Here is a 72,089-nt window from a genome sequence, read left to right on the forward strand (position 1 = left end):
AAGCTAGTTTAAAATAACTCTCATGCATCTTCTGTCATGATTCATGTAAGACTGCATCTCATGTATTGTGACGATTTTGTTAAATGAAATGCATGAAGTTCCTTTGAGCTGTAATGTGAATGTTGTGTAGTTGAGCTGTAAGTATGCTAAATCTGACCTGGATTGCACCCTATGTTGTATATAGGGGATGCCACCTAAGGCCACACAGAGTACGGCACGTCTCACTCTTGGCGACTCGATTGATGGGGCTCCTCCCCTAAGCGATAGCTAGACGGACCCTAGTTTGGGCCCGACCCTCGACACTATGTTGGGTTCTCAGACGACTAGTTGTATATATAGTCATCTTCTAGTTTGTTTTATTTGGTTGTTTACTTATTTCTATGTATAACCTTGATGGTCTTAGTTGTATGGTAGGGTCGGTTGTGTGTTTTAATGTTTAAGCTAGTTTAAAATAACTCTCATGCATCTTCTGTCATGATTCATGTAAGACTGCATCTCATGTATTGTGACGATTTTGTTAAATGAAATGCATGAAGTTCCTTTGAGCTGTAATGTGAATGTTGTGTAGTTGAGTTGTAAGTATGCTAAATCTGACCTGGATTGCACCCTATGTTGTATATAGGGGATGCCACCTAAGGCCACACAGAGTACGGCACGTCTCACTCTTGGCGACTCGATTGATGGGGCTCCTCCCCTAAGCGATAGCTAGACGGACCCTAGTTTGGGCCCGACCCTCGACACTATACTGGGTTCTCAGCCAGCCACTGGCCCCACTAATGGGCCGACACCTGTTGCACCACCGGTTCCTGAGCAGAACCGCACGTCTACCTCGACACCATACCCATCTCAATCGGCTCCTCCTACTGATAGGTTGGAGCAGATGATGTTATTGATGCAACAGCAACAGCTACAGCAATAGTAGCAGCAGCAGTTTTTTGCTACCATTGCAGGGGTCTTTGCCCAGAGTATGGGTGTGGCTCCACCTGCTTCACCTATGCACCCTACTGGGAATGCGAGTGCTAGCAGCCTCTTCGAGCGATTCCAGCGCTTGCGGCCTCCTACCTTTGCAGGTTCTCAACAACCTGAGGAGGCTGAGTATTGCCTTGACCGCATCTCTAAGATGCTAAAGCCGCCGCATTGCACTGAAGCAGAGCAGGTGGAGTTGGTCACCTTTATGTTTGAAAAGGAGGCCAGCCTTTGGTGGGATAGTGTCCTTCGGACGATTGCCGATGGATACGTATGGACGTGGGCAGCTTTTGAGACGCGCTTCCATGAGAAATATTTCCCTCTCACGTACCACCATGAGAAGGAGAGTGAGTTCCTTCGCCTTCGATAGGGAGGCATGTCAGTGGTAGAGTATGAAAACAGGTTTACGGAGCTGGCTAGATATGCTTCATTGATATTAGCTGATCAGCCGATGCGTATGAGGCGATTTTCTGAGGGCTTGCGGCCTGAGATACGCTCGAAGATGTGTTGCACTAGCATTTTCACTTATGCTGAGCTAGTGGGCATGTCTTTGCGAATGGAGCAGGATGGGGACAGGCTGTCCCGTACATGTGGAACTATGGCCCCTAGGCCACATCCAGAGTTATCGACTAGGCCGTTCCTCGGCAAGAGGCCCCGCACTAATTTGCCTCCCAGGATCGCGGCTCCACTAGCCCCTATGAGGCAACTGGACTTGCAGTGCACGTATTGCAAGTGTGCGGGCCACGCGAATACTTATTGTTTCACCAAGATGAGGGAAAACGGCTTCTCACCACCTTAGAGGATCAACCGCCCGCTTCCTCAAGCCGTTACAGCCCCACCTCTGCGATCAGCACCAGCACATCCATCTTTTTGGCCACCTACACCCCGATTTAAGCCACCTCAGCGACCTATGGTGCCACAGCTGAACCATTTGCAATAGGCTCGGGTGCATTCACTTACAGCAGAGGCATCCGAGACAGCAGACATGACACCGATGGCTTTCAAGGTAACATCACAGATCCAAGGTATTCCAGTCTTCTTATTGGTGGACACTGGGTCCACTACCTATATCATATCATGCGCAGCAGTCAAGCGACTATCATTGGGTACTACTCCTACGAAGGGAGTGAGAATCCTTACCACCACAGGAACTTTTTCTGACGTTACCAGGATTTATGAGGGTTGCACGATAGATTTAGGAAGCAGGGTGGTACTAGTCGATCTGATTGTTACCCCCCTGTATCATTACGACATTATCCTCGGTATGGACTGGCTCACTGAGATGAGGGCAGAGATCGATTGTGAAGCTAGGGTGGTGACAACCCATGGACCTGAGGGCATGGCTTTTACTTTCCCTGTCAGTCACCCTTCCCGTTTGTGTTGTTACGCTTCTCTATTAGAGAGTATTGATGGTCCAACACTTGGGAACATGCCTGTAGTTCAGGACTTTGAGGATGTGTTCAGAAAGATACCAGGGTTGCCTCCTCAGCGCGAGATTGATTTTACTATCGATTTAATGCCTGGTGCAACACTCATTTCGCTGCCGACATATCGCATGCCTCCATGTGAGATGGAGGAACAGAGGAAACAGATCAATGATCTGTTGGATGCAGGCTTTATACGACCTAGCGTGTCTCTATGGGGAGCACCTATGTTGTTTGTGAAGAAGAAGGATGGATCTCTGCAATTGTGTATTGATTATCATAGGTTGAACCAAGCAACGGTAAAGAATAAGTATCCTTTGCCCAGAATAGATGATCTGTTCGATCAGTTGAAAGGGGCACGGTCTTTTTCGAAGATCGATTTGCAGTCAAGGTATCATCAGTTGCACGTTAGAGATGAGGACGTGCAAAAGACAGCATTCAGGACTAGCTTTGGGCATTACGAGTTCCTTGTGATGTCATTTGGACTCACGAACGCATCGGCCGTGTTCATGGACTTGATGAACAGGGTGTTTCGGCCGTTACTTTTCCGATTCGTCATCGTGTTTATTGATGACATCCTGATATACTCTAAGAGTCGGGAAGATCACGAGGAGCACCTACGAGCAGTCTTCGATACTCTCAGGAAGAACTAGTTATTTGCATAGTACAAGAAGTGTGACTTCTGGAAAGAAGAAGTTAAGTTCCTGGGACATGTGGTGTCCAAGGAAGGGATAGTTGTGGACCTTACTAAGGGAGCCGCAATTCAAGACTGGGAGCAGCCCGGTTCGGTTACCGATGTGAGGAGTTTTCTTGGCCTGGCAGGCTACTACCGTCGATTCATTAGAGATTTCACCAAGATAGTCAGGCCATTGTCTCAGCTGACTCGGAAGGATCTTAAGTTTGCTTGGAATGAGAAGGCAAAAGCAGTGTTTCGTGAGCTAAAGGACAAGCTGACGTCTGCCCCTGTGCTAGTATTGTCAAAGCAAGGGGTCAAGTATACGATATACACCAATGCTTCTCGTGTTGGTTTGGGTGGTATTTTGATGCAGAAAGACAGAGTTATTGTCTATCTATCACAGCAGTTGAGGAAACATGAGGAAAACTACCCTACGTATGACTTAGAGTTAGCGGCCGTCATCTTTGCTTTGAAGATCTGGAGACATTACCTCTACGGAGAGGAGTTCGAGCTCTTTTGCGACCACAAGAGCCTCAGATACATATTCACGCAGAGGGACTTGAATATGAGACGGTGGCAGTGAATGGAAACCTTGAAGGACTTCAAGTTCAAGGTCTCCTACCATCCTGGCAAGGCCAACCTTATGGCAGACGCATTGAGCCACAAGAAGATGATAGTATTTGCGGCTTCACTAATGATAGCGAAATGGGATATGGTAGAGTTTATGCAAGACTTCGAGCAGAAGCTCATTGTGGAGGAGCAGTTTGAGAGCATCACGCACGTTCGTGTGCGGCCACTTATTGATTATAGGATCATTGAGGCCCAAAAGGACGATGGACAATTGTCTGAGCTTCGAGAGCAGGCTAGCGATGATGAGGACACTGAGTGGAGAGTTGGTACGGATGGGGGCTTACGTTACCGTGGCTGCCTATGCGTCCCAGATCTCCATGACTTGAGACAGGAGGTTCTCGAGGCTGCACATAGTTCGACATTGACGATGCATCCTGGAACTACGAAGATGTATCGAGATATGAAGAGATCATACTGGTAGGACAACATGAAGGCCCACATAGCAGAGTATGTATCACGTTGTCTCACATGCCAGCAGGTCAAGGCCGAACATCACCGACCTCCTAGACTGCTTCAGCCCATGCCCATAGCTGAATGGAAATGGGATTTCATCTCTATGGATTTTATATCAGGGCTGCCGAAGACGAGGAAGGGGCATGACTCCATTTGGTGATCATGGACCAGTTAACGAAATCGGCTCATTTCCTCCCGATTAAAGTTTCGAACTTAGCAGACGAGTTGGTCAGGTTATACATCAAGGAGATCGTACGCCTTCATGGAGTTCCCTTGGAGATCGTGTCGAATCGAGACACGCGATTCACATCTATCTTCTGGACTCGTATCCAGGAAGCGATGGGTGTGAAACTGAAGTTCAGTACCGTGTTCCACCAACAGACTGACGGGCAAACGGAACGGGTGAATTAGGTGTTGTAAGATATTCTGCGAGCTTATGTACTTGATTTCAAGGACAATTAGGATGACTGTCTCCCATATGCAGAGTTTGCTTATAACAACAGTTTCCAAGCGAGTATTGGCATGACTCCCTACGAGGCCTTGTATGGGCACCCCTGTCGAGCACCGCATTGCTGGGCAGAGGTTGGCGAGAAGAGCTTGATTGGCCCAGAGTTAGTTCAGGCGACCTCAGAGAAGATCGACATTATCAGGCGTCGACTTCTGGCAGCATAGAGCAGACAGAAGAGTTATGCCGATACGAGGCAGCAGCAGCTAGAGTTCGAGGTCGAGGACCATGTGTTTCTGAAAGTTTCCCAGATGAAGGGAGTCCTTTGGTTTGGGAAGAAGGGGAAGCTTACGCCGAGATTCATTGGTCCATTTCAGATACTTGATCGAGTGGGTATGGTGACATACCATTTTGCTCTGCCCATACTACTTGCGGGCGTGCACAACGTATTTCATGTATCTATGCTGAAGAAATACGTTCCTGATCCTTCCCACATTATCAGATGGGAGAAGGTACAATTGAGTGAGGACGCTATATATGTACTATGACCGATGCGGATCCTAGACAGGAAAGAGCAGGTATTGCGTAGCAAGGTTATCCCACTTGTGAAGGTACTGTGGACGCATCACACTGAAGAGGAGGCTACTTGGGAAACAGAAGCCGAAGTTCACAAGAACTACCCTCAGATTCTCAAGGAGTATGAAAAGGTACTAATTTCGAGGATAAAATTTTCTTTAAGGGGGGTAGATTGTAACGTCTCGGAAAAATCCGTACAAAGCTCCGAGTGTCACCTCAGGCAGAAATCACTAAGGACCAAATCCTTTAGAAATTAAACGAAATTAACTAAGTGCTAAACGAGATTACCTATGGAATTAAATGAAATTAACTAAGTGCTAAACGAGATTACCTATGGAATTAGCGCTAATCGCTTTAAATACGAACTGCAAGACCCAAAACATGTAAAGTCGTTAACGCTACATTACCTTAAAACTTAGGACCCATCTCTAAACCCGGTTGCTCTCGGGAGCACACCAAAACTCCGTATCGGACCTGGACCGCGCGTCGAAAGTCCAATTACCCCAAAACTATACGGTTATGACCGGTTTGTTGGACTTGACAACCACCTCAGAAATTAAGTCCTAATAATACCCAGAAACACATAACTTGAGCCTGGATCAAAGTGTGTGAGAAATGCGAATATCTTTATAAAACGAACTGAAACTTAAGTGAATTGAGTCGTTCACTTGTAGGCCAAATCTAAGGACTCAGACTGTCGGAATCTGACCCAATTACACCCTCAAATCAGGAAAAATTTTCAACATATGCCAGTGTACTTGTGGCCCTGATAGAGTACCAGTGACCGTTGAACTGAAACTGGTCTGCCACGGCCGATCTATAAATTCGATTAGACTGAAAACTTAACTCGACCTAGATCCAATGTCAGGGAGCTTAAGTTCGACCGCATGCAGAAAAGGGACCCCATATGTGCTCTGTTGGATCGGAACAGTTCGTATTTGGTTATAACCTAAGTATACCATGGCCCTGGGGCCATTCTCATCACTTCCGGGCCTATATAAGGGCCTTAAACCCTCTATCGCCCTCCACATACGAATTTGCAAACCCTAGAGAGAGAAGAGAGAGAAAAGAGAAGGAAAGAGAGAAAGTGAGAGAGAGAGTTGGCGGTTGTTCCTGGGATTCAATCCCACCACTCCACATGCTTAACCACCCTTCCCATGTCGCCATTCCGGCGATTCTGATTCCGTTCTTAAGTAAGAAAACCTAAGCCTAATCTATTTTAGGGTTTTTCAACAGTGTAAATGGTGGAATAGCTAACCTATTCCCTGTTATAGGTTGTTGTGGTGCCATAGACAAACACTTAGCTTTTAAACTGAGTTCATTACGAGTCTACCTGCGAAAGGTGCAGACTATGAATGTTTAGGTTATGGTTTTCAAGGCTTTCAATGTCAGTTAATGATTTATAACTGACTTGAATGCTGTCATATGCTTAGATACGATGTTTCCCGCACTTTACACATATATATGAACTATGTTGAATATAGTGAAATCCATGTGTTTGTTGATATGTTTGAATGAATATAGAATTATGATTCGTACTTGCCATGTTCATTGATTGTAAATGCATGATCGTTGCATACGGGATATCTCCTTTGTGAAAGGATTTGCTAGAATATGTGTTTTAACTAAGTTATTACATGTATGTAATATGTGTAGTCTAAGTGTTTGATAAAATGCCTCAATGAGGAAATACTTGTTGAAATGTATGTAATGAGGGTGTTGAGATAGGATTCTCAATTCTGTTGACTATGACTATAGTTTCCTTTATGTGACCTATATCGCTAGTACGTGCTTTATGGTAAAAATGCCTATGTATGCAAACATGTACCCTATGTGTTTGTTGAAATGCCCATGTGAGATCTGTATTTGATTTCAGTTGTCATATGCTGTTTTGGCTTACTATATGTGAATGCTATTGTTTGGAATGTGATTGGGGCTACAAGGTAGTCCAGGCAATCGGTAATGGTTTACGATAGATGGTCGTACTACTTAGCTACGACAGACACTCTCGATGAATCCGAGTTATACGCTGCTTATCGACAGTGGTTAGGCCACATGGAGTGCTTACGCGCTCCATGTCGATCGGCTCGATGTATGCTCGTACCAGTCGAGCTTGTCAAGTAACCCAGTTGACCCGATGTATGTTCACCATGTATGGATGCTACTGTTTAAATCTAAGGTACCAACTTACCAGTGCCAAAACCCGTTTAACCTTAGTACCTCGATCCGCTAAGACTCATGAGCCGGGCATGGTGGTATGGGACACCGTGGTCGTGCTGTCGGCCTATGCTGGGGTGACGAGCCTCCCCGTAGTGACCAGTGAGCAACCCAAACTCGTGAGCCGAATACGGTGGTATGAGACACTGTATTCGAGCTGTCGGCCCACGATCAGGTGACAAGCCCATAGTGACCTCGAGCATACACTAGAAACTACGTTGAGGTGACGAGCCTTTCCGTAGTAAACTAGAGTATAAACCAGGCCTACACTGACGGTGACGAGCCTCTCCGTGGCGACCTGGAAACCATCTATCGTATGTGACTACTAGGATTGATGACCCTAGATGGATCAATGTTTGGGTTATGATATAAAGGGAGGTGCCTTAGCTTCCCAATCTTGCTGTATGAAAAGGTCTAATAAGAACTCGGTAATCACGTTCATGCATCGCATTGCACGATGCTTTGGCGAGGAAGTGCATAAAAGAAGGGGTGCATGCCGCGACCGTAAGAAGAAGATCGCAGAGGGAGTGTAGGCGAGGGCATGCATCATTAATACATATCATTTTTGCATTAACTAGAGTACTTAAGGATGCTTGATTGTATTGTTTTATCATTACTGCTTGATTGAATTGATAACATGTTAACCTTTGCCTTATAGCTCCACTGAGTTAATCACTCACTCCCACGTTTTGGGACGGTGTTGTACACACTAACCAGACTCTGTCTTAGCTGCAAGTGATGGTGATGCTTATGAGGCAGTGCCAGACTATTATGATGACATGGAGTTCTCATATATGCAACTCTCTAGCGGGTCTATATAGACCTGGAGTTACGCTGGCGGGGCTGGAGGGTTTTGGATAGAGAACATTACACTTTCTCATTTTGTACATTTTGGAACTAAACTTGTAATTATTTAACCTAGTGACAATCATACTCTGAGGGCTTACTATTACTCTTATACAGTTTATATACATATCACAGTCTTCCGCTTGCGTAATTTAATTTGTCCCTGGAGTATGATATGTTGTTTTAGTATAATCTCATTCATGTTTAAGACACTAATATGGACAACATTTAATCATCATTATATATGTTGCATAAGTGATGCGTTGGAACTCGGGAGTTGAGTCTATGCTCGACCCCCGATTTTCAAGGCGTTACAGTCATCATTAGAGGAAAAAGACGAAGAATCCTCCTCTAGTAGCTCTTCTTCTACCAGGAGTGAATCATCCTCTGGTGACTCAAGAGAAGAGGGTGAATTGAACATAGATGAAGAAGAAGAAGAACGAGAGTTGGAGATCAGTGAAGAAGAGAAGGTCGTTGCAGCTACTGAAGTAGACGAAGAAATGCCTCAAGATGTTGCTGCTCCTCGTACAACGGCTACAGAAGCTGACGAAGAGGAAGAGCCTCTTGATTTTGGAGAATATGAAGATGTACCCGGGGTCGACTTGACTATGTTATTCAGAAACAATTATTCCCCTCTACCGCGTACAATACTTTTAGGTCCGACAGCCAGTACTGCAACAACTCCAGAGACTCTTTTAACCTCTACAGACGCAGCTCAAACTGTCACGCTGCTCCTGTTTTCGGTACACGTTCTGTTAAAATGGCTAAAACATCTCTTGTACCTTTAGTCAAAACCAGCATAGTGGCTTGCAAAATAAGCTTTCCAATGGAGCTAGTTGATACCACAACTCCAACTATAGTTGCTTCTAGCACTGAGGCTAGAGCGCCATCTTTTGTTGATATGGCTTCAGACATGCCTGGCCCTTCATCCGTTCCTGAGATAATGCAATCTGTAGAGATACCAACCCCCACTCCAGTGGTTTTGGTTGCGGGTATACTTATTTAATTTCTTATTTTACAATGATATTTCATAAACTCCCTTCCAATTCATACTTTATTATATGTATATTTTGTAGTTCGCCCTGTTTCTAGTGGCTCCACAAGCTCCAACTTCGTTGCCACTGTCTCAAATATAATATCTTTAGAGAAGATTCCTCCCCATGCATTGGTCTTATTGAAAGGTTCTTTATTAGCGGCCATGTATATATTCAAAGATCCAACACAATGGCCAGATTTGGAGATAGCATTAGCATCTTTAGACAATGCTACGAGGATGGCGAAGATAAATATCTCTCCTTTGTGCGAATCTCTCTCTCATTTTTGCGCCACTCTTCGTAAGCTAGAGTCCACTTGAGATATGACCATTGCCCCCAAAATACTTGCTTGCTAGAAGGAGCTGTTACAACTTAAAGACAAGTTTGTGAGGGAATGCGACAATTTCTAGGTACAATAAAGAATCCAAATCCCTCCACAAACAAGTGAACGCCCTAAACATTCTTCATTGGTTATTGGCGAGAAGATTTTGAGTCTTAAACAGCAGATCTCCAATCTCGAGACTCAACAGCGTGAAGTAGATTTGAATACTATCAAGCTTGAAGCTAACATTGAAGATATCACGCGAATAACTAATCTGGAACAGTCGGAAATTTCGAAAGATGAAGCAGCCATAGCCTCCCTGAAACAAGGATTGTTTGATGTTCCTGATCAAGTTAAATTTGTTGTTGATATGGAGTTAGACAGTGCAGCTGCCGAAGTTCAATTGAAGCAGGATTTCAAAAAATATATGATTGCATTAGGAATATCAGAAGATTGGTAAATTTTCTTTTTGCATCTAATGTAATTTCATGTTCACATATCATAAATGACTTTGGTTGTTCGAAGAATTTTGTAAGTATATTAGAAATAACTAAACATATATTTGCATGACTTTTGTCTTATCAATTCTTGTAAACATACTTTGATAACATATGCTAGTAAATTTAAAACTTATTCGTGATTGTTACTATGATGTCACCTACATGGCATTTTTTCTGGTGGGTAGAGCTAATCTTCAATCTTAGTTAATTTCATACGATTTAAGCTCTTGAGTAGTAGAGCAAGCACAGTTTTTTTAGACTCATAATTAGTTGGAGTCGAGTCTTACACAAATGGTCTTTGTAACTCTTATGAGTACGCTGGACTTATCGCGACCGGGGAGTTCACCAACCACGATCCATCAGAGGGGCCCAATGAACTTGGTGGGTTTTACGCACAGAGTTGGCCGTAGTAACTCTCTAGAGTTAACAGGGCACGTAAGGCTACCTTAAGACTACCAAATCCAATGTTGTCAGTCCATCAATGAGAGGGTAATTTGCTTTGAAGACCCGTCCTCATGAGTTTCTACTGGAATCAAATCAGGAATCTGGGGGGTCTTATGCATGGTTGGCCTTTATATGGACAAGCCAAAGAGCACACACTGCAGCCCGCTTTTTTTTTTGTCTGCCAGGTCGGACCCATTCATGAGAGAGCATTTTCTCTTACCTTCCCTCGTGACGCTATTAGAAGTTGTACAGACGACATTAGTCTCACGTGTGACTGGCCATTGTGGACTTTGGCCACTTAAGGCTTTTAGTCGCTGTCTCTCTCCGCTACCCACATGGGTCTAAGCATGTGATGACCTACGCGGGCTTTTTAGGCCCACTGGCTTCTCACTGCTACCCACATAATATTTGATATATCACCGATTATGGTAGGTCTTATGCGTAGCATTCCACTACTATTGAGGGTCAAATATTGCATATTATCCCTCATTTATTACTTAGTTTTATGAACATGATAATTCTTAATGTCCTATTTTAATCATGTTTGTGCTGTAAGGTGAATTTAAGAGCTTGAAATGAAAAGGATGCTAAAAGCATGAGTTTAATGCTCAAGAATCACTAAAGTAAGGATGGATCTTATGAGACCAAAAATGAAGAATTCACATGCCAAATATCCAAGAAAATCAAGTGAGGAATGAAGAGATTTGAAGACTTAAAGTGAAGAAAAGGAACCCTAAAAATCTGCCTGTTTCAACTAATTTAAGCCCTCATTCGACCAGTCTAAGGCTCCTACTCGACTAGTCGAAGATTCCTCGACTCGAACTCTAGCAACATAAACTTTTAATTTCACGCAATCCTTGACTAGTCGAAGACTTTCCTCGACCAGTCGAAGGTTTTCCTCAACTCATCTAAGGTTACGCAGACAGCAGACAAACTGCGTAAATTTGAGGCAGTTTTTGAATTTTTCCAACTCGATGTTAAAGTTGAAGTTACAAAACTATAAATAGGAGTCCTTAGGTTATTCCTAAGCATCTTCTAGAGTTTAAGGAGTGAAGCAAAATGGTGGAGAAGCCATCGCCAAGAGTTTTTCTTCCTTTTTCTTAGTTATTTTTATGATTTTCTTAAGAGATTTTAGTTTAATCATGTCTATGGTAGGTTAAACCTCTTAGCTAGGGCTAAGAGGTGAAGCTTGTAACATGATGAGATGTTTCTTTTACTTTGATTCATGTTTATGTTGAACCTTCTTTTATTCCAGTTTGATTTTAAAGGAATACTTTCAGCTCTTAATGGTTTATTGTGACTCAAATTACAGTAGATCTGCAATAGCTTTGAGTATCTACTTTTCCTAATTTTAAGATTATTGGATTGGTAAATCCTGTTGTTAGCCATCATCCCATGGGCATGATTCGGTGATGGAATCTCTTTCAATTATCACAATTCTCCTCCATTGAGAATTAGGTTAAGGAAAGTTCAGATTGATCTTAATTGTATATCTTTCGATTGGATAGGATAGGACTCCAATTCCAATTGTGTGACTTGAATCAAGTAAGAGAGCTCCCTGATCTCTATAAGTGGATCCTTAAAAATCCTAGTTACCACCTTTGAATATGTTAGTTTTAATCACTTTTATCACAATTACTCTCTCAATTAATTCAGATGTCGATTCTCATCTTCTTCTAGTTATAGTTCTAGTTACTTTTAAAAATGTACGAGATTAGTCCCTGTGGATTTGACCTCGATCTCACTGAGTTATTACTACATCGCGACCCTACACTTGAGGTTGTGAACAGCTGCTATAGATGATAAATCGCCATTGCCGCCGTCGTAGATGATAAGTCGATAAATGATATATTATCATTGCTGATAATAGTATTCTTTATAATGTTTATGTTTAAAATAGTGTATCAACTTAACAATAATATCAATTCGATGATAATGGCTTTTATAATAGTGGTCAGCAGCGATTAGTGATGGCAATAATATCAGTTTAACGATAATCATCGGCGCTTGGTGATAATCGGCGATAATATTAATTTTAGCGATAATCATTGGCGTTTGGCAATAATTGGTGATAAATTTAATACGTTGATATGCTTGAAAATCTGCCTTTTATTCATTCATATAGAAAGAAGAATACATGCATTTCCTTTTGAGGCTTTCTCATCATTCTGCTTGTCTTACCCCCTTTTGACTGGGAAGTATTATACTAATAATCTTTGGAATCAAAATTTCAGTGCTCTTCAGGGATGATATATTTTGATGAAGTGAGCGTTGACAAGTATACCGATGTCTTGTCCATTCTGATCCACAACTCAATAGGCTCTGTTCGAGTATACTTCACTTAATACGTATGGTCCATCCCATTTGGGATCATATTTGCCCCCAGTTCTTCAAGTGACCACTATAGGTCTTTTCAACATGAGCACCATATCCCCTTTTTTAAACGAGCAATGTTTAACCTTCTTATCAAAGGCAGCTGAAATTCTTGCCTGATATAGTTCTAATCGTTGTTGGGTTGTTGGGCGTTTTTCATCAAGCAAATCCAACTCGGTCAGCCTTATTTTAGCATTCTCATTATCTGTTATCGACTGGCATACTGCTACTCTAAGTGATGAAACTTGCGTTTCGATGGGTATGATGACTTCGACACCATATACTAATGAATACGATGTGGCTTTCATCGCAGTGCGATGAGTAGTCCTGTAAGCCCATAAAGCTTCTTGTAATTTTTTGTCTTAATCGCGTTTATTCCCAATGACAGTTTTCTTCAGTATTCTCACAATCATTTTGTTGAATGCCTCTGCTAATCCATTGATCGACGAATAGTAAGGTGTTGAGAACGGGTGATGAATGCCAAATTTCTAACATAATTTCTTCATTCATCTATTCTTAAAAGGAGTACCATTATCAGTGATGATTCTTTTTAAAATGCCATGAAGATATATTATCGTGTGTCAGATAAAATTCATAATATCTTTTTCTTTGACATTTCGAAGTAGTATATCTTTTAGTTTTTCTTATGTTTTTGAGTTAGCTATGACTAACTAATCTCTTAGCTAGGACTTAGAGGTGAAGCTTGTAGTGTGATGAGATGTTTATCTTTCTTTGATTCATGTTTATGTTGAAACTCATTGAATTCTAGTTTGAATTAAGGAATATTTTTAGTTTTGTTGTGATAGCTTTAAATATCTTCTTCTATGTTTTGATCTTGTTAGGATTGGTAAAATTCATGATTCACCATCTTCTTCTGGGCACGGTTGATGATTGAATTCTCTTCCAATCTTCACAATGGTTTTCCATTTAATAACAAGCCCTAAATTACTTCCAACTGGATAGGATAGGAATCCAATTCCAGTGGTATTTATTGAATTAAGAGAGGTAGCATCTTAATAGCTACAATTAGATCATTGGCGCTCTAGTTCCTCTTTTAATCGATAATCCTTTCACAATCAAAGTCAAATATTCCAGATTTTATTTCAAATCTCATCATATTTCTAGTTCTAGTTACTTTTCAAAATACGTACAAGTTTTGTCCCTGTGGATTCGACCTCGGTCTCACCAAGTTATTACTACATTGTGACCCTACACTTGGGGTTGTGAATAGCTGCTAAAAGACTACATCATCCGTTTCAACGCTGAAGCTGTCCAGGTCAATGGTTATTCCGACCAGATAGCTTTGGCTGCCATGGTGGCCGGCCTTAAACAAGGAAAGTTCATCTTCTCTATTGGTAAGAACCCTCCGAATACCCTCACCGATCTACCTAACCGAGCTCAAAAATATTCTAATGTTGGGGAGTTCTTTAGTTCACGAAGACTTATTCGAGTAGGAAACAACTCCGCTAAGGATAAGAAGCAAAAGGAAGAAGGAGAATCCTTTGCCGCTAATGCCAAAAGAAAGAAAGAGGATGATCAAGATTGAGACTAGCGTACCAACTGACATCCAGAAAGTTGCTTCCATCGGTAAGCCGAAGCAGGTACTTGAGGAAGCTGGACTGAGCAAGGAAACCTAACGACCAAGCTGAATCAATCAACCAAGCTTGGTAATAAATCTCAACTAAGCTCGGTAATAAGACTCATCGGCCAACCTCAACCTACTCGACAAGGGCGACCTCCCTTCTCAAAGGGAAAAGGTACTCAGGATACTATTGTTATTTTACTATCTAATATGTTCATGCATTCTACAATAAAAGAACTTCCCTAAATAAGGGGAAGAGAATTTGTTTTAATGATTTCTCGACTATTTGAACTACATGACCGACTATGAGGACTTCCCTTAATGGAAGGGAAGAAAGTCCTTTACTAAGTTCTATAATGAAAGAACCTTCCCGGGTCAGGGAGGAGAATTTCTTTCAAAATTCAACTATCTATCATACGCGATCGACTACGAGGGCTTCCCTTAGTACAAGGGAAGAAAGTCTTATATGAGTTGTACGATCGACTAAAAGGACTTCCCTCAATTTAAAGGAAGAAAGTCCTTAGTGCACGGCCTACTACAATGTTTACTATTTAGCGGTTGACCTATTGATTCTACCGTACATGACCTATTACTACATGCTCGACTATCGTATCTACTAAGTCATCATACACGACCACCACACATAAAGGCAATAAAATCGAGGAACATACATGGAACGAGCTGACCTTCACATACATTAGTTCAAAAATTACTTCTCAAGCTCATAAAGTATAGAGCTCAGAAGTAAGGGGCTACTGTTATAGGTAAAATGAGGCTAAACAAATGTATGAGACAGATGAGCCGACTAGCCAGACTCGATGACTATGTATTACTTGAGGGCCTGAAAATCACCCGGACCTATGGTGTCGGCTACTTTCTACCTCGGCCTCAGTTGTCACTTTGGCCATCGGGTACCAACCTCAAGTACCAACTATGATCTCAAGGGATGAACACAACCTCGGAGGTCAGCATCGACCATAGACCCCGACCTCAGATACCGATCTGACCTCGGGTACCGACCTCGACCTCGGATATCGACATTGACCTTAAGATAGAAATATCCTTACAATATATAAAGATAGAATTACCCTCTGAGATCTTCATCGAAGAACAGGTCGATCGAGGTAAAGTCGGATATATTTTTGGAGTTAGAGTCTGCTCCAATACGGGCACCTCAAATTAACTCAAATACGTAAACCGCCTAGAAAGCCTATAAATATACCCGCTGTAATGTGTAAAGGTACACGATAATCTCGATTCTTCTACTCCTTCTATAGACCTACCCTGACTTAGGAATCAGAGGGTCCCTAACCTTAATCGGCGCCCCCAGTGCATTCGCTTGTATCTTAATTAATTGCAGGTACTCAGTGGCTTGCAGGAGGTGAGGCAGGATCGACCAAATTTCAGCATCAACAGAGTTACTTGCGCGGTTTACTCAAACTAAAAAAGAAAGAAAACAAAGTATGTGAATTCCTTAGCCACTACAAGACCTCCAGAACTTCTGCATATGGATTTAGTTAGATCAACTAGAACAGAGAGTATAGGTGGAAAGAAATAATTCCTTATCGTAGTTAATGACTACACTAGATATTCTTGGGTAGCTTTTGTAACGCTCTAAATTTTCACGGATCGAGTATATACTCGTGCCCGAGAAATTCGAGTGTTAATAATATATAAATTAGATGCTTTAAAAATCGCACCTTATTTTTTTCCATTTAGATCACATTCAGTTACATTCACAAGAGTAAAATCAACCGTTTTTATTGTTCCATTAGATTAAAAGAATTCAACAAATTATCAAATGCCCTCTCAATGGGAGCTTATTACATTATCGAGTTTGCAGTGAAAATATAAATAAAACTAAATCATAAAATTATCTTCTTATTCATTCAGTATAGTCTTCCATTGAGAGATGGTCCTCTGAGTCTTCAATCTGTCTGTCACCTGCATCATCTGTATGATTGGAGAGGGTCAATGCCCTACTCATAGTGATGGTTATCCTTTAAGATTAGCAATAATTTAAGAGATTCATAAAAGTACTGTAAGGGTTATGTATGTCTCGTACTCCACTACTACGAGAGGTATCAGCGTGCTCAACCAATATATATATATGAATGCATGGCTAGTAGAGTGTGTGCGGCTCATCATACATAGTGATCATCACAATGTGGAATATAATTCATAGAAAACCTGACTCTCCCCACATCCCATAACTACAGAGATTCGCCGGTGTGTTCAACGCTATCGTGGATTTACGCAAACACCTCAAAGCGACACAACACATGAGTCGGATGAATTACGTAACACAATTTGTTCATAGAGCGACTATTTTCGATATCCAATCCTAAAAGTGATGTAATACGCATTGCGAATTACTTACATTATTTGTGTACCACTACCCAAACCTATGGAATTACGAGTCAACTAAGAGGGTCTATACCCAGAGCGCATTATGTCCACGATAAAATATTTGAATCACTGATTATGACGCCTCTAACCCATCACTTGCACAAAAGGAAAAATAAATTGAATCATATGAGTTTTAAAATTCCAAGATAAATGCTTAAGCCATAAAAAGAGGTAGCATAAGGCTAACCTAATAAATGAGAAAAGTAGCATTAAGTCATCTCAATAAAAGAGAATAGTAGCAAATAGGCTAACTTATCAATAATAAGGGGAGATGAAAAAAATGCTAACTCAATATAGAGTGGAGGCACGCATCACTCTCAAAATTGACAAAGGGCAAGGCTTCTATCCATCGCCCCATATATATTTATAAAGATCACGCATAATTAAAACCATACCTTAACCATAATTTCCAAATGATAAATAATTGATAATGGTAAACTAAACAATTGCATGGAGGATTCACAATAATATGGAAACATGTAAAAATAAGATAAATTATACCAAATCAAATTAGTGTAAGCTTAAATGAATTCCTCACATTAGCCTTAAATCTAAATCTTAAGTAGATATCCATGTAGGGAAGCTTATACATAAATCACGACATCACTTGAGCAAGAGGGAGATACCATATGTGTGAGAAGGAAGAGGATGGTGGATGTCTAGGCTTATCTTTCTCTTTCTCTTTCTTTCTTTTCTCTCTCTCTCTCTCTCTCTCTCTCTCTCTCTCTCTCTCCCCCCTTGGGTGTTGGGAGATTGGGCGTGTGAGTGGAGAGGGGAACGCACACCCCTTTTAAAAGGAGTGGGTGTGTGAGAGGGGTGTATTTCACATCCCACTGGGATTAAATTTCTCCAATTTTCCCTTTTTTGACAATCTTTCTTTAAATCTAATTCGTCCATTGCGTCAGGGTCGTTGAATAGAGTCGGGGTATATAATTTTCTTGGTGATCCAAAATTTAGATTGACCTATCTTGAAAATTCTCTTAACGGATGTCAAAACGAACTTAATCTTAATTAATGGTCCACATTTAATAATCAAGACACAATTTTGGGAGAAATGTGTAGTCAATATAGGCAAATAGTTTGACAAATTTTGGTGGTTGATCGATGATGGAAAAAGCCTAAATATAAAATTTCACCTTTTGTACCAAAAGAAAGGAACTGACTTCAACCTTCAACGGTGTATGATTATAAATTGAAACCTAAATTTTATATAACCTCGTAGTCATATGAGACTAGCGTGTGGTCCAAATTTAAGTTGCGATGGACGGAAAGAAGTGGTTAAATTGGAATATTCAGATTTATAAGGAGTTGGTAGGCCTTGGCAGGATAACTTTGCGCCTAAGGAAAAGCCTACCAAAGTTGGGTCTTCATATTTTACACTTGGTCTATATAATGGACAATCCAAGTCGTTCATATGAAGAGAAACATCTTACTACGACTACCCACATGGTTTCTTCACTCGATGGACACTAAAATCAACTGTTAAAGGACTAATTTGTCAATTGGGTTACTTTTACAATGATTTAAGAGATGAAATTTGACATGTATGGTTAATTTATGATACATAGGCATGGTATAAAATTTCACATCAAACAGATCGTGAGAACCATGTGATATAAAATTCAATGGTCCAAATTAATGACATTTTCATAATTATTGTTGATATGAGAGTTTTAGGAAATCTAATGGTTCTACATGGTTATAGGCACCTTTCTAAGTAATTCTTACAAAAAAAACATTTATCTAAATCATTATGAATAAAGAATTATTCACCAAATTAATTAAGGGAATGTACATATATCAACCAAAATAATGGATGGTCAGATGACATGTTAAAAATAGAAAAACTTAATGGTTAGTACTCTGATTATGTATGTAAGTGAGTGTACAGTCGATTTTGTAAACGGATGATCACTAGTGGGTTTTTGGAGTGATCAAGAGGCAGAACATATATACCGTTAGATTCAAATGACTTGTTCACATGTGTAAGTTTATTAGATTATACTTTTGATGGTGGGTTAAGTATATTCATAGGTGGTGAACAAGATAAATGGATCAGAATCTCAATTTGACATGTGTACGAGTGGATGCAGATTTAAGTAGTTGGTTTACTATAATCGGGTGGTCCAAACTCAAAGGGGATGGTCAGATATCTTTACCTATCTGTGGATAGTTGACTGAACAGTTGATTATGATGGACAAGTGGGAATACTTGGACATGTGATGATCTTGTATTAAAATCAATGATCGAATGACTTAATTTATGGATGGAGATCATTCTTAACAGTCAGATTCATATATGTAAGGTTAGGATAGCTATATTGGTATCGTACACATGTACATATTAAGTTAAATTTCATAGTAACATTCGAGAACTTTCAATATTCGGGTATTGAAAAGTTCAGGGTGTTAAAGCTTTCTTGAGAGAAAAGTCGGATGCTATTGACAAAGTCAAAAAGTTTATTAAACGCATCCAGACTGAAAAAGAATTGTTTGTAGTGAATAAGAAGTGATCATGGAACTGAATTTGAAAATAACAATTTTGAGAAATACTGCAATGAACATGGCATATTACATGAATTCTCAACTTCAAAAAACACCTCAGCAAAATGGAGTTGCTGAAAGAAAAAATAAAGTTCTATAGGAAATAAATAACGTAAATAAGAGTTATTTTGTTTTAGCTTATTTAATTTCATTTCTCAAGTTAGATTTAAATTCAATTAGAGAGTAAGCAATACTCTACTTGAGATTAGAGAATTGAATCTGCAGCTTTTAGGGTTTTATTATTTGAGAAACTATATATCCTTATATTCTTTCTGGTTAAGCATACATTGATTCATCATCATCCAAGAAAGAGGATCGCTGCATTGATTGAAGCATCTACAAGATTTCATCAGTATCTTCGTATCAACATTTTGTCTTCAAGAAGATAAGTATTTGTTTTCAGAATATTACTTTTACTTTGGGTTTTTTGAGATTGCCTAGAAATCTCAACGGGTTGTGTAGTGGTTAGCCCATGAAAATCACTAGAGGTTTTATTGTGATAAGGTTGTGAAAATCACAAGAACTATAAGAGGTTGTTTCTGTAATCCTGTAAAAACTTTAAAACTAGTTGAAAGCCAAAATTATGTGTAGTAGTATTTTTGGGAGTGGAGTAAGTGTATGTTGAACACTGAACCACTATAATTCTCTGTGTATTTGTGGTGATTGTTTATCGCATTCTCTGCTTTTATTATTTTGAAAGATTGGTTTCAAGAATGTCTTGAAATAAGGTTATCCTACCTAAGATTTTTGGTGAAGGCTGTTTTACGATTCAATTGAAATCAAGATTTTAATATCTGTTGCTATTGAGAATTTATTTTCCGCGATCGATTGTCGAAAATTAATTTAGTCCAATTCACCCCCCTCCTTCCTTTAGGGTTGTGAAAATCACTAGAGGTTTTTTTATGATAAGGTTGTGAAAATCATAAGAACTATAAAAGGTTGTTGCTGTAATCCTGTGAAAACCTTGAAACTAGTTGAAAGCCAAAATTGTGTAGTAGTATTTTTGTGAGTGGAGTAAGTGTGTGTTAAACACCGAACCACTATAATCCTCTGTGTATTTGTGGTGATTGTTTATCTTATTCTTTACTTTTATTATTTTGAAATATTGATTTCAAGAATGTCCTGAAATAAGGTTATCCTACCTAAGATTTTAGGTGAAGGTTGTTTTACGATTCAATTGAAATCGAGATTTTAATATCTGTTGCTATTGAGAATTTATTTTCCACAATCGATTGTCAAAAATTGATTTAGTCCTATTCTCTGCCCCCCCCCTTTAGGACATCTGTAACTCAATTTTCAATATCGACCACTTAATCGAGATCCTAGATGACTATCAATCACTAGCTCGATCTCTTGGTGATCATCGGCTTCATTTGCTTTTGAATTCCTCTCAACTGCTCCCTGTTTTATTATCTTATTAGTTGTGATTATTTAGAAAGTACTCTAAACATACTTGAAGATCTTTAGCCTACAATATCTTTCTGTTGCTGAAACACTTTTACTTTTCAATTGGTTATCCAATAACAGCAAGGAACACGGTACAACAAAGACATAAATTTATTAAGACGCATATGATATAACACTGTTCTTGGTGTAGCCCACCTGTGTTTTGGATTAATTTCATTTTTGGATCCAAGGCCGAGCACGGGTGGCACACGTAATGGACGGTATGGATCTCATACACATGCGATTTTAAATCGGTTGGGAACGAAAAAGTGTATTTACAACTCCATCCGTACGGTGAGAGCCATAGACAGTAAAATCGTAAATATGAAGCGTTTTTTATTATGAAAATCTATGTCCGTTGAATAATTTTCCCGTAAACATCCATAAAACATAAAAAATTTAAAAAAAAAGAAAAAAGAAAGAAGAACAAATGTAACCCCCAAGTGCCATCCTCTTCTTCTAACTCCACTCAGATCTCTCTCTCTCTCTCAAGTCGCAATGGGCAGCAGCGGCAGCGGCAGCGGCGACGAATCCAAGCCGTCCATCCTCTACGACTCATCCCCATCTCACCCCCTTCTGTCCAAACCCTCCCAAACCGATCCACACCATCCCATTGAAGAATCGGAATCGAATCCCTACCCTCTGATCACCTTCAATTATGGGCCCAGGCATTTTCAAGACCTCCCCTTCCTCTTCCTCTTTCTCCTCTTCTCTCTCTCCACCTTTGCCTTCGGCATCTTCTCCATTGCTCACCGCAACCCCTACTCCTCCCATATCTCCTCCTTCATATACGACCACAACACCACTTCGTGCATCCACAAGTCCTCCGTCTCACCGCTCGCGATCTTCCAGCTTCCGTCCTTCTCCTCCTATTCCTCATCATCGTCATCATCACCGTTGATCAAGGATCTTACCTGGACTCTCGTGATCACCTTCATCCTCAGCGGCCCTTTCATCTTTTGCCTTCTCTGGTCTCTCAGGCATTACACCAAACAGATTGTCTATGCGTCTCTCCCTTTCTTCATTATCATTCCCGTCTTCATTAATGTCTTCTGGTTCGTCGCATGCACTGTGACACCAACCTGCCGCGACTCGTTTTCTCTTGCATACCGCATCCTCATTCTTGTCTTTGTTTTCTTGATCATTGTGATCATTGCCTGGATTATTTTTGCCAACTGGCACCGGATCGAACTCACGATCAGGATCGTTGGTGTCGCTTCAGATGCGCTCGCAAGGAACATTGGGCTTTTGGGGGTGCTTCCATGTTTGAGCTTCGGGATCATTGTGTATTTTGTGCCAATTGTTGTTTTCTTAGTTTTTGCACGGTTGAATGGTAAGATCGTGCCCAAGGCAAGTGGTGAGACCGAGTATGATTGTGTTTGGAAGCAGGATAGCTGGGTGCCTGCATATTTTACTCTGGCGATTGTCACAATGCTATGGTCGGCTGCTGTGATGGTGGAAGCTCAGGTGTATGTGATTAGTGGGACTGTTGCTCAGTGGTACTTTCTGAAGGAGGGGTCGACTCCCAGCCGGAGTATAAGGAGTTCTTTGAGGTGATTTTCTACAAATTTATCTTCGTTTTGATAAATTGAGTTATTTGACTGTAATTTCAACTTCATGCATGTTTATCCTTACTGCTCACAACTTGGAATTTTGAACTTGTTGAAACTGATAGCAGCTTATTCATGCAATCTGCTTTGATGCTGTTAGAAGCCTTTATCTTTTAATATGGTCAGATGTGTGATTAAAGTTGAACTAATCACGTAGGGAGCTAAAAGAGTTTGATTTGATATATCATGAAGTACATTTACAAGTTTGGATCCCTCTCTTGAGTGAAAGAAATGAGAACTCAATACATGCAATTGATTAGTTTAAGCTTGTGTGTGTGTGTGTGTGTGTGTGTGTGTGTGTGTGTGTGTGTGTGTGAGGCTGAAAGTGAATTGAATTCCCAAAATAGCTGTCTCTCAAGGCTATCATACTGGTTGCAGCTAGCTCAACCTCAGCTATTAGAGATATGTCACTGACCCCATAATATTTGATAAATTATACTTCTCATCATCTCTTTGTCCTTAAGGAGCCGTCTATCAATCTGTAGCTATTAGAGATATGTCATTGACCCCATAATATTTGATAAATTATACTTCTCGTCATCTCTTTGTCCTTAAGGAGCCGTCTATCCATCTGTAGCTCAACAAAGGATTTTTAAGGAATGAATGAGTCTCTGAGCCCACTCAAAACTTCTTGGTGATGTAGGTGAACTCACTAAACTTGAAGGGGAAAGACTTCCTGGTAGAAAATGAACAGGGGGAAGTTACTACAGTTTTCTGAAGATCGATCGGTGTGAGGCATCCCGCATTCTATCATCTGGAGAGTGACAATGATACTATTGAAGGAGAGATTGATACCGATTCTTGCTTGGGCTAGACCCAATTTTCTCTTGAAAATCTTTGACATAATCCAAAATGTGGTGGGTTCGTGCTATTTGTATTCAATATTGATCCTAGGGGGATGCAGAAGGTGTTATTACCATCTTTGAGAAATATGGGAAGCTAGTTGAGAGAGTAATCCTGAGGCATCATAAGTTTAGGATTTTGAGGTGGTTTGCTGTTGTAACTTAGTTTGCTTAAGATACAAAGATGAAACTCAAAAGGCTATTGATATTCTTTATGGAAAAATGTTGGGTGGTTTGAAATTGGAGGTCCATTTCCATAAGTATGGTTGGGAGTAGAATGGAAGTAAGAAGGCCAATGCCATAATGGGGTTGGGGATGGCTGGAGTAATGGATCTAGGGTTTCGGATCAGGTGGATCGTAGGAAAGGTTTCATATTTGTTGATTGAAGAAAGGGAAAATCCTATTAGGAGGTGATTATGAAGGAAGATTGGTGAAGAATGTAAATGTGCATAAGGAGGCATTGGACAAAAAGATGAGGGTTGTTGTCAATGATGCATTGGTTGTTGAAAAATATCACTGTTCAAAGATGTTTACTTGGTAAGGTGAACTTCTCAGCTACTGCCAGTTGACAAAATAGCTAAGTGGTTGCTAGCCATTTGACCCATGGAAGTGAGAAAAAAATCAATAGGGAATCGATATTGCTCTTGCTACCATCAAAGGTGGAGGTGAATAGGGTTTTGACCGAGCATCAATATATTGCATATGGGTCATTCTCTATGCTTTGAAGGTGGGACGTGGTGTCAAGATGCTGAAGAGGACCTTGTGGATGAGGGTGTTGTAAGTTCCTCTTTATGCTTGGGATGCAAATACATTTAGAGCTATTGTCTCTTGCATCAAGACAATTTTTGATATAGACTAGAGGGTGGTTTGTTAGGAAGTAATTAGAGCATGGAGAATTAAGGTCATGGTAGACGGCAATTTCTCATGTGGATAGTGATCCTGCTTATGCTTAAGGGGTTTACCTTCCCAGTGAACGTCAGAGTGGAGAGAGAGACTTTAGATTTTCGAGGGGGTAGAGAGAAGAATGGACTCTTCACTGTAGCAAAAAGGTCGACCTCTCTATGAAGGGATATATGATGTAGGAATGGAGGAAGAGGAGCATCACCATGGAAAGAAGAAGTTGGGAGTCGATGCTACTGCGGTGGCTAGGGGTAAGTCCAACAAGGCGTTGAGTCAAATCCCTCCTTTAGTGGCTTGGGTTCCACATTAGAAAAATGGAAACCTAGCGGCTCGGATGAGGTGGAGAGGGAATGTTGATAAGGAGAACTGGTAAGAGGGGTTTTAACAAGGACAGTTAGAAATAATTAACGTAGCAAGGACTTGGAGATAGGTGTCAATACAGGGTAGATGGGATAAAGGCGATGGATATTTGGAGGCAAGGAAGTTGGCATGGATTCAAGCTTATCCCATGCAGGCGGAACTAAAGGGATGGGGACTAAAAATGTGCGTCGGAATAAAGGAATAAGAGTTTAGGGGGAGTTGAGTTCAGAATCTAGAGAGGAACTTGGAGAATCTAGCATCTTTGGTTGACCATGAGAAGGGCTTAAAATCCATGGGAAAGCGAGAAAAATAAGGGAAAGGGATTGGGTAAGCAATGGGCAAAACTGAAAGTAGTGTCATGAAATCTCGAGGGTCTTGGTAACCTTGATAGGATGTTGGTTATGAAAGACCTTAGAGGACACAAAGTAGATATAGTTCTATTACGTGTCCAGGATGGAAAGTAGATAGAGTTCTATTACATGTCCAGGGTGGAAACTAGATATTGTTCTATTACAAGTCTAGTGTGGACGGCGTGAACTCCAGATTGGTGGAGGAATTGTGGGACAGTCTTAATACAGAGTATGTTTTTTCACCATTGTTAGGTTTGGCATGGAATTATAATATGTTGAATATTGATAGGATTTCAGTTGAAGGTGAGTGGAGAGAATCGTTCTCGGTTTCTATTGTATGTGACCAAATTGGGAAGAACTTCAGATGGATGCTTTCAATCAGTGCTCGTAGTATAGGTATCGATGCATATATCACACCCTTGAGATATGAAAACATATTGGTATTGCATGGGAAATATCATGTGTTAACGGGGAATGCATTGCTGTCTAAGGGAAACATTGTGGAAACATTAGGAAAATGATGGAAATTTTCAATGGAACTTTAGGAGATGTTAAAAGAGACATGATTCCACACTTACAACTCAACATATCATAAATAACATGTATGCATAATAAGCTTCCTTTGTATAGAGTCCTAAACAATGTGCTGCTTGAGAGAAGTGGTGTAATCATAGCCAAATGAGTTCATATAATTCATAGATTAATACAAGTAAAAAATTGTACACATACAACTGTTTATTTTGCTTGATCGACATTATTTAAACATGTATGAATTTTTAATTATTTTCACTATTTTTTAATTAAAAAACTAGATTTTTTAAATTCAAGAAAATGTTGCCAATCCGTAGATCGGCCTACAAGTAGTGTCCAATGATTTTTTTTGACATCTTGCTTGTAATTTAACTGGGTGAAAATGGAAGAATATGAGATTTTCCCCAAATTTTTTGATTTTCCCAAATTAAAAAATTTGGGAGCTTCAAATCTATGATTTTGAATGCAGATCATAGCTACTAGCTTATTTCTATCAATTGTGAGCGAAGTATTGAAGTAAAATTGTAGATAATAACAAAAATCTTACATCATGGGTTTTGGCCCCTTTTTGCTCTTTTATCTCAATGTCTATGCCAAACATGATATTTTGTCTGGAACGCCTCAACATGGAGTTGCCTAAATGTAGTTTAGCACGATGTTTTCTTATTTTGAGTTTTTGGTTTTCTTCTCCAAGGGAATACACAGATATATGCGATATGTATCAACAATATGATGGAACTTTATAAAGGGGGTTAAACAATACATTGATATATATCGTCGATAATGCATGGTATCAATGGTATATCGTGTGATATGAGGAAGTTTAATAACCCCCTGGTTATATTGTATAGGCAATGTGTGATACCGATGGTGTCATCGTTATTGCCTGATACTATCGATATCGGCCAATAATATCGGTTTCACAATCAATACTTCCAACTGCATATGGTAACAACAACAACCCAAGATTAATATATGAGTTTGTCTTTTAACTATTAGAGGCGAATAGAAGATGGAAGCTATTGTGGTATGTTGGTTGTGATTTTAATATGATGAGTTTTTCATGCGAGAAGATGAGTGGTAGTCATATTACCACTTCCATGAGAAAGTTTGTAGTTTCATGTGTGAAATGAATTGGTAAGACATTCCTTTTAAGTTGTGCCATTTTACATGGTCAAACAATCAACAATCTTTTGATGTGTAAGCTTGACTGTTTTTACTCACATTGGATTGGGAATATAGCATCCTTGGTGGATAGATGGTGTGGGGGTCTATCCAATGCTCCAAATTTCCCAACCTTTTCAGATTAGCTATGAAAGAGTGTGATTCGATGTCTCATTTTGTATCCTACGTGGGTCAAGATCAAGTTTGGTATTTGAGCTTTTGTACAAATCCTTATGATGAGGAAGTAGAGGGCTTCACTTGTTTGTTGGGCCACATTCAGGAATTTAAGACCTTCCCCTCTCGTCACGAAAAGTGGTTATGAAAAACGGAAAGATCAGGTCATTTCTCAGTTAGGTTTTTTTACTTCTCGTTGGTGGGGACTCCAGAAGGGTCTTTGAGGGATCCTTCTTCCGCCTTTGCAAATTCAAAGCCCCTCCTTGAGTAGTGGTTTTGCTTGGCTCCTTGCCAAAAATAGATTCCTTACGATTGATAATATCTAATATTAGGAAAAGAAATCTTCCTATCACTAATAGATGCATTATGTGCCTTAAAGAGGAGTTGTCAATTGATCAACTCTTTATTCATTGTACATTTTCTTAAACAACACTTTTTTTTTTGGGGGGGGGGGGGGGGGGGTTGGGTTATCTTGTAAATGATGGGGTTAAGTAGGTGATGCCACTATCCTTGGGGCCACTAATTAGATTATGGCATGGTGGCATGAAGGAAAGCAAGATGAAGTCGTTTCTGTAGGCCTCTAGGCAATATCGGGAGAACTTAATGGTAGGTTGTTTGAGAATAAGTGGTGCCAAGTGGCTAAGGTTGTCTTCAAAGTGAATAAATTAATGATGGATTGGCATTGACTTCTAAGCTATTGGGGGACAGCCATGGGGTTGTCATGGGGAATTTTCGCCGTTTGGCCTGTTTACTGTTCTTGTATGATGCCTTGTCATCTGTTTGTATAGCTTTACTTTTTCAATAGAATCCTTGAAAAAAAAGAAATGAAAGGAAGCGTGATGATTGATTTGGGCTCAACAATTTCTCTATAGCTTTCTTTAAAGCGTGTTGAGATGTATTGATGAAGGATCTTATGGAGTTCATGAATGAATTCTATGAGAGGTTGAGAATGAACAAAGGGTTAAAACCACGTGCATTATTCGATTGTGTGGCATGTATGCATTCTTCTATATATATATATATATATATATATATATATATATGCAAATATGTGTATTTAGGCATCTTCTGAAGTATCACTAAAAAATTCCACCGTTTTTTATGTAGGATGAGTGAAACTAGCCTAGGATGAATGATGTGAGATCAAGACTATGTATCAATTTAAGTGTTCAACAAATAAAATCAAGCACATCCACATTATAAGTTATGAAAATTCAGATTAACCACTCAATGGACCTACGCTATGACATACACGGTGCATGAAATTATAAAATCTCACAAGAGTGACCCACTTGGAAGTTGGGACTTCCAATCTAGCATAGGTACGGCAACATTCACATGAAGAAACAATGCCACTATAAAAATCAGATTTGGTGAAAATGGGTTTGTTTGAAAATCCGATATTTTGAAGGGGGTTTTGAGAATCAGGAAACGAGGTTTGGGGATTTGGGGAATTAGGGACTTTGGAATTTAGGAAATTGGGGAGTATGGTTTTAGGTTTAAGATTGATACTATGGTTAGCGAAAGGGTGTAGAGGATGATGGAAGGAGAAAGAAGATGTAAAAAAGGAGGGGGTAGTGCTGTCTGTAAGGCTAGTCCATAGGGGGTTTTGAGAATCGGGAAACGAGGTTTGGGGATTTGGGGAATTAGGGACTTAGGAATTTAGGAAATTGGGGAGTATGGTTTTAGGTTTAATATTGATGCCATGGTTAGCGAAAGGGTGTAGAGGATGATGGAAGGAGAAAGAAGATGTAAAAAAGGAGGGGTAGGGCTGTCTGTAAGGCTAGTCCATACGGACACACGTACGGACGTGCGTGTGGGTTCAATGGATGGTTGGGTTTTGATGAGTTTGATGGGGAAAGGTAAAAAAGTGAATGTGGGAGAAAGGGTTTTGGTTGTAGAGGAGTGTAGATAAAGGAAGAAGAAGAAAAGTGAAGAGAGTTGTGTAAATGATGGGGTTAAGTAGGTGATCCCACTCTCCTCGGGGCCACTTATTAGATTGTGGCATGGTGGCTTGAAGGAAAGAAAAATGAAGTCGTTTTTGCAAGCCTCTAGGCAATATCGGGAGAACTTAATGGTATGTTGTTTCAAGATAAGTGGTGCCATCAAAGTGAATAAATTGATGTTGGATTGGCATTAACTTCTAAGCTATTGGGGGACAGCCATGGGGTTGTCATGGGGAATTTTCAGGGTTCGGCCTCCTTACTGTTCTTATATGATGCCTTGTCATCTGTTTATATAACTTTTCTTTTTCAATAGAATCCTTGAAAAAACAGAAAAGAAAGGAAGCGTGTGATGATTGATTTCCATACCAAGTCGTATTCCAAACAACCGATTGAGGTCGTGGAGGATATGGATACTGACAAAGTCTTATGTCTCAACAATTTCTGGGGTTATGTTGTAAATGATGGGGTTAAGCAGGTGATGCCACTATCCTCGGGGCCACTAAGTAGATTATGGCATGGTGGCATGAAGGAAAGCAAGATGAAGTCGTTTCTGTAGGCCTCTAGGCAATATCGGGAGAACTTAATGGTAGGTTGTTTGAGAATAAGTGGTGCCAAGTGGCTAAGGTTGTGTTCATGAATAAATTAATGTTGGATTGGCATCGACTTCTAAGCTATTGGGGGACAGCCATGGGGTTGTCATGGGGAATTTTCGGGGTTCGACCTCTTTACTGTTCTTGTATGATGCCTTGTCATCTGTTTGTATAGCTTTACTTTTTCAATAGAATCCTTGAAAAAAAAGAAACGAAAGGAAGCATGATGATTGATTTCCATACAAAAGTTTTATTCCAAACAACCGATTGAGGTCGTGGAGGATATGGATATTGACAAAGTCTTAGGGCTCAACAATTTCTCTATAGCTTTCTTTAAAGCGTGCTGAGATGTATTGATGAAGGATCTTATGGAGTTCATGAACGAATTCTATGAGAGGTTGAGAATGAACAAAGGGTTAAAACCACGTGCATTATTAGATAGTGGCAGGTATGCATTCTTCTTTATATATATATATATATATTAAAAAATATGCAAATATGTGTATTTAGGCATCTCCTGAAGTGTCACTAAAAAATTCCACCGTTTTTTATGTAGGATGAGTGAAACTAGCCTAGGATGAATGATGTGAGATCAAAACTATGTATCAATTTAAGCGTTCAACAAATAAAATCAAGCACATCCACATTATAAGTTATGAAAATTCAGATTAACCACTCAATGGACCTAGGCTATGACATACACGGTGCATGAAAGTATAAAATCGCTCAAGAGTGACCCACTTGGAGTTTGAGACTTCCAATCTAGCATAGGTATGGCCACATTCACATGAAGAAACAATGGCACTATAAAAATCAGATTTGGGGAAAATGGGTTTGTTTGAAAATATGATTTTTTGAATGGGGTTTTGAGAATCAGGAAACGAGGTTTGGGGATTTTGGGAATTAGGGACTTAGGAATTTAGGAAATTGGGGAGTACGGTTTTAGGTTTAAGATTGATGCTATGGTTAGCGAAAGGGTGTAGAGGATGATTTAAGGAAAAAGAAGATGTAAAAAATGAGGGGTTAGGGCTGTCCGTAAGGTAAGTCCATACGGACGCATGAACGGACGTGCATGTGGGTTCAATGGATGGTTGGGTTTTGATGAGTTTGATGGGGAAAGGTAAAAAAGTGAATGTGGGAGAAAGGGTTTTGGTTTTAGAGGAGTTGTAGACAAAGGAAGAAGAAGAAAAGTGAAGAGAGTTGTGTAAATGATAATTAGGTGTTGCCACTATCCTCAGGGCCACTTATTAGATTGTGGCGTGGTGGCTTGAAGGAAAGAAAAATGAAGTCGTTTCTACAGGCCTCTAGGCAATATCGGGAGAACTTAATGGTATCTTGTTTCAAGATAAGTGGTGCCATCAAAGTGAATAAATTGATGTTGGATTGGCATTAACTTCTAAGCTACTGGGGGATAGCCATGGGGTTGTCATGGGGAATTTTCGGGGTTCGGCCTCCTTACTATTCTTGTATGATGCCTTGTCATCTGTTTGTATAGCTTTTCTTTTTCAATAGAATCCTTGAAAAAGCAGAAAAGAAAGGAAGCGTGTGATGATTGATTTCCATACCAAGTCGTATACCAAACAACCGATTGAGGTTGTGGAGTATGGATATTGACAAAGTCTTATGTCTCAACAATTTCTGGGGTTATGTTGTAAATGATGGGGTTAAGCAGGTGATGCCACTATCCTTGGCACCACTAATTAGATTATGGCATGGTGGCATGAAAGAAAGCAAGATGAAGTCGTTTCTGCAAGCCTCTAAGCAATATCGGGAGAACTTAATGGTAGGTTGTTTGAGAATAAGTGGTGCCAAGTGGCTAAGGTTGTCTTCAAAGTGAATAAATTAATGTTGGATTGGCATCGACTTCTAAGCTATTGGGGGATAGCCATGGGGTTATCATGGGGAATTTTCGGGGTTCGGCTTGTTTACCGTTCTTGTATGTTGCCTTATCATCTGTTTGTATAGCTTTACTTTTTCAATAGAATCCTTGAAACAAAAGAAACGAAAGGAAGCGTGATGGTTGATTTCCATATAAAAGTTTTATTCCATACAACCGATTGAGGTCGTGTTGGATATGGATATTGATAAAGTCTTATGTCTCAACAATTTCTTTATAGCTTTCTTTAAAGTGTGCTTAAATGTATTGCTGAAGGATCTTATGGAGTTCATGAATGAATTTTATGAGGGGTTGAGAATGAACAAAGGGTTAAAACCACGTGCATTATTAGATTGTGGCATGTATGCATTCTTCTTGATATATATATATATATATATATTTATATATATAATATGCAAATATGTGTATTTAGGCATCTCCTGAAGTATCACTAAAAAATTCCACTGTTTTTGATGTAGGATGAGCGAAACTGGCCCAGGCTAAATGATGTGAGATTAAAACTATGTATCAATTTAAGCGTTCAACTGATAAAATCAAGCACATCCACATTATAAGTTATGAAAAATTCAGATTAACCACTCAATGGACCTAGGCTATGACATACACAGTGCATGAAAGTATAAAATCTCACAAGGGTGACCCACTTGGAAGTTGGGACTTCCAATCTAGCATAGGTATGGCAACATTCACATGAAGAAACAATGGCACTATAAAAATCAGATTCGGGGAAAATGGGTTTGTTTGAAAATCCGATTTTTTGAAGGAGGTTTTGAGAATTGGGAAACGAGGTTTGGGGATTGGGGGAATTAGGGACTTAGGAATTTAGGGTTTTAGGAAATTGGGGATTACGGTTTTAGGGTTAAGATTGATGCTATGGTTAGCGAAAGGGTGTAGAGGATGATGGAAGGAGAAAGATGATGTAAAAAAAGGAGGGAATAAGGCTGTCCGTAAGGCTAGTCCGTATGGACTCACGTACGTATGTGAGTGTGGGTTCAATGGATGGTTGGGTTTTGATGGGGAAAGGTAAAAAAATGAATGTGGGATGAAAGGGTTTTGGTTTTAGAGGAGTTGTAGGTAAAGGAAGAAGAAGAAAAGTGAAGAGGGTTGTGTAAATGATGGGGTTAAGCAGGTGATGCCACTATCCTAGGAGCCACTTATTAAATTGTGGCATGGTGGCTTGAAGGAAGGCAAGATGAAGTCGTTTCGACAGGCCTCTAGGCAATATCGGGAGAGCTTAATGGTATGTCGTTTTAAGATAAGTGGTGCCATCAAAGTGAATAAATTGATGTTGGATTGGCATCGACTTCTAAGCTATTTGGGGACAGCCATGGGGTTGTCATGGGGAATTTTCGGGGTTTGGCATCCTTATTGTTCTTGTATGATGCCTTGTCATTTATTTGTATAGCTTTTCTTTTTCTATAGAATCCTTGAAAAAAATGAAAGGAAAGGAAGCGTGATGATTGATTTCCATACCAAGTCGTATTCTAGACAACCAATTGAGGTTGTGGAGGATATGGATATTGACAAAGTCTTAGGGCTCAACAATTTCTCTATAGCTTTCTTTAAGGCGTGCTGAGATGTATTGATGAAGGATCTTATGGAGTTCATGAATGAATTCTATGAGAGGTTGAGAATGAACAAAGGGTTAAACCCACGTGCATTATTAGATTGTGGTATGTATGCATTTTTTTTATTTATTATTTTTTTAAAATTTTAAATATGCAAATTTAGGCATCTGCTGAAGTTTCACTAAAAAATTCCACTATTTCTTATGTAGGATGAGTGAAACTAGCTTGGGATGAATGTTGTGAGATCAAAACTATGTATCAATTTATACATTCAACAAATAAAATCATGCACATCCACATTATAAGTTATGAAAATTCAGATTAACCACTCAATTGACCTAGGCTATAACATACACGGTGCATGAAAGTATAAAATCTCAAAAGAGTGACCCACTTGGAAGTTGGGACTTCCAATCTAGCACAGGTATGGCAACATTCACATGAAGAAACAATAGCAGTATAAAAATCAGAATTGGGGAAAATGGGTTTGTTTGAAAATCCGATTTGGGGAAAATGGAATTTTCAGCGAAACTTCAGGAGATGTTAAAATGTACATATTTGTATATTTAGAACTAAAAAAATTTACGAAAAGAATGCATACATAACAAGTTTCCATTTAATGGGGCCTTAAAAGCATGTGTTGTTATAAGAAATCAATCCAACCATCCCATCTCGCCTATTTAACCATCCAACATTCTATCCAAATATCCATCGATATTGCAAAATATCAACAACACATGATATTTCACGAAGAAATCAACAACAATTGGAAAGGAAAAGAAAGATTGTGGTCTCAATATCGTGCATGTTGCGATATCGATAAAGATCGAGAGATTATCAATATTATCAATGACAAATTAAAAACTACATATAACCATGTGCCTATGAAAAAAATTGAAATAAAATTTTTTCTAATAAACAAAATTTTGATGATATCAATACGTTGGCGATATTATTGAAATATCGTCAATATAGTTATTATAAAAGCATTACCTAGAATTTACATTGTCGAAAATATTGGTGATACATTGGCGATATTGATGCATTAACAATACAAGTGACACCTAGAATTTACATAATTGAAACTATTGGTGATTATATTAGCGATATTGATACATTGGCGATACTTAGCGATACATTGCTAATACCTGGAATTTTTTATACTACCGGAATTATCGGTATCGCTACCAGCGTTATCGGTATCGCTGAGCTGGAGATAAAGATAATATCGGAGATAATTTGAACACTGAGCATAGCCTCCACGTGACAGTGTATAAAAGTAGCATGTTTCCACAGTCACGTGTGCCATCTGGCATGTAGTGTACGCTCTACACTAGGTTGCACGTATAGCGGATGTAGCATATGCTACATGATATTCTTGATTCTAGCTTTAAAAACTCAGTTTACAAGTCCTGGACTTTTATGTTAGTTCAGCACTAATTTAAAATGGTGATGATCGCATGGAAATGATGTAGAGCTATCCAGACCTTCTAAAATGTGGGTCCTTTGTGGATGGAGCATATCTATAAAGTATAATATCACACTGGTCAGCCAATCCTGATCCTCCAAGTGTATCATTGCAGAGCCACAACCATTTTCCAAACAGTGTACAACTAACATACTAATCTAGCCTTTATAAAAAACATAAGGCTTTCAAATGATAACATTTAAAGCCCTAAATATTCAACTGTGCCATCCCCCCATGGCCAGAAATTTGAGCCATTCGATTCTCTCAATCTGCTAAATGTTTCAAGATGAAATTGGAGCCATTGAATTGACCCTAGGAGATGATCACTCTGCTAAATTTTTAGGGACATTAGAGTCAAATCAAAGGAGATGTCATGTTTTCCCTTTTATGGCTATGGAGCTCAATTTTTGTTTGTTTGTTTGATTGAATCTCTTCTAAAACTCAAGAGAGGTGCGTCTTGTCCTTAACCCCCCTTTTAATACTTTTTGTTTGATTTTGGATGAAGATTTAGATTTTTTTTAGGATTTTTTTTTTTTTTTTTTCCTTTTAAAATCTCTATGAAGTCAGAGAATAAATTTTTCTGCAACACTTATTTTTGTGGGGCCTGGCGTGGTGTGTGTATGGCATCCAACTGGTCTAGCAGGGTTGATGCAACCATCATGCTGGCCTCCACTTGAATTTGGAGGTTCTTGGTTTCTATTGTGTGGTCCACCTCATGATTCGATTGGCCTGATGTTTTTGGCATCCCATCATCACGGTGAGGCTCACTAGATGTGCGGGTTGGCTGGCATACATGGTGGGCCTCACACAACAGTTGCATAAGTTTTTACACGTTTACTAATTTAGTGATACTAGTGATTTTCTTTTTCTCTCTCTAGAACTTCAAAAAACAATTATGTATCATTTACTGATTGCTTCTTGTGATATTTTATGATGATTTATAATATTTATTTTTAGACTTTGCTAAGTTAGTTTAGTGATACTTGGTTGCATACTCATTGATATGATTGTTTTTGGCTTGAATATGAGTGGGTTTGGCTTTTGATACCTTGTTCTGAATGTGTTTTTACTTGAAAAATCAAGGAGATTCCTTATCTTTTTTAAAAATATTTTTTGACATTTTTATATTTATTCATACTATTTACCAATTTTTTCTATTATTTTTAATTAAATATCTAGAAGTAGCGTGTAGCACACTATGTAGCTTATGCTACACGCTTCGGAGGGGTGAATGCTACACTACATGCTATTCGCTGTTTAATAAGTGTCCGCAACGCAACACTTGGGCACCTCCTGTATATGGATTGTGCAGTTGGAAATACACTAGTAAAGAAGGAAATCAGAGAGTGCAAGAAAACACAAACTCAATTTCATGCATGCAAAGTTTATTTCCTAAATGCAGGGAACTAATATTGTGTTCTGAAATGTGGATGTATTCCAGCATATAATAGTACTAAACATTTTCTTTGGAAGCATGAATACCCTTTTAACCATAGGCATTATATGATCCTTGACCCATATGCATGGTATCCTTGGGATTTCAGTTTATACCAGTTTGGCCCATGGTTCAGTGATCTCGATATTTGATCTGAAGGGGCTCACCTTGGATGGGCATGACTCAGATATCTCTTCTATTGGAAGTTCCTAGCCATCCAATCTTTGGCCTTTTCCAGTTGAATGTTAATATATTAGTTGTCACAACTGCTAACTTTAAGGATAAAAATGGTTTAGGGTTGTCCAGCCATGGAGATATTTCATGCATGGTCCATACACTGGGGGTCCCATCATATTAATGGACTCTTATCTCCAAATTGTGGGCCCTACTTTGAACAAACTAGGGACCCAAGGTGCCATGCATATACTTGTTAATTAGCTGTTGTCAATTTGCAGGCATCTTGTTTCAACATTGAGGTCTTGGGTTGACCCTTGTATTATCAAAATCATGGTAATAGTTGAAAAGGCCTAGCTATATGTCCTAGAGGGGGGGTGAATAGGACAATGCCAAATAAAACTTATAACAGCGGAATTAAAAAGAATATGATAGCCAAAATAAATCACAATGCAAGAAAGTAAAATAACCTCAAAATTCAGATCTTGAGAGGTTGATACAAATGTTGTTCTAAGGACAACCTTACACCAAAAACCAGAGTTTATGGTAGGACAACCTTATTTCTAGAAAGATCTTTGTATCAAATCTCAAACCAAAGAGGAATACAGAAATAAATACAAACTGAATTGAAATAAATTGTAATCACAAATGTATTGTTTTAGGGACAGCCATACACCATAAAAATGGCAGGGCAACCTTGTTGGAACAACTTTTAAAGGAAATTGAATATCAAGCTGATAAAGGAATAGCAGAAAATAAATTCTAAACTTTTACAAAATTCTCACAATGCTTGAATTAAATGATTACAACATTCACCACCATACATACATCCCATAAAAGAATAATTAAAGATCAGAAGTATAAATCATTCAACCACAACACAAGGGATTATAGTGGTTCGCCTGTGTGTTCACCAACTGTTAAACAACAGCCACACAGAATGCTACTCCACTCCTAATATCCTCACACAGGGGATATTAGCGTTCACTAACAAAATAGGTTTTCCCAGGTTCACCCAAAACCTTTACAATTGTGTCTTTATCTGTGGGCTTACACAATTAAAAACCCCACTTCGAGTTTTCTGGCTCTCCTCGGATAACCAATACAACAAGATTTTTCGGCAAATCTTGAAAGAAACCAAAACAGAAAGGAATTTACAATTAAATGTAAAATACGATTATCTCCTTCGTTGTAGCGGCCCGGTAGAACAAGTCGAGTAGATGATTGAATGTCCAAGTTCAATGTCCGATACTCAATTACAATGGTTCTAATTCTAATAGATTTTAAATTAAACCAAATAGGGCTTGCCTTAATTGATTTTGATTCCAAAGAAAGGGAATAACAATTCCTCTTATCAAATTAGATTGGAATAGCAGAAACAAAATCAATTAAATAAAGTTAAGGAAAGAGAATATTAAATAAGCACACTTAGCTTAGATGGAGCACGAAATTATCTCTAGAAGTTCGCCGAAGATTGGCTTGAATGGATTAATTAATTCAATGATTTCTTGAGATTCGTGCACTATTTATAGGTGAGCGGATCGCGTCTTCGACTGTCTAGGAGCTCTTCGACTAGTCGAAGCAATAATGAGATATTTGAAAGATCCGGCGGATAAGCTTTGGCCGTTCTACGGTGTCGAAGGTCTTCCTTCGAAGTCGTAGGTCACCTACGAGTCGAAGGTTTACTTGATCGTCAAGAACCTAAAATCCTCGCTGGATTTTGAGTCGAAGTTTTTCGACTGGTCGAAGATGCAGTCGACACTGTTCCTACGACTGGTCGAACAGATTCCTGGACTAGTCGAAGCCTAACAGATTTTATCCGAAATTTGTAACAAACTCACGACTGATCGATGAATTTCTTAGACTGGTCGAAGCAACTCTAGGACTAGTCGAAGAAGGTCTAGGACTAGTCGAAGAACAGACCAAACTCATGTAGAATAAACATTCGACTTATGTATCCAAAATGACCTACTTCTAAGGTCAACCTATGGTCAGTCAAACCTCAACCATGAAGTAAGGACATTGAAACATTAGGAACTAGTGACCTTGAAGTATGAGCCTTGAAGTGATGTAGATCAATCTTGAAATTTTGATGTAGCTCAATCTTGAAAGTGTCTTGAGTTCTTTACAAACTTTCTTGTACTCTTCTTGAAGTCTTGCAGCTTGAGTCTTGTCTTGTGAGCAGTACTTGCATTCAAGATTGATCCTCGTGAGAGCTTCACCTATGCAAGTTATATATAACAGTGATTTTGGCGCCATAAATTTGACAACAGACAGGGATATAAACTATAGCACTTACAATCTCCCCCTTTGTCAAATTAGTGACAAAACACATAACCAAGATAAACATAAAGTAAAACAACTGGTTAAAGAGTTATGAACTAGGTCATATCAACTGGCTTACCTGCAAATCAATATGCAATATTCAACATTCAACATTCAACCAGTTTCATTCAACTAGTTCAAACATACTCCCCCTGAGTAACATAACCAATGCTACTCCTCTCACAATCACATCGTTAAGAATAAACCATTCTCCCCCTTTTTGTCACAATATGACAAAGGAAACAACAATAAAGGAGAACTAAATAAAGGGATATATGAGAGTAAACATGAGGAGTTATGAGAGTATAGCAAAACAGTGATAGAGATACTCAGCATAGCTTCACATAGAATAAATATCCAGCATAAAACATATATAGTATCCAACTCAAAATCAGTCAACCAAGTGCTAAGTTATAAAGTTATTACAGACCAGAAGTCTTATATAAACTAGTCAGAACCAGAACCAGATGACAGAGCAGGAATAGAGGGATCAAGTTGGTGCATGCCTTTGTTCAATCGCCTAAGATATTTGCGCATGTACTTGAATTGTAAATCATGAGCAACAGACATGTTTTCCATCTTGACATTTATATTCTCAACTTTATCCTCTAATGCACTCAGACCAGCATCAACATCAGATGGTTCAAAATCTGGATCATTTGTTGTGTCAGAATCCAGTTCCTCAAAAATGTCATCCGTATTAACGTCATCACCAGCTTCTTCATGACCACCACCACCACCACCACCTTGTTCAGGAAGTAGATCCAGCTTCATCTTATTGATATTAGTATTGTTGAAGATCAGATGATGGATTGGTGCCTCATCAACCGGCATATCGACTAACATATGTGTAGCCAATACAGTCATTAAATAGGCAAAAGGAATGTCACTATGACCAGGATGGAGTCGAAACTGAAGAATGAAATGATAGATTAAGGATGGTAAACAAATCTGAGTACCATTGGAAATAGCATGGATAACACGAACCATAAACGAAGTCAAGTCAGATTTATTACCCGAACGAGGATACAGATTAGACACAAAGATACTGTGGAGAATTTTGTACTTGGGTAACAAATACCTTGCGGGGAGCGCATTCCCTTTTGAGTCCATTGAACATCCATGTTGCACAAGTCTCTAGTGAGCATGCGTTTTTCAGACATTGAGGGTTTATTAGTTAAGTTATGGATAGGAATACCCTCATCATTCACAGGAATGTCCATAAGGGCTGAAATTAAATGACGATCAATGTCAAAAGGCCCTTCTCTAGTAGATATTTTAAAAGTTAAATTATCCTGTGAGAAAGCACTAATACATGTAAACATGGATTGGGCAATGGACCGGTATGCAGGCCCACCCCAATGTAATAAGTTAACCCAACCTACAGCTTCAAGCATAGGAAGGATGTCAAAAGGTGCAATATGATTAACATCAACAGGATGTTCAACAATAACATTACGTAATCTAATGTCCCTAACATATGATGGATCATCATTGGGAACAAGAAGATGACGCTTAGAGATAACGGTCGATCTGGAGGAAGAAGAAGGACCACGGGAAGTAGTTTTTCTACCTCTAGAAGCCATTTGCAACAAGGATATCAAGGAATTAAGAAGTTGCAAAGGATTGAGAAGTGGGTTTACTCAAAACAGATTTTTCAAAATCCAAACCCCAAATCTCAATGAAATCCAAAATAGAAAGCTTAAAGCTTGAAAAGAAAACAATCTAGACACAAATCTGCAAGAAAAATGAGATTTGGAACACTAACCTTGAAGAACATGAAAGATGGGTTCGACAAGTCGAAGCACGGCTCCAAAGAGAAGAAAAGAAAAATGAGGAAAAAAGCAAAAATCCCCAAATTTAAGTGATTCACGAGTTCTACGACTGGTCGTGAGTATCTACGACCGGTCGTAGGTCGACAGGTCGAGTATACTCACGACTGGTCGAAGAAAGCTCAAAAAATTCATATTTCTTGCAAATTATACAAAAATTGGAATTCAATCTAGCAAATATATACACTATAATACAAGTAGGCATAAATAATCATTTTAAAATGCACATGCCAAGATCAAATTTCATCTTTTTGAACCTGCTTTTATCGAGAGGTTTTGTGAAAATGTCAGCTCGTTGATCTTCAGTAGGAATATATTCTAGAGATATAACTTTTTCTTCTACTAATTCCCTTATATAATGAAATCTAATGTCAATGTGCTTAGTACCAGAATCCAGAATAGGATTTTTTGAAATATTTAACGCACTGCAATAATCACAAAGAAATAACATAGAATCTGTTTAATTCCATAATCACTTAGCATTCGTTGCATCCAAACAAGTGTGTACATGCATTACCAGCTGCGATATTCAGCTTCAGATGTTGAAAGTGATATAGTATTTTGTTTCTTACTAAACAGGAAACTAGACAATTTCGATTGTAAAAACAACAACCACTGGTTGATTTTCTATCATCTAGATTACCAGCCCATTAAGCATCAGTGTACCCATCTAATTTGACACTAGTCTCATGAGGATACCAGAGGCCGAGATTTACAGTGCTTGCGACATATCTAATAATTCGCTTGACAAAAATCAAGTGAGATTCTTTTGGATCGATTGATATCTTGCGCAAATACCAACACTTAGAGAAATATCGGGTCTACTAGCAATTAAATATAACAAACTACCAATCATACTCGATAAAGTTTTGAGTCAACATTTTTACCATTAGAGTCTTTTGAGAGTTTCGGGTAGTACTCATAGGAGTATCGAAATTCTTGCCATTCTCAAATCCAAATCTCTTGATTAGATTCAAAGCATACTTAGATTGAGAAATGAATATTCCTTCGAGTTGTTGCTTTACTTGCAATCCAAGGAAATAAGTCAATTCCCCAACCATGCTCATTTCAATCTGTGATTTCATCAAATCTGCAAACTCAGTAGTCAAGTCAGTACAAGTTGATCCATAAATGATATCATCAACATAAATCTGCACCATTAAGATATGATCATTATGTTTTTTAACAAACAGAGTTTTATCAAAAGATCCCATTTGAAAATTATGACTTAAAAGAAATTTTGTTAGTTTCTCATACCATGCCCTAGGTGCTTGTTTTAATCCATAAAGTGCCTTTTAAGCCGATATACATAATCAGTATTTTTGGAATCTTCAAAACCCATTGGCTATTCAACATAGACTTCTTCATGTAAATCGCCATTTAGAAAAGCACTTTTCACATCCATCGATAGATCTTTATCTTTCTAAAACATGCAATGGATATAAATAGTCGGATAGATTCAAGACGTGCTATTGGTGCAAAAGTTTCATCGAAATCAATCCCTTCAATTTGAGTATAACCTTGTACCACTAGTCTAGCCTTGTTTCTAATTATATTTCCACACTCGTCGACTTATTTTTGAAAATCCATTTTGTTCCAATGATGTGTTTATCTTTAGGTCTTGATACGAGATACCAAACATCATTTCTTACGAATTGGTTGAGTTCTTCTTGCATCGCAACAATCCAATTTTCATCAGCAAGAGCTTCTTTTACGTTAGATGGTTCTATTTGGGATGTAAAACATACATAATTACATATATCCTCAAGTTGTCTACGAGTGCGAACACCGGTGAGAGGGTTTCCAAGAATTTGTGTGGTTGGATGATCTTTAACAGTCCTCAACTCAGAATCAGTCCGATTCGATGAAGTATCAGGTTTATCAATGATTAGTACTTCATCATTATCTGAATTAGAAATTGGCGTGTTTAAGTGATCATCAATGACAACATTAATGGATTCTTGAATCACACCATCCTTTTGTTCAGAACTCTATAAGCTCAACTGTTTAAGGAATATCCTAGAAAAATACCTTTATCACTCTTCGTATCGAATTTTTCCAAATTTTCACAATCACGTAAAATATAGCACTTCTTTGCCAAAAACTCGAAAGTATTTAATAGTAGGCTTTTTATTGAACCACAATTCGTAAGCGTTTTATTATTATCTTTGCTAGTGTAGACTCGGTTAATAATATAGCAAGTGTGTTGACTTTGACCCAAAGATTTTTAGAGAGCTTCATGCTATTCAACATGACATTAGCCATTTCTTGAAGCACCCTATTCTTTCTTTCTACAATTCCATTTTGTTGTGGAGTTTTGGGAGCAGAGAATTCATGTAATATTCCTTGGTCGATAGAACTCCTCAAAATTGCTATTCTCAAATTCAGATCCATGATCACTACGAATTTTATTGATTTGAGAAGATTTTTCAGTTTGAATCCTTTTGAAAACTTTTCTTACTTCTTCAAGGGTTTCAGATTTATCCCTTACGAAGACTACCCAAGTGAATCTGGTAAAGTCATCAACTATTACTAGGATATACTTTTTCCTACCACGACTTTCTGTTCTGGTAGGTCTTATTAGATCCATGTGGAGAAGTTCGAGTGGTCTTGATGTGGTATTTGAATTCACCTTTTTGTGTGAGTTCTTTGTTTGTTTGCCTATCTGGCACTCACCACATATTTTATGTAATTTCTGAAGTTTGGGTAAACCTCTTATAAGTTCTCGTTTGCTCAATCTATATAAATTTCGATAATGTACATGTTCAAGACGTTTGTGCCATAAATCAGTCTTGTCTGTATGGACCGTGTAACATGTTTGATTAGATGAGCTGGATTCGCTAATAATATAGCAATTTTCAGACGTTCTACGTCCAATTAATATTACAGAACCCTTATTGTTTAGTATCTCACAACTTTGATTAGAAAACCGAACATTATGGTTATTATCACATATTTGAGATATACTAAGCAAGTTATGTTTTAAGCCTTCAACATATAAAACATTTTTAAACACTGGAAGATTAAAAAGTTGAACTGTACCTTGGCCTATAATCTTGCAATTGCTACCATCACCAAATGTGACTGAACCATCAGTCATATCTTTCAGATTCGTGAATAAAGCTTTGTCACTTGTCATATGCCTGGAGCATCCACTGTCTAGGTACCACTTTGAATGACTTGTTGCTTTGAAAGCAGTGTGAGCAACCAAGCAGGTAACTTTAGGAACCCATTTCATAACTGTTTTGGGTTTAGGAACATAGTTGGTCTTCTTTTGTGTATATTTGTAGGAATGACCTATAGAGTTAGATTTTAAGAGCTCCTTGAGTAAATCTACTATCTTTTCAGCTAGTGGATTTCGTTTCTGATTAAAGTTGACATGGCTACTTCTAGGTTTTTGAAAAGTTTTTAAATTCTAGAAAAATCTTGATAAGTACTTTTCCCTTTTGAGTTTGAGGACTCTCCTTTAACAAACATAGGAGGAGTATACTTTTGTTTAGGAGGTAGATTTTTATCATAGCCCAACCGGGATCAATCGCCACATTTTCTTGATCCGGATAAAAGTTTCTCTAACTTTGGATCATCTTGGGCATATTTCCATGTGTCCTTTAGACTCAGATGTGATGATACTTCATTTTTAAGTTTCTCAATTTCAGATTTTAAATCAATAATTAGGGAGTTTTTGAATTCCAAATCACATTTTGATTTTTCAAAACAATCGAAATTTGTGATTTTTCTAAGACAAGTGATTCAAAACAATTTTTGAGTTTAGAAAACTTTTCTTTTTGAAGTTTAAGTTTGTCAGCAATTTTACAACTTTCCTTATATAGGGCATTGTAAGCCGTCTTGAAGATCATCTTCATTTTCACATTCACTACTCAGATTTTCTTCACTTGTTGAGTCATTATATGAAAATGTGAATTTGGCTAGAGTCATAAGAGCTTTAACCTCATTGCCCGACTCAGTTTCATAATCTTCTGATTCAGGAGAACCTTCAGAATCGGATGATTCATCCCATGTAGCCAACATACCCTTCTTCTTGGGTTTGTCCCTTTTAGGACATCTATTTGCTAAGTGCCCATATTCTTGTCATTGTAACATTGACTATCTTTCAAAGATTTTCGAGATTTGGGTCTAAACTTCTTTTTATCATTTGATTTTGAAAATCAACCCTTTTCTTGCTTTTGAAAATCTTGTAAAATTTCTTAGCTAAAAGAGCCATATCATCTTCTAAATTTTTCTTTTGAATTACATTTAGAAGATTTTAGTGCGATAGATTTACCTTTAGGAGCTTTAAAGTTTAACTCGTAGGTTTGTAGAGAACCAACTAGTTCTTCTACCTTCATATTGTCCGTATCACGAAGTTCCTGGATCGCGGTTACTTTAGAATTGAACCGTTTCAGGAAGTGAGCGTAATATTTTTGCACACACTTTACTTTCCGGGATTTTATCGCCAAGACCCCACATTGAGTTTACAATGTCATTCAATCTAGTGTAAAAGTCCATAAACATTTCATTTTCCTCCATATGAATTTCTTCAAATCTGGTTGTGAGGAGTTGGACTTTAGATTTTTGACAATTGTAGTACCCTCGTGTGTCATTTCTAATGTATCCCAAGCTTGCTTTGCGGTATCACAAGAAATGATTCTTTTGAACTCATCCGGTGATAGTGCGCAAGTAATTGCATTTAGTGCTTTAGCATTTGCACTACTCTCACTTTTAAGAGTGGTCCATTGGTAATATGGTGTGACTTTCATAGATTTTGAACCATCAACCCCAGAAACTTCCATGATAGGAGGTTTCCATTCGGTACCGTGGCTTGCCACACATTTTCATCCATTGATTTGAGGAAGATCCTCATTACGGCTTTCCAATAGGCATAGTTGGAACCATCAAAGGGTGGAGGCCTTGTGGTGAAAGGCTATCAAAATTTGACATCTTAAATAGCTTAAATCGTTAGCTCAGAATTAAATCCAAGAATTAAAAAAGAGCTATTAGGCTCGATACCACTTGAAAAGGCCTAGCTATATGTCCTAGAGGTGTGTGAATAGGACAATGCCAAATAAAACTTATAACAAATGAATTAAAAATAATATGATAGCCAAAATAAATCACAATGCAAGAAATTAAAATAACATCAAAATTCAGAACTTGAGAGGTTGATACAAATGTTGTTCCAAGGACAACCTTACACCAAAACCGAGTTTATGGTAGGACAACCTTATTTCTAGAAAGATCTTTGTATCAAATCTCAAACCAAAGAGGAATACGGGAATAAATACAAACTGAATTAAATAAATTGTAATCACAAATGTATTGTTCTAGGGACAGCCATACACCATAAAAATGGCGGGTAACCTTGCTGGAACAACTTTTAAAGGAAATTGAATATCAAGGTGATAAAGGAATAGCAGAAAATAAATTCTAAACTAGTACTAAATTCTCACAATGCTTGAAGTAAGTGTGTACACCATTCACCACCATACATACATCCCATAAAAGAATAATTAAAGATCGAAGTATAAATCATTCAACCACAACACAAGGGATTATAGTGGTTAGCCTTGTGTGTTCACCAACCGTTAAACAACAGACCACACAGAATGCTACTCCACTCTAATATCCTCACACAGGGATATTAGCTTTCACTAACAAAATAGGTTTTCCCAGTTCACCCAAAACCTTTACAATTGTGTCTTTGTCGTGGGCTTACACAATTAAAAACCCCACTTACGAGTTTTCCTGGCTTTCCTCGGATAACCAATACAACAAGATTTTTCGGCAAATCTTGAAAGAAACCAAAACAGAAAGGAATTTACAATTAAATGTAAAATACCTAATTATCTCCTTCGTTGTAGCGGCCCGGTAGAACCAATTCAGAGTAGATGATTGAATGTCCAAGTTCAATGTTCCAAGACTCAATTACAATGGTTCTAATTCTAATAGATTTTAAATTAAACCAAATAGGGCTTGCCTTAATTGATTTTGATTCCAAAGAAAGGGAATAACAATTCCTCTTATCAAATTAGATTGGAATAGCAGAAACAAAATCAATTAAATAAAGCTAAGGAAAGAGAATATTAAATAAGCACACTTAGCTTAGATGGAGCACAGAATTATCTCTCAGAAGTTCGACGAAGATTGGCTTGAATGGATTAATTAATTCAATGATTTCTTCTGAGATTCGTGCACTATTTATAGGTGAGCAGATCGCGTCTTCGACTGGTCTAGGGAGCTCTTCGACTAGTCGAAGCAATAATAGATATTTGAAAGATCCGGCGGGATAAGCTTTGACCGTTCTACGACTGGTCGAAGGTCTCCTTCGACTGGTCGTAGGTCACCTACGACTGGTCGAAGGTTTACTTCGACTGGTCGAAGAACCTAAAAACCTCGCTGGATTTTGAGTCGAAGTTTTTCGACTGGTCGAAGATGCAGTCGACACTGTTCCTACGACTGGTCGAACAGATTCCTGGACTAGTCGAAGCCTAACAGATTTTATCCGAAATTTGTAACAAACTCACGACTGATCGAGGAATTTCTTAGACTGGTCGAAGCAACTCTAGGACTAGTCGAAGAACAGACCAAACTCATGTAGAATAAACATTCGACTTATGTATCCAAAATGACCTACTTCTAAGGTCAACCTATGGTCAGTCAAACCTCAACCATGAAGTAAGGACATTGAAACATTAGGAACTGTGACCTTGAAGTATGAGCCTTGAAGTGATGTAGATCAATCTTGAAATCTTGATGTAGCTCAATCTTGAAAGTGTCTTGAGTTCTTTACAAACTTCCTTGTACTCTTCTTGAAGTCTTGCAGCTTGAGTCTTGTCTTGTGAGCAGTACTTGCATTCAAGATTGATCCTTGTGAGAGCTTCACCTATGCAAGTTATATATAACAGTGATTTTGACACCACAAATTTGACAACAGACAGGGATATAAACTATAGCACTTACAATAGTAAATAAATAAATAATTGCTATTGTCAACCAAAATGATTTTTTTTTTCTTTGAATGCTTCTAACTTCATTGCAGTATCAATGATGTCCTTCTGTACTTCTGTTAATCTATATAACATGCTTTACATTTTCCAGAAAGGAATACTCTCATTTACTAGAAAAGGATGCAGAGCAAGACTGCTGCTGCTAGAGAGGCACCACTAAGAAAGCCTAACCATCTAATTTTTAATTTTTATTTGTGTAATTTTTTTTTTCATCATGTGTTGCAAATTTTGCAGAAATGCTTTTGGTCACTCCTTCGGCACAGTATGCTTCTCAGGCTTGCTAATTGGTGCTGTCCGTGTGGTGCGTGCTGCAGTTGATAGTGCAGAGAGAGAAGATGCTGCTTCTGGGATAGTGAATCTTATTCTCCGGTGCTGTGTAAATGTTTTGTTATCAGCAATTAATTTTCTCAACAAGTTCACAATCAACTTTGCAGCTATAACTGGTGAAGGATACTGCTCTTCTGCCAAGATGACATATGAACTTCTGAGACGTAATCTTCTCTCTGCTGTTTTTGTGGAGACTGTCTCCACACGTATCCTGGTTGGAATTATCTTTGTCCTATCCGCGCTATATGCAATAGTGGTGAGTCATAAAGTTTCAAACTCCCGTACATTTTGTGGTTACTAGTTCTATCCCATGGAAACATATGTATGGACTATGGAGAATTGTCAGGTCCTGATGGACGTGCCAGCTCCATACAAGTGGGGCCCATGGTTCACTGATCCAGAGTGTTTTCCAAAATATATTCTAGATTTGAATATCCTGAACTTTAGAGCATTGCTGTATTTTCACCTAACCATTGTAGGCTAGAGTGTTGATTGATGGGCCCCACAGTGGATGGAGATGCCCAAATATATTCTAGATTTGAAGATCCTGGCCATCGATCTTTACCCTTTTGGAGCATTGATGTATTTTTCTCCTAACCATTGTAGGCCAGTAATTAAAGGGTTAGGATCTTACAATCTTGGAAATTTTTGGGGCGTTCCCAATCCACGCTGTGGCCCATCAACTTAATGGTGTGGATCTTGGAACCTCCTCTATGGAATGGATCCATCATGATGGTATACATACAGTACCACTGTACCAGGGCCACACGCTATGTTATGTGTTGCATATGCTTCCAACCCCATAGCATACACTTCCATGGATAAGCACTACTAGTGTATGCAATGTAGCGTATGCTACATGCTATGTAGCATATGCTACTGAAAACACTGATCATGATTAGCCGCACTATCTGTCCATTTTCATTGTGAGTAGACTTTTGGTTAAGGCACAATGGGAATGGAGGAGTCAACAGAGAGAGGATATTAGATTGTCTTCTTCAACTGCAACAGTTACTGCCACGGTTTCTACATCAAGAGATTTACTGTATCTTGAGAAGAAATGAGTGGATTCAAAAGTTGTAACATTTGCACACACATATTGTCATCGAAGAGGACTGTAACAACAATAACCTCTTTGATATAGGATAGAAGGGAGAAAGATGGATTAGATCAGAAACAAGGATTCTCTGATACCATGTAGAATTATGGATTAAAGAGAGGAAGAGGAGAAGAAAAGAGAGAAAAGAAAGTTGGGAGAAGAGAGGAAAGGTGAGCTAGGGTTGGACACCCACCCTCTCCCCTTTATATTAATAATGAAAAGTCAAATTGATAAAAAGACCCTTAATAAGAAAAGAAAATATGACCTACACGTCCTAAACCAAAATAAACAACTAATAACAAGAAGAAATAACTTAAAACAGAGTCTAGGTGGGTCATACAGTGGTATGGCCCGCATCTCCCCCTCTGTTAATAGCAAGTATAAATAGCTAGGATGTGAGATCAATAGCATGAGTCCAAATTGTGATTTGAAGGAGCAGAATCTAGTTAGAAGGATCTTTGGCCTCATGTTTGGGTCCGAATCTAGATTTTGGTCCATATTAGAAACATCGCTTTTATATATTCAGGTACCTGACCCTACCTGATTCCTAATCATATCCAAACTCATGGACCTGAACCTGACTCAATTATTAGTGGGGCCCAAAATCCAGATCTAGATCTTATTAAATCGGGTTGGATATGTTGCATATCCATAGATCTATTTAAGCATTGGCAACCCTCGTGGCAATGAGCCAGGTTTCATAGCCTGGCCTAGGCAACCCAACGCTGTAGGGCCAAGGCTTGGGCCCCTAAACTTGCCCGATGGCTGGGCCTGGGCCCGAAATATAGGCCCGATGCTAGGGCCAGGCTTATCCAGGGCCAATGATGAATGGCCCAGGCCAGTCCGTTGGCCTGATCCAACATTAAGTGGGCCACCATTATAATTGTTTAAAGACACTTGTTAACTGTTCCCTGTCAATGTACATGTGTAGTTTTAATTTGTGTTTTAAATAGCTGTGCTATGTAGCGTTTAGCTTACGTTACCTAGTGGAGCTTAGCCTTAATGTTATGTAGCTTATGAAAATAACTCAATTTGTGTGTAGCTTACGCTACATGATAATTTGTGTATGCTACACACCACACAGATTGCGTTACACGCTGCGTAGCTCACATTATATGTTATTTTTCACTACAACAGTAAAATCAATTAATGTTTTCAATGATTTGTTACATTTTTCTATTTTCAATAAAATTAATTAATCTTTTTATTGGTGTTAGAATAATATAAGTAACAATATTAAATCATTTTCATTGCTCCTTCTTTACCTTTATACTTAATCATTGCCATTTCCTATTACTTTAGGTCGCATTTGGTTGCACTAAATGTCATGAAATTTTGTTAAATTTCATTATTAATCAGTTGAATTTGGCACAAAATATCATAAATTGGTGCAACCAAGTGCAAACTTGATTAAAAATCTAGTAGTGTATAGCTTATGCTATATACTATGTAGCTTACGCCTCATGCTTTAGAGGGATGAGTGCTACGCTACATGCTATTTGCTATTTAAAACACTGGTTTTAATATAATCATTGGATCTAGGGTCATGTTTCACTGATCCAAACCTCTTATATGTAAGAATTTTTGTGGATGGAGGATATCCCAAGTTTGTTTGTTTGTTTGTTTGTTTTTTTTTTTTTTTTTGAAATTGAACGGACTAAAAACCTTTGATAAGTAAATGCTTTTCCTTATAGGACATGGCATTTTGAGCCCACTAGGGCCAATGCTTATGTGATTAGGGTTGGGCTAAGGGTAACTTTAGCCTAGCTTGTTGCCACCCCTAGTTAGAAGAGATAATCACAAATACCACTCAAATTAAGTGGAAAAATGGAAAGCATGAAAAAAAAATTCTAAAATGGAAGGGGGGATCGTAATGTAGGGGATGCAGGGTCATTTTCACATCGGGCTCGAGTGGGGTCGCCTGTGGGATGTAGGGGCACACTCGGGGTGGGCAGGGCCCACGGGGGAGGTTTCGTGTTCAAGACTCCTCACCGGGGGTGATTAATGCGCATTTCACAACGAGCTCGAGTGGGGTGGCCTGTGGGATGTGGGGACACACTCGGGGTGGGCGGCCCGTGTGAGGCAATACCCATGTGATTTGCGGCCCACGAGGGGGGTTCGGCCGAGGTCCTAACCCATCAGATGTGGGGCCTGGGCTATGAGATAAAGGGATTACTTCGCCATGCTCTAACAGTTCGAGCTTTTAGAGCAAGTGGTTAATATTCCTGCATCAAATTGGTATCAGAGCGAGAGGTCTCGTGTTCGAGACTCTTCACCGGGGGTGATTAATGCAGGGGCATTTTATTTGATGCAGGACAATTAACCACTTGCTCTAAAAGCTCAAACTGTTAGAACATGACGAATTAATCCATTTATCTCATAGCCTAGGGCCTACATCTTATGGATTAGGACTTCGACCGAACCCCCCTCGTGGGCCCCAAATCATATGAGTACCGCCTCTCGAGTGTGTCCTCGCATCCCACAGGTTACCCCACTCAAGCCCGGTGTGAAATGCGCATTAATCACCCCCGGTAAGGAGTCTCGAACACAAGACCTCCCCACCCCGAGTGTGCCCTGCCCACCCCGAGTGTGCCCTTGTATCCCACAGGCGACCCCACTCGAGCCCGGTGTGAAAATGCCTCTGTATTAATCACCTCCAGTGAGGAGTCTCGAACATGAGACCTCCCGCTCTGATACCAATTTGATGCAAGACAATTAACCACTTGCTCTAAAAGTTCGAGAGGGGGATGCATGCCTCTCTTGCTCCTCCAAGGGTGGTGGCTTTCACATGGACGCCTACAAGTAATAGGCCTTACTGAGGACCATGTAAAGGTTAGAGAACATAATCTCCTTTGTATTTGTATTGTGTAGGAGAAAAGAGGGAACAGTGCATCACATGTTCACTGCTTTTCTGCAAGGTCTCCCTAAATTGTTTGATTTGGCCAGACCTATCAATGAGAAGCTGGGAGGGGTTTTGATCTGTTGGGGGGCGATTTCTTGGAAGGGCGAAGTTGTTGTGGGGGCCTCTTCCTTTCATGCTCTTTTTTTTTTTTTTGAAGGATAATGTGGAAATTTTATTGAAAGGCTGTGAGGTGGAAAGCCAAGCAGAAAATAATACAAAATTTTGAAAGAAAGGAGCAATCAAATCTTTAATGATGCAGCAATCATGGAGACAATTTGTGGGGATTATCTGAAGTTGCACCACTAAACGCACCCTTAGCATGCTACTATTTTAAAATGTCTTTGCTTGCATCTGCTTAGAGATTAGTCAGCTGTGGTCATGAGCAAAGCATTGAAAGGATAATCTAATAGACATTTGTCCACTGCCTACTCTTGGGTGTTGTAAATTGAATTTTGATGGGTTTTCCATGCGCTCTACGGCCTTTCTGGCATTGGGCTTCTAAGAGAACAAAAGTTCTATTTCAGTGTCCTTCACCGGCCCTATTCCCACCAACAAAGCGCAGGAAGCAGAAGCTTTAGGCCTTGGAGAAGATTTGAGCATCATCGATGTTTTTTGCCTTGTTCTTAGAGAAGATTTGAGCATCATCGATGTTTTTTGCCTTGTCTTCTTCTTCTTCTTCTTTTTGTAAGTTCTTTCGATCAATAGTGATCCGGTGGTACTGTCCACCTTGGACCCAAAAAAAAAAAAGCAAAAAAAAGGGAAAAAAGTAAAAGAAAAGAAGCTTTGAGGATTTTTAGCAGCAAGATTTCTGGGAAGATCATTGTTGATGGTAACTCTTGGAATGTTGTGGTTTGCACGAACAAAGAGGAGTCCAGGCTGTGGAGTGAGTTTCATCTTCAATGAGATCCAATCTATTGCTCAAGGCCAAACACTACGTTTACCCATGTTAGAAGAGTGGTGAATGATATTCTTTGTCTAAGTGCTTGAGCCGATTGGTGCTGCATGTTGAGAATTGCTCCCTTTGGGTATTGACTGTTGTTTTCCCTTTAATGTGAGAGAGGCGAGAAGAAATTTAACACCCTGGGATTTAACAAAGTAGTTTTGTAAGCATGATTCACTCAATTCTTGAAAAGCAACAAGAAATTTAACACCCCAGGATTTGAGAGGGTGAATTTATGAGCACGATTTTCTCAATTGAAAGGGGAGAAACATCTCTAAGAGAGGGAGAGGAGGGTGGTAGGGAGATCTTGGTACTATGATTCATCGATAATATCAATGGAATCAGAAAGTAACAAACCTATACATCGGATGGGTGAAACTGTCCGACAAGTATCCATATATTATCTGTTGCCAGTATTGATTTTGATGCTGGTACACTTGGTGTGTAACAAGCATCTGAGTATTCTACTATGCATATGTGCATTCAACATTGTGTCAATTCGGGTCTCCTTATCATGCAAAAGTATCTTTGTATTCTGGTTTTGTATTGTGCATGCCTGGTCCTGTGGGGATGGTGGTTTCCTAACATGTACCATCACAGGAGCTCTTTTAAGTTTAAAACCTCACCTATCAGATAAAATGCATACCCTTTTGACTTTTGAAAATTTGCCAATGGTTTTGAAGATGGATGCATCCATCGTTCCGAAAAGCTCATGGTTGCTTGTGTCTTTAGTGATTCCCAATGTGATGGGAGATGGGAAAATATTTAGTTTTGCTTGAAATTTCACATGCATATGACTCAGGCCTATCTAGGGCAGTTCCCAGGAATCTGTCATTCATCTTGATGAGTGTGTCCTTTAGAAAATTTCCCCCCTTCCCATGCCAACTCCTTTGACTTCTTAACATATCCTGTGCCATGCATTGCTCAGGTGATATAATTGATTCTTGGAGGTTTCATATTCTCCTCATTATAAACCATTCCTTCTTGGATTGAAACAGGTCTGTGCAATTCTGAAGGCCGTTAGCTCACTTGGGGTAGAAGCGTACTTTGTTGCCGTTCTCGCATGGATGCTACTGCTCGCGGCACTGGGTTACTTTGTTCACGTGCTGGAAAACGTAATTGACACGGTATATGTATGCTATGCCATAGATAGGGACAAAGGTGAGGTGTGTAAGCAGGAGGTCCATGAAGTTTATGTTCACCTTCCAATCAGTAGGAATGATAGACTTTCCCATGCTCTAAGAACTCCATTGATTGTCTGATTTTGTTATTTTCTAGCACTGAAGTCCTTTCCGGACCTTGTTTCACCTATCAAGGGTGAGTGTGCAGTTTGTGAATTGTATAAACTTTCTCTGTATCGTTCTCTTTGTATTACTGAGGTTTGTTACAATAAAAGCAGTTCAGGCAGAGATTGATGTACGGCTTTGTGCTGTTTGGATGGTCTTCTTGAAATTGTATAAACTTTCTCTGTATCGTTCTCTTTGTATTACTGAGATTGATACCACTTGCGGAAGGAAAACATGAATAGATGGTTGGTGCCTTGATGTACTGCAACAATCACGAACATGCGGTCTTTGCTTTGCTTCTTTTTAAGATTGATGGGGAATGCTACTTGCTGGCACCCATCATCTGGAAGAGCCGGGCAGAAATGGTCCACATGTGCCAAAAATTGCACCGTATGAGAGATCTGAACTGTTCATCAGGATGTCTACACAGTTAAATGCGTCCTTGTCCAAAAGATTGGGCTGGTTTGTCCATTCATTAGATGGGCTTCACGTGTTCAAAGAATGGACGGGTATAAGGCGGCCTATTGGTAGCCCTCAAAGCCGTTGAACCCAACGCCTCACTAAGACTGATTTTCTTGATTTTCGAGGAAGCCTGCGGAAGGCAAATTGGATAGTTTAGCGGCAACATTGAAGGCTTCCCTACAAGAAGCTTGGTAATTAATATTGCCGACGCCTGTTTTGAGGGTTCGCTTATTGACCCAGTTACCAGGGTAGAGCTAGTTGGAGAGACATTACCGCCTTTGATTTTCCGCATCAGTGGTGGTCCCGCCATCGGAAAGAATAACCGATGGGCGATTGGTTGACTTGACATGTCTGCCCCACCTGATAAGTGGACTCGCCTGATTGTTGGGTAACGGAAAGCAGCTGATGAAAGGCTGGATGTCATGTGTGGGGGTGCTTGCAGATCTGCATTTACAAGCTGCGTTCCTTGCACACTTGTTTGTTATCCTGGAAACGTGTACAAAACTTATGGATGCTCAAAATTGTGAGCGAGTAACTGGGTCAAAACCTTTTTAAAGAGAAATTATCAGCATCTAAACTTTCACATACAGCCGTTTCTTGCCATTGTGTCACTTTTATAGGGCATCTGAGCCACGCATAAGGTTGGCCATGCCATGAAGATCAGCTTGGATACAAATCATGATGGTCCACTTAACATACAGGGGGGGGTGGGGGGGTCGCTGAACGTTGTCATTAGTTGACAGATAACAATAGGGCTGAGAGTACAGATGATGGTCGGACTCAACATACATGAAGGTGTGCCCGAGTAATTCTGTGGATGAGCCTAATTATCAGAGGAGGTGATCTTCATGGCGTGGCTCACCGTTTGCAAGGTTCGGATGGTGAGAAAGACGGTGACGATATGTGAAAAGTTTAAATACGGTGCCTGGATGGGTCTTTTTCTACAATCAGAACGTTCGCCTACAAAGGTTGACCCCCAAATAATTCTGTCGGGGCTGGACAAAGGATGATGATGGTCGCCCCCGAATGGCTGTAGGTTAATCTGAAACCCTTGTTCGTGCTATCAATAATCAGATAACCACTTTTTTTTTTTTCCTTCCTGCCAACACTTCGCGTGTAGAATAACGAATCCATGAAAAAGGTGGACCACAGGATGATCCAGGATGATGAAAAATCAGGCGGACTTATTGCCAATAACGTGCCACGTCTAGGGTCGATCTAGCTTTCCATCATCTCGACTGCTGCTGGAAATTACATCTCGTGATTATCAGGCAGGCCCTACGTTTATATGTAAAAAGTGGACAATCCTGCATAACTGGGTAATGGCCATAATTCATCCAACGAGTAATGCAACAATACTGATGCCTTAACGTGTAACTCAATAAATTTCTTTTCCCACCTTTCACCCAAAGAAATCTATTTTCCCACAATTGAAGGAAAATGAATTTCTTAGTTAAACACATGCGTGTGCTACCGTCTATCTCCAATTGCCTCAAATGTGTCACATATCAAAATGTTGGACTGTCCATCTTCTATTTTATCAAACATGTGCCACCATCCATCTTTATTGGGTCCCACATGTATCAAGCACCTTAAATGTGTTACATGTGCCAACTTTTCAAATGTACTTAAAGGATGGATTTAAAGCTTAAAAATAGATAAAGTTGAAGACAATGAAGAATTGAAGATTTGGAGGACATGATTGAAGAATTGAAGTGCCAAAGATTCAAGAAAATAAATGACGAAGGATGAAGAAAGGACTAAAAAAATCACACAGTTCATTAACAGAAATAACAGATTGTTCGGACTCACTTGAGGTTGGTTCAATCCGATTGTGAGACCCATATCCTAGCCCGTACCGTTCCGTAGGCTTCTACGGTCCTCTCGGTTGAATTCTGGCGACCCGCGATTTGTAACCAGTGTTTGTACGCGATCCTGAGTCGTATCCCGTATTCCAAAGTCGGCTCGACCCGAAACTTGTATCCTTGCGACCACACCATCGCCTTGGTTCCGACGCCGTGTCTCACGCGTTGAGGCGATACCCAGGCTAAGAGATGTGGGCCCGCGTTCATTCTGAAGAAACACCGCGTGTTACGAATTCTAAGAGAATCTCTACGATTCGTCACATCAATCAAGTCAAGTACATCATCCATATCCCATGCCACCTCACCCTATCACAAGTACAAGCACCCATTCCCTATTTTCTCCAAGTCAACTCTCTCTCTCCCCACCCATTCCTCTTTTACCTAAATTTCAACCAAACCCATATCTTTCCATCCCCATTCCTTACAACACTCATTCCACCATTCTTTATCAATCCATCATTCCTCTCTCTCTATCTCTATCTCTCTCTCTCTCTCTCTCTCTCTCTCTCTCTCTCTCTCACTCTCATTCTCTAACAATTCTCCAACTCTTAAGAGAAAGCACCTAACGTCCAAGCTTTCCCAAAGCCAAGTGTGACCCACTTTCCTACCTACCATCTCCACCATCCAAAGGTCATCTTGACTGTTGAAATCGTTCCCTTGGAGCTCTAGAGGCTATAGGCAGAAAAAGGAAAAGGAGATCAAAGGTGGGTGTTCATCATCTCGATTTTGATGATTTAAGGGCCCACATATGGTGGGACCTATCTTGATGTATGCATTGTATCATGTAGGAGCTCATAGTGGCGGAGCTCCTCCCATCATCACCTATCTCTCTCCCTCTCTCTCTATCTCTTTTGATGTGTGGCCCACATGATGTACACGGCACATCCTGACCGTCCGGGGCCAATAGGTCCACCGTGATGTATTTTATCCATGCTAGCCACCCGTGGGGCCCACCCTGCTAAACATCCAGCCGGTGGCTGGATGGTCCAGCACTGCTAGCACCATCCAGTAACCTGGATGAATGGGAAATATAAATATCAGCTTTATTCAAAGCTGTGGTGGGCCACACGTGTGGACCCACCTTGATGGTGTTGGATCCTCTCCGTCCAAGCAAGGACAGTGGGTCCCAAGCAGCACGTAGTTGTTGCTGCATTACCGTCAGCAAGTTCTGTGACCCCCATCACGAGGTATGTGATATATCCATACCGTCCGTCCACTTTCCTACAATGCGGGGCCCACCTCATACACGTGGCATGTGTGAGGGTGGGGCCACCTTATGCATTTATTCTGCATCCGCACCGTCCAGTACTCTGGATGGTGGGACCCTTCCAACCATGATGTATGTATTTTATACATACCATCCATCCATTCTTCATATGGTGTGGGACCCACCCACACGTGTGGGGTGGGACCCCTTATTGTATGCTTTTAAATTCACACTGTTCGTTTTGGATGGTGGGCCAGTGCTGAAAGCGTCAGTAAGATATGTGGGTCTGACCATGGAGTTTGTATTGTATCCACATTGCCATTCCGTGTGGGATCCACATGTGTTGTATGTGTCTTATATCTACACCGTCGAATGATCTGGACAGTAGGGACCACCTGGACGTATGGATCCACGTTGTCCACCTGTTCTGCACTCATACCGTCCATCTGTTTTACATCCAGCCGTCCAATTAGGTGGGACGCTGCTGGTTGTATTTCATCCTTACCGTCTACACCACAGGACAATGGGACCCATGCAGCTGGCAGTTGCTACGATGTCAGCAAGTTCTGTGGGTCCCATGCATGATGTATGTGTTGTTGATCTACATCGTCCACATGCATGGACCCCACCATGAGGTATGGGTTTTATCCAAGCCGTCCCATTGTAGGACCCCACCTTGATGCATGTATCGTATTCATACCGTCCATCTGTGCTGGACGCACGTGATGTACGTGTTCCATCCACCACCATCCACATGGATGGTGGGGCCCTAGCTTAATGTATGTATTATATTTACTCCGTCCATCTTTGTTGGATAGTTTGGACAGTATTGTGCTACCCTACCGCGATGCATTTGTTCATCCACACTGTCCAGATGATTTGGACGGTGTTGGACATGTTTGGACGGTGATGAGGACTCCACCATGATGTATGTATTTTATGTCCACACCGTCCTTATGGCGATCCCACCTTGATGGTGTGATTCATCAACACCGCCCAGCCATGTGATAGGACCCACCTGTGATGTATATTTGAGGCCCATATGTCAGGCCCAATGTGGTGTATATCAGGCCCAAGTGATGGGGCCCGTTGTTATGTATTAGGCCCGTGTGAGTGGCCCATTGCGATGCATATTCAGCCCATATGATGAGGCCCACTATGAAGTATTTCCAGCCCATTTGGCAAGGGCCATTGTGATGTATATGTGGCCCATGAGTGAGGCCCGATGTGATGTATTTATGGCCCATGTGCCGAAGCCCATTGTGATGTATGTGTGACCCTTGGGTAAGGCCCATTGTGATGTATATTAGGCCTTTGTATGAGGATGTGGGCCCATTATATGTTTGGCTCTATGTGGGCCACTCCTTGTGAGCAATGTTGGTTGAATGTCCACATTGATGGGCGATGATGGTTAAATGTCCACATTGTGACCTTCCCTTAGGCCCTTTGTTAGGCCGATTACCAATTCCGATTATTGAGGCCAATTCCGATTGTTGAGGCCGATTCCGATTATGGAGGCCGATTATCGAGGCCGATTCTGATTGTCGAGGCCGATTATGATTGCCAAGGCTAATTCTGACTATCGAGGTTGATTCTGATTACCGAGGCCGATTCTGATTGTTGAGGCCGATTCCGATTATTAAGGCCGATTATCGAGGCCGATTCCATTTGTCAAGGCCGATTTCAATTATTGAGGTCGATTATTGGGGCCAATTCCGATTGTGAAGGCCGATTTCGATTGTCGAGGCCGATTTTGATTATCGAGGCCGATTCTGATTGTCGAGGCTGATTATCGAGGCCGATTCCAATTGTCGAGGCCTATTATTGAGGCCGATTGTCAAGGTCGATTATCGATACCAATCACGAGTATATCATCCGATATCGATTATGAGTATGTGACAACATAACATTATGATACATGCCCATACGCATCATCTGCATATTCGTTATGAGATATGGTTAACTATTGCATATGTCATTAGGCAAGTTGTTATGAGACTCCCTGATTGACAGAGATTATCTCATATGAGTGCACGATATGCGTAGGATTAATGCATAACTAGATTGTATGATTCATACATCTTGGATTATGTGTTGTGATTACTGTACGCCCTAGCAACATCAGGGCCATAGCCTCCACAATCATGTCGTGGATGACCAGATGGGACACCGAAAATCTGTTACTAGCATCGGGCTGCCATAGATGGCCCTAGGTGAAAATCCCTAAACCCTCTTGGTACTAGAGGACGCTCCAACGTCTAGACCGAGTATATTACATGAGTGTACGAGTGCCGAATACCAGTCGGCCGCGTTTCCTACTGTGTCGTGGTCGGTTGGAAGGGGGTATGGCCTTATATGCTCGATTTGTAGTGGAAAAAACTAGGCTGAGTTTGACCAGCTCATAAATGGGTCCGCTATCGATGTGCTGGGTAGGTATTGACTGACTACTGGCCAGATAGATAGTGAGGTATCTTTCACTCACCTGGTTGTGCGTGATGGGGAGGCAATCTGGTTTGGAGTGTACTAGACACCGGTGATGATCCCAGAGATTTATAGTACTGATACGTGGACTGATTGAGCAGGAGTTGCATACTCATTCATTCATTCATTCACTCACTATCCTCTCGGGCTGGTGGTGCGCAACTAATTGTTATGTACTTTCGCAATGACAAGGATTTCAGTTGGGGCATGCGACTAACCTGAGGTCAGGGGTTTACCCATTGAGTCTGGCTATTCAAATTTAGGTATGAGACTGGTTTAGATAGAAGTCTCTTTTGATGGACCCCATAGCCTGCGATACTACATACTATCATCCCGACTTTACTCCAGCTTAGTCAATTCATTCGCACCGCATATTGTATTGCATTCGTAACATTTAGCATTTTGAGTTACTATGTTTCTGCATTTATATGACTTAGATGAGGTTGATGGTATTCGTGGCTCATCAGGATTTACATATTGTATTACATCCTCGGCATTTGATGTTTGTCTTATTATGATCGTACTCTGATATTGTATGACTCATGGATTGGTCAATATTTTCGCTTACTCTGATATCGTATGATTCATGATCTTGCCAGCATTTTTGATATTATATGATTATGGCATTGTATTAAATACATGACACTTACTTTGTGTACACACTTACACCACCCTCTAAGCTTTCTATAAGCTTATGCACGATAGATGTATATAGGTGATGTTACGTTGCAGCAACATTGAGCTTGGAGCGTGCAGCGGTCTTTTGGAGCTTTGATTTTCTATATATGTATTTCCCTTTTAGTATTGTATTCAAATGTTTATATTAGTAGATATGTGATGATGATGTTGCCTTTGCAATTTGGGTAAACTTGTGGTTATGCTTCTTACTAGATAAATGTACATTAGAAAATCCTCCTTGTAAGGTCCCATGATCGGAATCTGGCATATGCGCGATGGAAGCCGAGAATGGGGTACTACGGAGGCTGTCGGCACCGGATTTGGTAAATTGAAAATTTTGTGAGCCCGGTTTCCGAGTTTGGGGTGTGACATCGACTGAATGTGCACACAACAATTTAGCAAGAATTTGTGATTTTCAGAGATAATTCAGCTCGACGCTTAGGTGCAACCGAAGCCATGTTCAGTTCCACCAAAGGAGAGTTCGATGCCACCGAAGCGTAATAAAAGTGCGTAAATTTGAAGTTTATTCCAAGTCAGTGCGAATTTTTCCTATTTAAAGGGGTGTTTTAGGTTTTCCTAGTCACAAATTAGAGCTTGGGAGAAAGACCTACGGGTGATAGAGCTTCCACGGAGCCCTAATTCTTTTTCGATCCTTCAAATCTAGTTCGTCTTTTTTGTTTTTATTCTCAGATGTTAGCCATACTAGGCTAATTTCTTAGTTAAGGCTAAATGATGAAGCTTGCAATTCAATATCAATATTTAGTTTATTTGATTCAATAACGATGTTTTGAAAGATGATAGTAGATTGATTTGATTTGGATTTACTTAAAGGTCTTTGAGTTATTTATTTCTAGATTTGTTGTGCATTACGGGTACAATGAATGCTTTGACTTAACAATTCTTTAACCTGAATTAGAGAATGATTCAATCTTTATAATTGATTAATCTATTATCGTCTATGAGGCCTTTAGATACTTTTGATTCCCTACGATTAAGATCCGAGTGCTTCATGAGAGAATCATTCAATTGAAATCATATCTTATTGATGTTAGTGAATGGTTTAACTGAATTATTTTCCGATTGAATATGATAGTACTTCAATTCCAATTGAGTTATATATTGAATAAATGAATGAGATATTGTGATTACTATAAGTGGATTCTTGGATCCTTAATTGTCTATTTTTATTGATTTTAAAACCCTTTTTATCTCACTAGATTAAAAACCTAGACCAACATTTAATGTTAGATTAGTTCTATATTGTGTTCCCCATTCTTTGAGGATTTGACCTTGGTCTTATCGAGTTATTGCTACATCGCAACCCTGTAATTGAGGTTGTTAACCCTTGGGTTCGATTAAAATTTTGGTGCCGTTGCCAAGGAGTGGCGCGAACACAATTAGGTTTAGGTTGGATTTTTTTTTTAATGAATTTTTTTAAACTACATTTTTTAAGAATTTTGAATTTTGGAATTTTTTAAGGATTTGTTATCTTCTGACATTGTTAACATTGTTTGCTTGTTTTTCTTTATAGGATTTCAAGTTTAGTTCTTTCTTACGGGTAACATCCTTCCATACTCCCTCCACTTGCTTAATTGCTATACGACTTAGGACTTAGGGCTAGCATTAGTATTTTGTATAGTTCATGCCTAAGTGGGTAAGGAACCATACATTGAGACTTCTTAGTGAAGGAGGTTTGGTTGACGGGCTCGCAATCTATCGACAAGTTAGAAAATACCTACATTGTAACACCCCGAATTTTTGCTATTTTGGATTGCCAAAAATCCTTAAATTCTTTTTTAAAAAAAAATATATATAACTAGTCATGTCATCACTTACTAACCCTTGACGCTCGAGGTGAGCTTATACGCGGCTGATACCAATAAAGAACTGTACAAATAAGATTGATCAACCATATAAAACCAATGAATCCAACCGTTCATTTAAACATCAAGTTTAGCCCCATGATTTGTTCACATAGGGCCCAAATCTATCCGACCTGCCACCGACTAATTAAACAACTGTAACTAAATTAGAGATCTACCCAAACCCGAGCCAGCTATAGGTCAGACCTTAATTAATAAACCAAATCAACCACGTTACTCTTTTAGCTTAAGACCGATGGTTTAGAGTGATCATGACCGAATCACCATTTTTGCTAATTTCGAATAGGCCATACTGTGAACTTAGTTAATCCATACCTCCACAACTGCGCCCAAGAAATCTCCCTACCCAATTTACTCCAGAAATGTCCCGATTACTCGAACAAGTTCTAGACTGCTCATTAATGGGCCACTAGTTCTGAAATTATAGAGTAATGTCCATCTCACTAGGCTTGTGGTCCATCGCGGGCAATGGACTCAAACGATGCCTAGAAATGGATGATCTGCACCGTCTAGCCAACGCTTGTAAAACGCAACTCTCCCAAGTAATAACTTAAAATCTGAATTTTTAAAACAGTTAGCCCCGTCACTTAGGACAATAAATTATGACATTTCAGCTGCGGATTTCACCCAAATTTGCACCGTAGGTTGAAGATATTTTTCTGCACTCGTCTGCCAAATTTTACCCTTGATTGAGGAATGGTGACCGTTAATTGTAAATCAGACCCTTGCAATAAATCCCTGAAACCATTTACTGTCAAACCTTGGACAAACCCTCATCGGACCATGGGGTACCCATCCCGTAATTCAGATGGGCCAAGGGGCATTTGATGGAATAATTGGCACCTAAGGCCATTTGAACTAAACTGCAGGGTATATAACCCTTTAAGCCCTCTCTCCCTCACTCCCACAGCAAATTCCAGCAGTTGAGAGAGAGAGAGAGAGAGAGAGAGAGAGAGAGAGAGAGAGAGAGAGAGAGAGTGTAAGAGTAAGGGGAGCCAGGAAATTGAAATTTTCACTCTCCTACCACCGCCATTCACCGGAGACCACGGCCCTATCGCCGTAGAGGCGAAGCGTGGCTGATAAAAGGTAACAAATTCGAGCTCTCCTCCATTTTTCTTAGCTAGGGCTGCATGCATGTGTCCTGACATGCAATTCCTCTGGCACAGGGCCTCGACACATCAAATTTGTGGACCTGGCGCTGCTAGAGTGACTACAAGAACTTTCAATCGATGATAGGTGTGGACCATTACTTTTAGGTGGTCTGTTATCATGCCTAGAGCGAACCTTAGTGATTATGTGTGGAGATTTTTCTTTGCATGTTGCTAATTTTAGTGTAACATTGCTGAATTTGAACTTGCACATGAAATTTTACTAAATTGGGAAAGGAATTTCAAATTCAAATTCGTTGATGTATGCATTGTGGAATTGTTTAGCAAATTGTGAAATTGCATGTGTATTATCCCCAATCCTGTTGATTTCATAGGTCAACTTCTGTTGCATGTAACTAACATGTGTAGATTAAATGCACAGCTGGTTATATTGTTGAATTGCTGAAATTTGTGGAACTCCTAGCTAGGAATGTCCTTAAATTTGTTGAATGTACACTATGGAATATGATTACACATTACGCCCCTTTCGGATCGACTTGCCAACCGTGACTTCTTTAGGCAACCCTTCTATTGGGTTGGCCCACGGGCAAGTTTAGCCCGACTAGCCGAACCGCAGGTTATCGGCTGTAGTTAGACTACGCGAGATGTTGCTCTCAGGCCGTACATCCCATGGTCTGTCTCATGGGGGTAAATTAGCCCACTGGTTAGCCATCCTTGTACGTTAACCATGTTTGTACACGCTTGTTTGAACCTGAGATATCCTGCACCCGTTGCGCCCACTGATAACCATTAGTTACGGACCACAAGACTCATGAGCTGGGGATGGTGGTATGGGACACTATGCCCGAGCTGTCGGCCTACGCTGGGGTGATGAGCCTCCCTGTAGTGACCAGTGAGCAACTATCCTCGTGAGTCGGGTATAGTGGTATAGGACATTATACTTGGGCTGTCGGCCTACGCTAGGCTGACGAGCCTCCCGTAGTGACCACGAGCAAAGACTCTATCTGTCTTAACCACCTTCGTATGATTCTAGTGTTGGGAATGACGAACCCAAATAGGCCAAGGGTCGCGAGAGCCATATGGCCATGACCGTCAGAGCCGTGCGATTGGATTAGGGTATTGATCTATCAGGGTATCTCAATTTTCCAAATTGCTAGATGAATGAATATAATTAATCAACTTGACTAACATTTACATTACATTGCATGAGTTATTTTGGCGATTTGGCAGTCGTGGTCGCATTGAGGGAGTGATTGGTCATTCATAATCGTTAGATGTTGTCGCTCGAGGGAGTATTGTGGTGAGAAGTATGCATCATATCATTGAATCATGCATCTGCATTAATTAGAGTATTTAAGATTTTATGAATGTATGCCTTTCATAAAAATTGTTCTTGGTATGATAATCTGTGTAACTTATTGTTAATGGTACCACCGAGTTGATCACTCACTCCCACTCTGGGATAGTGTTTCAAAATACCAACTAGAACCTGTCACAGATGCAGGAGTGATGGAGCTGAATGTGCTGGGGGACGTCAGTGTGGACGATGAGGAGGAGCAAACGTATTTTCAGACTTTCGGTGGATCCTTCTAGTCCGAGTTCGGGCGATCGCGGGGTAAGGGTCAGGGCCCTAGTCACTTTGGGACATATGTATGGGTGGGACTAGTTCCCTATTTGAATATTTTTAGATTTGTGGTTTGGATATTTTTATATTTAGTGACACTTAATATTGCTTTATGACTTACTTACACTTCATACTTGGCTAAACTCTCCATTGCTTATGAGATCATCCAAATGTAATTAAAATCTGACGCCCATTAGGGCACATGTGACACCTGGGAATTCGGGAGCCGAGTTCCTACTCGGCCCCTGAAATTCGAGGCGTTACATACATACGCCTGAAACATTATCTAAAAATATAACTAAAATTGAATAACACTTCAATGAGAATGTAAGTTGAGTTATAGATGTCCTAGAGGGGGAGGGGGGATGAATAAGACTTAACCAATTTGATAATCAATTGTAGAAAATAAATTCACAACAACAATTAATATTGAAATATTGATTTCAATTGAGTCATAGGACAACATTCACCTAAAATCTTAGGTAAGATAACCTTATTTCATGATGTCCTTAATTTCAAATTTCAATATTTCAAGAAGACAAAAACAAGAATAAGATTATCAATCACCACAATACTCATAAAGTTATACTGGTTCAGTGTTTAACTTACACTTACTCCACTCCCAAAATTACTACTCCATATAATTTTGGCTTTCCACTATTTTCAAGGTTTTCACAGGCTAACTTCAATAACCTCTTACAATTTTTGTAATTTTCATAGGCTTATCACAATAAAACCTCAAGTGATTTTCATGGGCTTATCATTCCTCAACTAGATGAGATTTTTGGGTAATTTCAATAAACCCAAAACTGAAAGTAATTTACTGAAATTAAAAACTTATCTTCTTGAAGACCTGAGTTGAAGCGAAGATATCGATGAAGTAATTGAAGTTGAAGCTTCAGTAGATGTAGTGATCTTTTAAAAAAAATGAAGATGAACTAATGTATGCACAACCAAGAAGGATATAGGGATATATGATTTTTTAAAGAATAAAACCCTAAAAGTTGCAGATTCAATTATCTAATCTCAAGTTGAGTATAGTGCATTCTCTTATTGAATTAATCACTACTTGAGAAGAGAATTGAATAAGCTACAAAAATCTGTTGAGGCAAAAAAATAATCTATTGCATAGTCCATTGCAATGGTCAGAGAATTTCATGGTGCAAATCTTTCCTAGAGTCATTCACTCCTTATTTTGGTAAAAATGAGTGATCAGGGGTATTTTTGGTATTTTGATAAAAATCAGCATCCAGGGGTATTTTGGTAAAAATTAGCATCCAAGGGTATTTTGGTAAAAATCAGCATCCGGGGGTATTTTGGTAAAAATGAGTGATTTGGATATTTTGGTAAAAATTAGCATTCGAGGGTATTTGGTAAAAATGAGTAATCTGGGGTATTTTGGTAAAAGGGATGAATGAGGGTATTTCGGTAAAAGGAGCGGATATGGTCATTTTGGTAAAAAGGAGTGGATGGACACTACTTTGTATTAAGGAGGAGTGAGTGGATGCCATTGTTTAAGGAAGAAGTTGGTGAACACCATTGTTTAACGAAGGAGGTTGGTTGTTGCCTTAAGGAGAAGTGGTAGTGATCACCATTGTTTAAGGAACTGGGAGGCCTATAAATACTCCCTCCCATGCTTCATTTGGACAAGAGACAAAAGAGAGACAAGAGGGGAGAGAATTGGGGAGAAGAAAGTGGGAGAGAGACACTGTTGTGCGCTACATAGAGTGTGCGGCGCACAACACATGTGGGGCACAATGCCCACCTCCGCACAAAGAGTTTGTGCACAACACTCTCTTCAAAAGAGTTTGCGCACAACCCTTTTTCAAAGGGACTTTGTCCCAACGCCATCCTTCTCTCCCTCATGTCCTAACATCTCCCTTGTGCGCCACTTTCATTATGCGCATGTCCTAATGTCATCCTTCATTGTGCGCCATTTTCATTCTCTGCACAATGAGATCTCCGCAAGGAGTTTGCGCACAACCACTTTCCAAAGAATTTGCCAACAATCCCGCCTCCAAAGGATGTGGTGCACAACATGTGGCGCACATCGCCACTTCTTTCTCCCTTGTCCTGAAGCCACCCTTGTCTTGATACCAGCGCACAATGCCATTTTAAGTGGTGATATGTCTTAATTCCAGGCTTCCTGCGCCACTTATAAAGGGAAGTGTAGAGAATTTGTCCAAATACATCCATTGTGCATCACTTTCCACTCACCTATGTCCTAATACATTCCTCTATGCGCCACTTCTATGGGAGTCTTGTCCAATACAAGCCTTCCAACGCCACTTTGAAAGGGAACTTGTCCTGATGCTTGGCTTCCCATGCCACTTCCTATGGAAAGTTGTCCTGAGACAAGTCTTATGTTATCTTAAGGGATGCTCCATGCGCCACATCAAGAGGAGCTTGTCCTAAGGGAGGGCTTTTGTTGTCTTAACGGATAGCCCATGTGCAACTCCATGTGGAACAATGTCCAGACAAGAACCTTTTCATGTCCTGAGATAAATACTCCCCGCACCATCTCATGTAAGAGAAGGGAAGTGCGGTCCACTATTTAAGGGAAGTGCCGTCCACTATTCAAGGGATGATGTTCGCTCCACATTTCAAGGGACGATCGTCGCTCCACATTTCAAGGGATGATCGTCGCTCCACATTTCAAGGGACGGTCACTCCACATTTCAAGGGACGGTCGCTCCACATTTCAAGGGACGATCATCGCTCCACATTTTAAGGGACGGTCGCTCCACATTTCAAGGGATGGTCGCTCCACATTTCAAGGGTTTTGTAATGGAAGGATGATCAGAACTGATCTCAACGGTCAGATCAAGGAAGAATGAACGGAAGGATGATTAGAATTGATCTCAACAGTCAGATCAATGAAGAATGTACGGAAGGATGATCAGAACTGATCGCACGGCCAGATCAAGGGTTTCAAGCCTGCATAGCCTTTCTGCCTTTGCGATGAATATTAAAAGCGTCTAAATGCTGCCAAAATTGCCATCAGACTATCTTCTATTTCATTCATTACGTTACATTGATTGTACTTTATTTTCAGAATCAAGGGAATTCGAGGATGTGAATGAACTCAGAATGAATAGATATCTTGTGATCATTGTTCTCTCATTAAATTCTTTATTATCATTGAATGAATTCCCCCAAATTAAACGAATTTGTTTTCTGGTTCAAAATAAAATTGCGACTCTACGGGGACGTATTATTCGATGGTTACTTAGAAAATATTCAGAGAACATTTATCACTTTTTGGCGTCTGTATAGATGCCAAAATGACGACTCTCAATGGGAACATCCTCCCCTTCATCTCTAAAAACTAAGCACGATTTTATTTAAATAAAATAACTAACACTCTGTTCTGGATATCAGGTATACCGCAATGGCCTTTCTCCCGACTAATGTGGTTTTCTACTTCACATTTGACAGATTTCCACCAGAAAGTATCAGAAAATATCAAATCAGTTGCGAACAAGGACAGACAATGCCAGGTATTGTCCGAAGTAGTTTTTACTTCACCAGTAACACATCAAGACGATGAAAGACAGATGATAGTGTGTTGGTGCACAAAAATGGTTGTGAAAATGGTTTGGGAAGTTACATGCACCTATGCAACAGTATACCGGTTAAGTATAACGAGACCCTTGGGCGGACTTGCACAAAGGGTATAGAGTGTTGTGCGTATAGGCACAATGGTGATTCAAATAGGCTGACAGGGATGGTTGAGATTTGATGAAAGGTAGACCCACGACATGCATACCAAGGATTCATACATATGGAGGTTTGAAAAATGAAATATAGTGATATCTAGAAAATGAAGGGTTTGATCTTGTTTTATAAGGGGTATCATCCTGCCAAGTATGGTTAAAAGGTTCGGTTATGTGCCATACCACGAAGCATAGTCTTACCTTACTCACTCAGTCCATTCTCCTTGACGGTATCAACAATGCAGTTTTCATTTTCTCCTTTGATATCAGGATGCTCGAAGTACACAGAAACATAGAAAATTTGCCAACAAATATTAATTGGCATTCATCAGATGAGCATGTTGCTGAAGAAGTCTTAACCTTCCAACAATGACTACCGTGAACAACAGTAAGCCCTAAGGAAAGCCTTCAGATAAGAAATTAGTTCAATTGAATTAGACGTTGCCCGCCAACGAGAAGACGAATCAATTAGTGCATTCATCAGTCAATAGAGATCCCTGGGGGCATTGTCACAATTTACCAGAATAAAAAAGCAAGTCAATACACAATTTGAAAAGAGTTAAAGTGAAGTTGCTTAACTCTCATATGAATCAATTATTTCAAAGTCTTAAGAGGACGACAATAGATATTACCAAAGAAAGAAAGCAAAATGCCTAAAATGACGGATCGTCAAAAGTAAAGAGTTGAAATTCTGATAAAGAGAATGTCAGCTATTTTACAAATAAGAAAGTAAAGAAAGAGTTGGGACAATTCAAGGACAATGAGAAACATACAGATGATACGCTTCCTATAAGGAATCAATGGTTAGCTGCAAAGAAAATCGACTTGTCACAACTAAATTATTCAAAGGACGTGAAGCAAAGAAGAAAAAGGTATTCTAATGAAGATGACCAGTGATAATAAAATTGTTATAAAGAAGATATGAAATAAGAGAGAAATTATTGATATATGGTCCTGATTGGAGATATTCACTCTATAGAAGAACATGCAAGCAAGAAGAAAGCAAGACAAGTATGTCCATCATGTGGGCAAATTTTCATACCTGTCAGTTCAGTAAAATATATCATCCCTGAATACCAAGAGGATTCACGGCCTGTTGACTCGGAAGATTCACGGCATAATTATTCAGGGGGCAGACGAAAGCATACAAAATACGTTATCCTTGAAGATAATTACAGTTTTGATTCTGAAGATTATTAACATAATACTTTGAAATCAAAAGGGGGCAAGAAAAGAAGAATATCAAGGATGTCAAAGCCTCAAAGTATCAAGAAGGCTAAAATTTCAGAATGAAAAGTTTCAGAATGCAAAAGTCTCAGAATGTCAAAGTCTCAGAATTTCGATGCCATACATAAAGAAAAGACAGACTTTCAAGCACTGACGGTTATTGCCAAATCAACAGTAGTTACCATTGTCATCACCATTTCGCTGACATGAAGATTATTTTATTATAATATCATGAACAGCAATGGGGCGATATATCAATCATCGATTTGTCATCTTCAATTATTGATCTATTATCTTCAGCAAAGCCTGTACGATCAACTATCACGTCAGCGACAACAATTTATCATTTAAGGCAGCCTAGCCAAGCCCTATACGACCAACTACGCATAAGACATATATTATTCGGGATAGCAGTGTGGAGCCAGCGGCCCTAAAAAGCCCGTATAGGCCACATCACATGCATACCCATGCGAGTAGTTGATGGAGCTAGCGACTAAAAGCCCTAAAAGGCTGAAAAGTCGTAAAACGGCTAGTCACATGTGAGACCACTGCCGTCTGTGAGATCTCTGACAGCGTCATGGACGAGGATGAAAATACCCTCCCAAGAATGGGTTCAAACTCACAGACGAAGAAAACGCAGATCCCTGGTTTGATTTCGGTATTAACTCATGAGGAAGGACTTAAACTGTAATATCCCAAGTAAATTTTGGTGGTATAATTTATTTATTTATTTATTGGGTTGTTCATTTTTTAAAAGAATTCTCCTATAAATATTAAAACTTGATACTAGTAACTATGATAGGATAACACTTTCCTTGGGTGAACCCTACATCACATTATCATATATCCCTTATAACTTTTTAACCACTCATTCAATTGATAAACTATCCGTACACTTACTTATTCATATTTTAAGGAACCTAACCACTTGTTTATTTTTTTCAATCTTAAATTCTAAATATTTTTTATATAAATCAAGGACCACAATTGCATAAGTCCACTTAACCAAATTCCTAAATTTCAGATTATGATATAATTTTCATAACTAAGATTCTTATCAGGTTAGATTTCATTAAACGTGATCATACATATCACAGGACCAATACCATAATTATAATTCAAATGGTATATATTAAAAATGACATATATCTTTTAAATATTTTGTCCGATCGTAAAACCCTCCGTACATTTACCTTGAAATCACTAGATATATATTACATTCCATCTATAGGATTTTTGGACATCTCTATCATACCAAACAAAATGTCATATGATCAGATCCACCCATTTTTGGGACCCAAACAAATAGTTCGACATGACTATTATGATTCTTATATTTTTCTATAGAAACCATACCAATGAATTAAGATTCTAACAACTACAACTTAATCAATTTGGGCGCCAAGTAATCCCAGGATAAATACCCACATGTACAGACCTTTCTCAAAAACTAACCATCTGGACATTTTGTAAATGGCTATATGAGAATTCCAATCATCTATTTTATTTTCCAAAAATGTCCATCCAGTGGGTACTTATCAAAATCTGACGGTAGAGATCACCCATGTTCAGTGACCCAATTACAAAATTGAATTCATCATTACGTAGCGCTTAAAAACCCTTAACTGGGAATTTGTTCATTTAAGTTAAATCTTCAAAATGCGAGGTCCATCATCGATCCAAAACATCTAAGAGTGTAGATGCCCATCCACATAGACTATTCTTAAAACCATATTTGCACATGCCCATTTATATCCGAACTTATACCAAGACCTATTCACCTAATTTAAACCAAAATCCCTTAATTTCTACACTTAGATCCATTATGTCACCATCCATTGCAAATATGGATCATAACTCTCAAGCGGTCCATCTAAAAACTAACATTAATGGTTCATCATGAAGATCTTGTTATGCCCAACGCTCTTATTGGTCGATTTTGAGAAAATATCTCTTACGAGACAATTAGACCCACAAATCAATGGTGATCTAGGCTTAGAAAGTTAGTTCCGATTTTATATTTTAAAAGAATCTGTGTACACTTATATATATTATTTCACCCTGTACATCACACAACAAACTCTTATACTTTAAACCATCCATGAAACCATCTGTACACAAACTTTGTCTCCTGTCAAGGAACCTAGTGGACCATACACTTCTCATTTACAAAATCATCCAACCGCTCATCATTCATTTTTGTTATTATCATAGATCGTCTTATCT

General features: G+C 39.5%; 1 protein-coding gene across 1 annotated transcript; it reads left to right on the forward strand.

Annotated features, from left to right (window-relative positions):
- The first annotated feature begins 21,347 nt into the window (after positions 1-21,347).
- Positions 21,348-53,744, forward strand: LOC131237230 (uncharacterized). The gene is made up of 3 exons (XM_058234914.1): positions 21,348-22,440; positions 47,292-47,640; positions 53,324-53,744. The coding sequence occupies exons 1-3, from the start codon at positions 21,386-21,388 to the stop codon at positions 53,585-53,587; spliced, it is 1,668 nt and encodes a 555-aa protein (XP_058090897.1). The 5' UTR covers positions 21,348-21,385; the 3' UTR covers positions 53,588-53,744.
- The last annotated feature ends 18,345 nt before the right edge of the window (positions 53,745-72,089 follow it).

Source organism: Magnolia sinica, chromosome 2 (genome assembly GCF_029962835.1).
Source record: "Magnolia sinica isolate HGM2019 chromosome 2, MsV1, whole genome shotgun sequence".
NCBI lineage: Eukaryota > Viridiplantae > Streptophyta > Magnoliopsida > Magnoliales > Magnoliaceae > Magnolia > Magnolia sinica.

Excerpts from the sequence above, each read along its gene's own strand:
- LOC131237230 (XM_058234914.1), top strand. The coding sequence starts at position 21,386 with ATGGGCAGCAGCGGCAGCGGCAGCGGCGACGAATCCAAGCCGTCCATC. Across the intron at positions 22,441-47,291 it reads AGTATAAGGAGTTCTTTGAG|AAATGCTTTTGGTCACTCCT; the intron begins GTGATTTTCTAC and ends CAAATTTTGCAG. Across the intron at positions 47,641-53,323 it reads CCGCGCTATATGCAATAGTG|GTCTGTGCAATTCTGAAGGC; the intron begins GTGAGTCATAAA and ends GGATTGAAACAG.